The sequence below is a fragment of the Thermobia domestica genome, chromosome 12, assembly GCF_964235325.1.
Source record: "Thermobia domestica chromosome 12, izTheDome1.hap1.1, whole genome shotgun sequence".
NCBI lineage: Eukaryota > Metazoa > Arthropoda > Insecta > Zygentoma > Lepismatidae > Thermobia > Thermobia domestica.
The window spans coordinates 135,079,659-135,151,747 of record NC_137465.1 but is presented as its reverse complement, the minus strand read 5'-3'; positions in this window follow the sequence as shown (position 1 = coordinate 135,151,747).

Genomic DNA, 72,089 nt, shown 5'->3' with positions numbered 1-72,089 from the left:
TTTTCCCTGAGTTTCCCTGAACTGAGCCATTTCCCCTGAGTTTCCCCTAATTTCCTTGACTTCTCTGACCAATAGAAACCCTAGTGTGTGTGATTATGAGTGTAACTCTTGTTGTCATTTCAATGTATCATTTCATTTATCATTTTATACACACTTGGTATCAGTGTTTCTTTCAGAAACTATGTTCCGCGAGACCACACTTCGTATTTCGGGGAGCACTGCTGGTATTACTATTCTATTTATTATTATATTATAGACGTATTATTTTGGTCTACTCCGAGGGGCCACTCTCAGAGCTCCGTGGGGCAATGTACCCCTAAAAACATGTCTGGAAGAAACACTGCTTCGTATTATCATATTCATCTTCATCATTGCATGATCAAATGGGAGACAAGGCATGATTAGCTTCAACTTCGCCATATAAAAGAAGACTAAATAAATAAAATAAAATGAAATAAATAAATAACCATGTCGTATATACCATCTTGCCATTGTCATACTAAAGATCTTGATAATGCTCGTAGTACATTTCAGTATCAATTGCATCTGAATAGGTGCTGTCAATACGTATGATTCAAAACAAAAAAAAAAATCTCAAAAACTACGCATGAGGTTTCACAGTCACCCTATAATTTTGTTCAACTCGATTAGATTTATCAATTGGTATATGTCTCATCTTTGGACATGTTTTTCCATCGAACGCTAAGAATATTTCTAACTTAACTTTCCAAGATTATGCACTGAACCTAAGGAAGATAGTGATAATCAGATGGACGTTAGGCATTGGTGAAATAACGAAAGTGGAAGGAAATGGGAAAACTCTGAGAAAATCCTCGCACACGGTGGTTGTCTATAATGAAGTCCACCTGGATCGCCAAGCCACCACGGCTCCAGATATATATATATATATATATATATATATATATATATATATATATATAGGGTCTATATATATATATATATATATATGGAATACCCTGGGCCAAGGAGAATAGAAAAGAGAGCAAATTAAAGAACAAAAGAGTAGACCTATTTACAGGACCCACGACAGTATACTTCCTCTCTCCTACCCCTCCCTCCTTGTGCTGCTGAAGCCACTGTCATGGTCTCTCCATGTATTTCACGCTCCAGATTATTTCATTCCATCTTTTCCTCCATTGACGTGGCAACGTTGCATTTTTCTTTATTATTGGGTGCTATACCAGTGTCGAGCTTAAACAGTAGGACCGATTACGAAAATTCCACCATTTTAGTTTGACAACCCACACTTGGCAATCAAAATGCTCTCTTATCATTTTTTCATATCTTCAATAGTTACCGAGTTGGCCTATGGTAAGGGACTTTTGACTCACTTGGTATATATATATATATAGGCCTATATATATGAATTGCATCAGGAAAACAGGTTTATGTAACACATTTGACAGATATTTTTGAAACCCCTTTACGATACATATTTACACATAAATAAAGTAACGAACACCGCTATCGACTCAAATGCAATGTTCAAAAATTCATTTTAAGCAAGTTAACTCCCCACTCTCTCCATTTTATGAGAACAAAGTATTATTATTATTATTATTATTATTATTATTATTATTATTATTATTATTATTATTATTATTATTATTATTAAGTATTCAGCCTTTTGGCAGGTCCTGGGACTATTGAGGTTTTTTCAATTTTATGTTTGGGTCTGGAAATATTTCTTCCACATTTCTTGATCTTTAGTTTCCTCTTTTAACTCAAAATATTTCCTTCTGTTTTTCAAATCATCGATCAGTTGTGTTCTTCTTCCTATTCCTCTCTTACCTTCCACCTTTTCTTCTATGGTGGTGTAACTAAGACAATTTTTTCGCAAGATGTATCTAATCCAATCAGTGGCGTAGGGAAGGGGGGGGGGGGCCGGGCCCCCCCAAAGAGGTCCGACAATGTACTTTGGTACTTTGATGTTTGTAATTTTTTATATATTTTTATGTTTATATATTTTCTTGTTTGTAATTTTTCTATATGTACCTATAACAGCACTTGGCCCCCCCCCCCAAACACACATCCTGGCTACGCTACTGAATCCAATTGACTTTCTTACGAAGGATGCTAGCTAGTAGCGTCCCCTTCTCTCCTATCCATTTTAAAACATCTTCGTTTGTTATTCTCTCTGTCCATTTTATCTTCTTCATTTTTCTTCCACATCACAGTTAAGAAGCTTTCTAATATAGAGAACAAATAGGAAATTAAAATTTTATAACTACCCCTTTCTTCTTTGGAAGTTGAATTTTCAAAAACGCTGGAACATGTTTCCAGTTATTTTTAATAAAGAGTTTGTATTACAAGTTTCTTCTTCCTAACTCGAGGAACTCGTCGGACATTCTTGTTTCTGGAATAAAATTTGAACGGCACTATCTCTCTTAAGACACACATTTTAATGAAAGTCACATGATAAAAAGAATGAAGAAAGTGTGAGATATGTATTAGCATTTTACAAAAATTCATTTCAAACGTTTTAGCCGTTTTTTCGTATGCCATCATAAACATGATTCGTTTGATTTTTCTTTATATAGTTACAGTAGTGATACTGCTAAAGGACGCTTGGTATCAGAAATGTATCAAATCGCAAACACGACTCTCGGCCTCAATCGACCTTGACCTCAATTATTGAACTTGAGTACGCCAAATCGTGCTAGTACGAGTCTTGAGGGTAATTATATTTGGAAAAAGAGGCATTTCAGAAACTAGATTTCCGATAACTTTTGCAGAGATTAGGTGAATCTAGTGATTTTCCCGCCCTTACAGGGCATTTTCTCCTATTTTTAGTCAAAAAGTAACCAGACTTTGTGATTTTTCCCACAATGCACCTCGCAAAAACTGTGTTTATAGCCAAATTATGATAATATTACTTTTAATTCAACTTCAATCAAGTTAATTACCCTTTTAATTAAGCAAAACAAACATAATTATGTCGTCCGATTAAATTTATGTAGTATCATAAATAATAGATTTTGATGACCTCTGTATTATATTTAAGAAAATTCATAGATATTTTATTATTTAGCCAATAATCATATTTGCAATGATGCTAATATCATTATCATATCCCTATGATAATCCCCTACTTAATATCATATTTGGAAAATGCTGTGGTACTGAAACCATATAAACTATGATCAAATTATAGAATGGCATTTATATATGGCATAATATGTCTGTGATTTTTTAATATGTCGTAGCGAAAACATTGTTCTTACTGTATGCGAAGAGAAAACCTGCACATATTTGCACTTTTGGGAAATACAGCGCATGAAAATGTTTCAGGAAAACCTCATTCTGGATGCAATGCTGCTTTTGAATTGAGCTTTGATGAATGTGAGAGCAAGTGTTAGGTTATTAGACGTGTGTTCCCCATGCACGCAGTAACAAAGTTGAATATAGGTCGATTCTGGGAATTTTGCCCTCAGACCTCGTTGGGGGCTTCGCCCCCAGGACCCATCTTGTTTCCAACATCTAGTAATACTTCTCTGGCTTTCACCAACAGAACTAAACTCTAGTTAAACATATTTGATTAATGGTGGCGACATTTTGAAACGCCAATGCTCAACAATCTCTGGACCATGAGGTAGAACCATATTAAAAATGGTGTTGCTCAATTCAGTATGTGTGTGTGTGTGTGTGTGTGTGTGTGTGTGTGTGTGTGTACGTGCACAGAAAGTGACATTGGAATCAACTGTAATGAGCCTCCGCTCGCTCCAGCTCAGAGTGTTCCAATCAAGCCCTGAAATGAGCTCACGTAATGCACGATGCAATATATGAAAGAACCTGAACACGTTACTAATGCTTGTAAATCGTATGTTTAATATATCTGATAATATATTCATATCGAGAACTTATGATGAGATAATTTTTATGTATTGAAGCGTCCTTGCATCTTCATTGTCATAACGAATTCAACATAACTTTGAAATGATTTTGAGAAGCAAGAACTTTTCTTCAATTTTATTACTCTTCAGTTGTATAATGAATAAGTACGCTTTTTCCTTTCATGCGTAAGAATGTAAGCCAATCGTAAATTGCCAAATCAAAGCATATTGCCCACGCGTTTGTTTATGTCAATCATATAATCTGTTATATAATTTAGGCGCGAATATAAGGAATATTTCCTTTTATCATGTAAAACTCTATGCTTTTGATGAAATAATGTCAAAATAACATTATTGTAACCACTGCACACTACACACACGCCATTTTCTTTCAATTTTCTGCTTCATATTGCGAATTCTTATTTTTGCCAAGAATTCAGTGCTTTGGGCTCACTGTGAGTCGTGATTAATCCTAATGGATAGATAAGAAAAACTTTTTGAACTAAGCAAGCTCATCACTGTCAAAACGCTGAACACGACTTTGCTCGTTTCTGATTTTGAAAATGCTCCTGCGTACACTATAAGTAATTACTCGGCACCTTGCATACCATATGTCATTAAGAAATAATCTATAATAACTCTTTAAGTAATAAGTAAAAACTTGTTGTGACTTATTTAAACTCTTGGATGGCGAGCGAAGCGAGCAAGAAAATGTTTAAGAAATTACGTATTTCATTGATAACCGACAGCAATATTGATCTAATAGGGCGCCAATACTTTGTTAAGGCGACTCGTCTTTTACTCATGTCCAACACCACTTTTTCTTTCTCCTTGCTCGTTCGGCGCCCCCTTGCTATCAGCCCCCCCCCCTTAGCTTCGGCTCTGATCGTGTCATACGCTTATAGTTTTAATAAATATTTAACGATATTAGTGTAGAGCTGCCAGGTTTTTTTTTTTTTTTTTTTTTTTTGTGAAAAAGAGTATATTAATTCAATTATGAGGAAAATGATTTACTTATTAGACTTGAGATATGACTTAATTCTCGTAAGTTTTATTGCTTTCAGCTCGTAATTATTTTTGATGTGTCGCTCTTTGATGATACATTGAGCAGAACACTCGAACAGAATAAGTAGTATTTAAAAAGAAAATAATAAATAAATGTGGACAGAAATGAGAAAATTAAAAAAAAAAAAAAAAAAACTCATTACCATTTATCGCATTTTAATTTTCTAGCAGAAGAAACTAGACACGATGAAAATTTTATTGGCATTACATAGTTCATATACTAGGAGCTCAAAGTAAGACCCTAAAGAAATTTTTAATCATGATTATACTTCTCTCTATACAAAAGAACTCCTAATTGACTGACTGATTGGTCAACAGGCAGACCACACTCCTTAAGCTACAAACTTTAAATTTTGGACAAAGCATAGGATTCGTCATTTAAGATCCTACAAACGAAGGATTTTTAGAAATTCAGTTTAGAAAGGAGGGGCAATTATTATAGTAAAATACCCATATCTTCAAATCTCTGACTGTTATGAGACTTGGAATTTGGTATGTGGACTTCTCATTTAAAATAATTAGGCATGTCTTTCAGCGTTTTCTTGATATTTGTCCCTAAAAGGGAAGAATAGGGTGAGAAGGAAAAAGAGCTGAGAATTACAATTATTGAAATGAGATGACCATGTTTCGGAATCTTTTACAGATTAGAGGCATGAAATTAGCTGTTTGGACTTCTCATTTAAAATAATTAGACGAGTGTGTCACCGTTTTTTTTTTTTTTTTTTTTTTTTAATATTTGTCCTAGAAGGGAAGAAAGTGCATGGAGTTACACTTGTTACAATTAGGTGACTATATTTCGAAATTCGTAAAGGTTAGATACATGAAATTTGGAATTTAGACTTTTCAATTTAAAAAAATAAAATAATAATGTGTTTCAGCAATTTTTTTTTTTTTAAATTCCTTACAAGGGAAGAAAACAGGCAGGAAGAAAAGAAGAGTCGGAGTTGCAATTGTTAAAATGAGAAGGCCATATCTCGAAATTCCTTAAAGTTAAACATAAGAAATTGGTGTTTAGGCTTTTAATTTAAAATAAGTAACAACTTATTACAGCGTTCTTTGACGTTTTCTGAAAAGAGAAGAAAATAGGGTACGGTTTGTAATTGTCACAATAACATGGCCATATCTCTAAATTCCTTAAGATTAGGGACATGTTAAAAATGTGAGAAGCATAGTATTTGTGACGTAAGTTACTAGTGAAGCAGGATTTTTTAAACTTCAACGCGAGGGTATATTTAGGGGGCAATCATTATAGTAAAATGTCCATATCTCAAAATCTGTGGAAAGTAGAGACATGAAATTTGGTATATGTACGTCCTATTTAACCTTTTAAAGATGAGAGTCAAATATAAACACAATGCCGATTATTCCTTTGTAATAGGTGTGGTGTATAAACACATGTCGACATAGAGGACGTGTGATTTCTAAGCTTCAGTTACGTGTAAGTTGTGAAATAAGTCATTCAATGTCTATTCATAAGCTTGGATGGCTTTTAGACAGTCAATTTTTGCGTCCCCAAAGGGTTAAAATAATTAGACACATGTTTTGCCGTTTATTGATATTTCCCCTACAAGGAAACAAAGAAAGGCGAGAAAAAGGATTGTGGTTATAATAGTTTCTTATTGAGATGACTATATCTCGAAATTCCTTAAGGTTAGAAACATGAAAGTTGGTATAAGGCCTTTAATCTCTATATATAAAAGACGAAGACCTGATTGAGTGACTGACTGACCAACGCCCAGGCCTAACAGCTTAAGCTATAAATTTGAAAATTGGATAGGGCATAGGATTTGTGATGCCAGTTCCCACTAAGGTGTGATTTTTGAAAATTCGACGGAGGAAACGAAGGGTTGGCAATAACTATATTAAAATGCCCATATCTCGAAATTTCTGAGTGTTAGTCAGATACGAAATTTGACATATGGCCCTCTCTTTTAAAATAATTAAGACAAATCTTTCAGCGTATTTTTTTTTTAAAATCTGACCTAGAAGGAAAGAAAAGGGGTGAGAAGGAGAAAGGGATGGGAAATACAATTATTATAATAAAATGTCCATATCTCGAAATGTCTTAGGATGTGCACGAAGGGGAAACCGGATTGCGAAAGTAAGTACCTGTCATTAATGTGGAGTGGTTGAAATCAGACCTCATTGTAGAGACAGAAAATGACGTTGAAATTCGAAAACTATTCACAGATATGACTATTAAAGCTATCGAAACTCAAATACGAGTGTTTTCTCTAGTGGGGCAAAAGGTTAGCAGTCAGCTTGTGTCTCTTTGCATGGACGAATTTTCACTTAAGGGACATGATAGCTCAGTGGGTAATGTGCTCACCTCTGGTGCTACGAGTCCCTTGTTAGAACGCAGGACATATGAGTTTGTTTGCTTTGAACATCTTGCCCGTCTGTTTTCTCGAGTTTTTTTATTTTTCTTTTCATTGTTATTTCACCAATTATTTTATTTTCATCCACTTCTAATAATCAGCAGTTTCGTTTAGACTATAGAACATATAAATGTAAGTCGTAAGATAAAACTATTTCATTGCAATTTTTTCTTTCTCAGTCAATATCTCAAAACAGTTTCTCTTCCTCATTCTAATATAAACGTACCAGTCTTACAATATATTCGTATGTTATTAGCCAATATCATAAAATTTACATTATTTAATTTTCATGGTGGAGATATAAAGTGGTTCTCTTTTCCATTTTCATGCTAAATGGAACTACATTACACGACTATTAAATGTTATTAGCACTAAGAAGGGAAGAAGATAATAAAAATAATAGTAAAAAAAAAAAAAAAATTTTTGCGTGTTTTGCTCCTCTTCAGTCAGGAACCAAAAATTTTCGTTCCATTTTCGAAAGAGAAATTTTCTGTGGTCATGCAAAAAGTCTTTCACGATCAGAGAAACCCCCCAACTGTTTTCTTCTCCTTTCTTTTTTCTTTCACACATTCTCTTCCCTCCTCCTTTTTGTCTCTAGCTTTAAAGTGAGCTGTGATCCGAAACACTGGTGCTGGACGAAGAAACGCTATGAATTTTTAGTACTGCATTAAAACTCTGCAATACTTCTAAATTCTCCCATTTTCTTTTTACTCTCTCTTATTCCTCCTTACAAACACCGTCCTTGAAAAAAGGAACCTAATCTGGTGATGATTCCCATGCGAACAAAATGGCGATGGAAGTGGGGGATGGGGGAGGAGAGACTTCTAGAAACCATCGCCTTGTGGCAAATAATAAGACATAACATGAAGAAAATGAACAGCAATTTTTGCCTTTACTTTTATTTTTTTTTTATTTTTTATTTTAACGCATTGCTTTATTTTTTGAAGTTTTACTTTTTCTTTATTACTTCTCTTTTTAAGTTCTTTTTACACTTTTCTTTCTTGCTTGCTTACTTTGCCTAGAATTTTCAGCGTAAAATGCTCTCTAAGGCTTTACATAATGGCCGTTGACTTTTTGATTTTTCTTTAAAGTACTCGTTCTACTTTTTTTTCCCCTTAAATTTTGTGTTTATTTATACATTTTTCTATATTTCACTTCACAACTCAAAAATCTTTCCTAGTTTTTCCTTTACTTTGTTACTGTCCCTCTGGATATGATTATCAACATTTGCATCTTGGTTAGTTCTAATCCTGTTGTTTTTTTCTCTATATTAAAGGAGAGTAAGGTTGGTTTCTTCTCCTCAGTTTGGTTTGGCTCTTCTTCCTCTTCTCCTCCTTCTTCAAAACATAAAAATTCTCTCTTTTTTTGGCTGAATAGTGGAGAAAATGGGAAAATAAACTAGGTTACTTTCTGTTATCCGAAGTTTTATGTGCTAGTTCCCTAGTGACGGTTTTTTCGAACTTTCACAACTATTTAAGTCAATAATGACTTTTCTTCTTTGAATTTCCGAACATAAACAATATTAATAACTTCAAAGTGATAGCAACACTGCATGAATTTTAATATTTTCTTCTTCTCTTTGTCGCCTCTAATACTAGTCTATATTTCTTTTCTGTGCTAACATTTGTTCTTATTCTTTATATTGGTACCATAGTATCATAGTTGCTTTTTTAAAAAATAATTTAATACTTTAGTGCAGTGATGACCAACTTCTTTAAACTAAGGGGCCGCATCTTAGAAATTTCTATGTGGCTAGGGCCGCAACTTCATACGGTACTTTACGTTTAAAGTATACACTTATGATACCCTAGCCCAGAAATTGTTGAATTTACAGGTGTCTATTAAAACATTAACAATCAAAACACCAATATTTGAAATACAGAAACGGAACACCAACACCGACTCTTAAAAGCCCACTTTTGCTCGAAACATGTCCTCACACTTTCAAAGTCGGGTGAAAGTATCTTGGATAATTTCTCATACATGAAAACATATGTAAGAGATAAAAAAAAAATAAAATAAATAAAAATAAAATAAAATAAAATAAATAAATTGCAAGTGAAAACATATATATCTGCCCTCAATGGTATGGAAATTTAAAAATGTTCACAACCACTCATTTTTCACGCTAACAGAAATGGTACACTTAAATTTTTAGGTTCCTAACGCACTCAAATAAACGAAAGAAAACCTAACCAAACTAATATTAACCGCAAATTTATTTTTGGTTTCTGCTCCGCTCCTAAAACATACATCCACTTTCAGAATACCCTATTAGTTCAAGTCATTACATTTTAACGATTTTTCAAAATTTTATGTACCCTATAAAATATATAAAATATGTTAACACATCTTTTCAAGGGCCGCATGCGGCCCGCGGCCCCGTAGTTAGCCATTTCTGCTTTAGTGTACCATTTTAGTTTTGCTTTGATAAATTATCAATAAGCTACACCAAAATAATGTAATAGTTGAACTACATGGTCAATAAGGGTCAAAAATATTTTATTCTCTACTTTGTAACCTGGATAATTTGGTTAACTTTTCTCTTTTTTTCAATAAACGTTATAATCACCTTTATAAGCAAATTTTAGAGTTCAGTTTTCGAATTACTTTGAACTATTCTTTCTACATTATTGAAACGCTTCCCACATGGCACACAGACGTCCACGGAACGTCCGACACTGATCCCGCAATAGACAATGGGACATCCCAGGATCATCGAATTTGTTCCCGGGATATTCATAGGACCTCCGTAGGATATCCAGATGTCCCCTAATATCGCGGAAAAGGAGATATTCAATGGACCCTAAAAGGTATGTCCACCGGTAAATCGTGAGATAATGTGGTCCTAGGTATGTCCGGCGGGGAATTTCCCTGGGATATCCTGTCCCATCCGGGACGCCTCGTGGACATCCTACGTGAAAATCCTGTAGGACGTCCAATGCAGGACATCCATGGGATGTCTACTCATTGTCTCGATGATCCCGGGAACTTTATAGAATAATCAGGATCAAAATTGGACGTCGTGTGCTATGTGAGTTGACACTGAGCAACGTTCACAACTGAACTACAGGTTTTTGTGTACACCTATTATATATATATATATATATATATATATATATATATATATATATATCAGGATTAACTGTCACAGTCCTGCGACATAAAGCAGTTCTTAAAAACTAGAAAAACACCTATAACCTGTGAGGAAAAAGTGGTGACAAAAACATAGCTCCTAATTCCCCCCTTCTACCCTATACTATATTACCAGTTTACTAAAGAAATATTTAATAATGAATTATGAAGAAAATCACATGAGTCGTTTTTGATTATCGTCCGAAGAAATGCTTAACCTCAAGAATAAACTATCCCTTGAACATTTTTTTTAAGGACAAATGAGTTATGCATATTTTCATATCATTAACGACATATTTATTAATGAAGTAAGAACAAAATAGCTTTAGTCGTTTTTGAGAAAATCTTTATAAAAAATTTACCCCCAAGAATAAACTACTCCTTTTACATTTTTTTCTAGAACAAATGAGTTATGCCACATTGTTTATGAAATATTAACAAAAGCACCTGTAATTTTTGAGAAAATTATCTGAAAGAAAACTCACTTCCGAGAATGAACTACCCTGTCTCGATATGTAAGAACAAAATAGCTTTAGTCGTTTTTGAGAAAATCTTTATAAAAAATTTACCCCCAAGAATAAACTACTCCTTTTACATTTTTTTCTAGAACAAATGAGTTATGCCACATTGTTTATGAAATATTAACAAAAGCACCTGTAATTTTTGAGAAAATTATCTGAAAGAAAACTCACTTCCGAGAATGAACTACCCTGTCTCGATTTGTAAGAACAAAATAGCTTTAGTCGTTTTTGAGAAAATCTTTATAAAAAATTTACCCCCAAGAATAAACTACTCCTTTTACATTTTTTTCTAGAACAAATGAGTTATGCCACATTGTTTATGAAATATTAACAAAAGCACCTGTAATTTTTGAGAAAATTATCTGAAAGAAAACTCACTTCCGAGAATGAACTACCCTGTCTCGATTTGTAAGAACAAAATAGCTTTAGTCGTTTTTGAGAAAATCTTTATAAAAAATTTACCCCCAAGAATAAACTACTCCTTTTACATTTTTTTCTAGAACAAATGAGTTATGCCACATTGTTTATGAAATATTAACAAAAGCACCTGTAATTTTTGAGAAAATTATCTGAAAGAAAACTCACTTCCGAGAATGAACTACCCTGTCTCGATTTGTAAGAACAAAATAGCTTTAGTCGTTTTTGAGAAAATCTTTATAAAAAATTTACCCCCAAGAATAAACTACTCCTTTTACATTTTTTTCTAGAACAAATGAGTTATGCCACATTGTTTATGAAATATTAACAAAAGCACCTGTAATTTTTGAGAAAATTATCTGAAAGAAAACTCACTTCCGAGAATGAACTACCCTGTCTCGATTTGTAAGAACAAAATAGCTTTAGTCGTTTTTGAGAAAATCTTTATAAAAAATTTACCCCCAAGAATAAACTACTCCTTTTACATTTTTTTCTAGAACAAATGAGTTATGCCACATTGTTTATGAAATATTAACAAAAGCACCTGTAATTTTTGAGAAAATTATCTGAAAGAAAACTCACTTCCGAGAATGAACTTACCCTGTCTCAATTTTTCGTAGAGAAATGACTTATATACTAAATAATAGGGTTGATTTTTGGAAAATTGATTTGTGAAATATAAACAAAATCGTTAGAACCATTTCTAAGAAAATCGTAATTTTTGATTTTTGCCCTTAAATAAACTTCACTCACTTTTAGGGGTAGGAAGACAATTCAAAGGGGAAAAAAAGACTCTGCAGGGTTACATAGAAACCTTAAATTTAATTTTTTTTTAGATACGTTGAAGTATAGCCTCTAGGCGTGCGTATATAAGGAAGAACGGACGAACAGACGGACACATGTCGAAGAAGCACTTTTTCGGTATCTATGGGTTATGAAAACTTGTTAAACCGTTGAAATCTCGAATTAGATTTTTTTTCACGATCGAAAAATTCTTTTTTTTTCTCCTTACGTCCTTCGAAAGTAAAAACAGAACATTTTTAAAGTCCCGACAGAGCCACGGTTTCTTCAAAATCAGCAATGTCCCGTCGAAATCGAGGAGGGTGATAATCCTACGTTATATGGACATCTTCGCCTCCAACAGTACGCCCATTTGAGCGGTGAAAAATAAAACAAAAAAGAAAGAAATGAAATCTCAGTTTAATGTCGCACTATTATGTCCTTTAGGCTAAGGGGGACGAATGATTAAGGCAAGTGAATGATGATGGAAGAATTGGTGGAATAAGGATGTGGGAGGAAACGGGAATATCGCAAGAAAACCCAGGGACATGATGTTGTCTATCTCAAATTTACCTGGCTGGGGATAGAGCCAGGGACACTATGCACTAGAGGAAACCACACTTCCACTGAGCCATAGTGCCTTCCCCCAACTGTTTGTAAGACATGCTAACAGTAAGATGTGTACATTGTGTACTGTACACTGCATTAAATGCAAATATGGAACGTTTCACCTTACAGTTTAATGAGGCTAGGGGCCGCGGTGGCTCAGTGGTAGAGCATTCATCTCTGGTGCATGGGATCCCAGGTTCAATTTCAGCTAGTGTCAAGTGAACTTTGTGGTGGACAAACACCTTGTGCGTGGGTTTCCACGAGGTTCTCCCGTTTCCTCCCAGTTTCTTCATTTCTCCATTTCATTCATTTCTCATCATCACCGAGCCTAGTCGGGATAAGCGTGGGACGTAAAACTCAAATATTTTATTTTTTCTAATGAGGCTAATAAAAAGTTTCCTTTGAAATTGACCGACATAATACGAGCTTAATGTAGACTTTTGAATGTATTAGTAGTGTATATTATTAAAGTTCTTTTTCATTCATTAAGTGTATTTTTTAAAAAAATATATTATATAATTTTGCTAAGTCTAATTTTAAATTGCACACAATACGCATATGCCACATTTGCCATGGTCATTGACCACTTTATCGACTGTTTCTTATGTACGGTCGTAGTTACATGATACCCTTTGAAAGCATAGTCCATTTAATTTGAGTTGATATTCACTGTTTAAAAATGAGTAATTTAATCTGGGATCAATGCGTTTTGCTGGTAAATAAATCCCTTTTTGGTATTAGCTGAAAATGCTACTTAATAACCTTGTGTTGAATGATCACTCTGCCTTTAATCCATGCTCTCGACGGCACCGCTTTAATTATGCTTCTAGAAATTGCACAGCTGTGTGTGAGTGAAACAGATTCAAATCTTTTTCTTTCCTTCATGAGGTGCCTACAACAGACAATAAAAGAAAGAATTATCATTACTTTTCTTTTAGATTTAGTCACGATCATAAAGAAGATAACTAAGAGAACTATTCTTTTACTTACCGATAACATTTAAATAAATTAGAAGAATGCATTTTCATGTATCATCGTTATACAATTACCTTATGCGTATGTAATTTACTACATAATATGTTAAGCAGTCACATTCAAATTGCTTGTTCGTTAAAGCTAATTGCTTTATTTGTTTTTTTTTAAGCAGTGCGACTATATACAACGTTTATCCTGAAGTTTAATGTGAAATATAAGGGACACGGTAGATCGGTGGTAGAGTGTTTACTTCTGTTGAGTGGGGTCTCTGGTTCGATCCCAGCTCGCGCCAAGTGAACTTTGTGGTGGACAAACACCGTCTGCGTGGGTTTTCTCGGTATTCTCCCGTTTCCTCCCACTTTCTTCGTTCCATCATTTCCTTCAATTCTCATCATCGCCGTCTCCTTTAGCCTAGCCGGTCTAAGCGTGGGGCGTAAAGATTTAATTTAATTTTTTTCTTCATTAAAAGTGAAAGGAACTTATTTAAGCGTTTATGGGTTTGAAAATTTATGGAATGTACCTGTAGTCGAAAACGTTGATGACGAACAAGAACCAAACTGTCGAATAAAAGCGATTGAATTTATAAATTAGTATGCAAAATCGGATCTCCCAATCACCTTCACGGATTCTCCTTTCGAGGCCGCGGAGGCTCAGTGGTAGAGTGTTCACCTATGGTGCATGGGGTCCCTGGTTCGATGCCAGCTCACGCCAAGTGAATTTTCTCGTGGACAACCACCGCTTGCGTGGGTGACTTCGGGGTTCTCCCGTTTCCTCCACTTTCTTCATTCGACCAGTTCATTCATTTCTTATCAAGGTCTCGTTTAGCCTAGCCGGCATAAGCGTGGGACATAAAACTCAAATATTTCACATTTTTCATTTTTTCGAATACCCCCTTTTCAATTTATATATAGGGTCTATTCAGTATTTTTCCGTGCTTAACCGTTAATAATTGTTCAACGATTACGGTAATTTATTTTGAGGAAAGTACATCAGATACAAGATTGTGATGTTGGTTATTAAGTTTCTCGACCACATCCTTCAATTCTAATTCTAAAAGAATGAGGGAATATTCACACAAACTGGCTGAAATGGATAATGGGAGCTGATAAACATAGTACATATTTAAAAATGTCTGTATAATGTGTCTTACAGAGATTACTGTAATAAGTCATTAAATATAAAATTTTGCAACAGATAGGGAAAAAAATATGACTTCCTGAAATTAACGTTCCAGATAATTAATATTTTAATCATATTAATATTTTTTTACTACTTAATATCAAACTACAAATATACAGGATGTCCATAATGTCCGTTGCCACCCCGTCTATCTTCGAATCGACTGCGAATATGAGAAAACACAAAAACACATCCATCATTATTTTAAGGGGCTTGAATTTTGAGCTATAAAAGTATACCCCAGACACTCCCATATAGGGGTCCGTGGGTCAACTTGAACATTTTAAATAGCAAAGGGCTCAATTAATATATCGCTGGAAAGGTCTCTAGAAGAGAAATATTTTGCCGAAAGTTTGAAATCCCTTGGTTAGCCCTTCCAAAATGGTGGGGGTTCACATCTCGTGTCCATAAAGACCGTTATCACTCGGTTTATCTTCGAAACAACTGAGAATATGATAAAATGCAAAAACGACCCATCGTACACCTATCTGAGTGTGTCTGGAATTGACATTTTATAACTCAAAATTCAAGCCCCTTAAAATAATGATGGACTTTTTTTTTTTTTTTTTTTTTGCGTTTTATCATATTCTTAGTCCTTTCGAAGATACACGGGCTGGCAACAGACTTTATGGACACGAAATGTGAACCCGGACCATTTTGGATGGGGTCAACATAGGGACTTGAAACTATCAGGAAAATATTTCTCTTGTCAAGACCTTTCCAACGATATATTAGTCGACCCCTTTTGCCATTTAAAAATTTCAAGGACCCCACGTACCCCTACATAGGGATGTTTGGGGTGGACCTTTTATAATTCAATATTCAAGCCCCTTAAAATAATGATGGACATGTTTTTGCGCTTTTTCATATTTGCAGTGGTTTCGGACACGAAATGTGAACACCCGCCATTTTGGATGGGGTCAACATAGGGACTTGAAACTTTCGACGAAATATTTCTCTTGTCGAGACCTTTCCAACGATATATTACTCGACCCTCTTTGCTATTTAAAAGTTTCAAGCTGACTCTACGTACCCCTACATAGAGATGTTTGAGGTGGATCTTTTATAACTCAAAATTCAAGGCCCTTAAAATAATGATGGATGTGCTTTTGCGTTTTCTCATATTCGCAGTCGTTTCGACGATATACGGAGTGGCAACGGACTTTATTGACACCCTCTCTCTCTATATATATATATATATATATATATATATATATATATATATATATATAGAGAGAGAGAGAGAGAGAGAGAGAGAGATTATATGTACGTGATTCATAAGATATGGATTTTTAGACTATAAGAAAGAGAGTTCTGAGGTTCGGGAAAGTGGTGGATCAGTGGTAAAATCCACATCTTTGGTACGTGCAGTCACTGTTTCCTTCTCAGCTCAAACCAAGTGAGCTTTAAGGTGAACGAAGAGCGAGAAACGTGAATTTCTTGGAGTTCTCCCGTTTATTTCCACTTTCTTCATTCCATCATTTCGTTCAATATGAATATGCCGTCTCCCTTAGCCTTGGAGCATAATTTTGGAACGTAAAAGTAAAAAACGAAAGAAATAAAAAGGTTTCAGGTTCATGAAATAGTGTTATACTCATACACTATATTATTATATTACAGCGTATAGGGCCTAAGTAAGTTTCACACATTGCAGCCTAAATTAGACTACAATGTGGTTACACTAGAACACTCGTAATGATTTTGATGTTAAGGAATGTAATTTATCTAAGAGCCTGGAGGGAAAGCGATTCTGAGTGCACGTATAATTATCTGAAAGAACCACCGCTCATATATATAGTCTATATTTTAAACTTCTTTCTTCTAATGTATAATATCCAGTGAAATGCATTTGGAAGCGCATGAAAGCAGTTTAACTATCATTTTTGAAAATTTTTCTTCATTCTTCAATTTGTGTAAAAAAAAAAAAAAAAAAAAAAAAGTTTGAAAAGTAAACAACCAGTTATTTTTCTGGTATTTAAATATAGTCGCTTTTATGTTGGTTTTCCATCTCTGTATAACGTTACTAAAGGAAGTAAAGAGGAAGATACATTAAACTTTCATGTTGACAGTTGGTTGTTGTTTTAGGTTCTCTTTTTTCAGTCCAAATTAGCAAATATATCCTTTTTCTACTTTCATCTTAGAGCTAGCTACTCACATACACATTTTTTGAAGAACATTCATTATAAAAGTGTTTATCTTCATGATTACAAGTTTTTGCTTGCATTCATAAAATGAAAATGAACTCTCAGTTTACGTCCCACGGTTATGTTGTATAGGCTAAAGGAGATGATGATGAGAATGAATGAAATAGTAAAATGAAGAAAGTGGGAAGAAACGGAAGAATCTCTCATTGAATTAAACTTAGCAAATTCCGATCGCAATAGCTTTAATTGGTCGTATACCGTGGAGCGTCCTTGATTCGCAGTTGAGCTCGAACCTCATGCCCGACCGTATTATTTGAGAATCTCTACTTCAAATTACAATTTTTAGTTGCTTAATAATAATAATAATAATAATAATAATAATAATAATAATAATAATAATAATAATAATAATAATAATAATAATAATAATAATAATAATAAGAACTGGATATAGTTACCTGTTACTCTAAAAATGTTTCCCATTTAGGAATGCGTGCGAGACAAGATTTGAGACTGTCTCTTCTCGAAAATGTAATACCTCGACTCGAAAAAGGTATATTTCTCTATTGGAAGAGATGTGTCTCGACTCGAATATTGTCAGGAAAATCCTGTCTCGTCTCTTGAGCATCTCTACGTCCACAAATTAACTTTTGTGTGGTTATGAAGCGGACATTTTAAAATCTGATAATTCAATTTTATCCAACAGATTGTATTTTACCAAAAGGCGCATTTGGGAAGGGCAGAGGGAATACAATTTTCCTAGGTTTCAGCAGACCATACTTTTTAATAGATTGTAAACTGATATACTATTACAAAACCGAAACTTTTATGTCGGTTTAGTATCTTGCTCCCTCCTGTTAAAATCTGAAATGACGCTCCTGATTTGACCTTATCGTAATGTTAATCATAACAAACATGTCACCTTGTTTATAGTGTAAATTTTATTTCCGATTATCACGCTGTCTTGAAATCAGTAGCGTGATTAAAGATTTTGCCAGGAGGCCAAGAATGTCCACTGACAAAGAGTTTCACATTTTTATTAGTATCACGAATACCTTAGTCCAGGCTCCAGAACAGAGTTAAACGTTTTTGTCAAAATTCGAACCAGGGGGGTCTGAGGGGGGCGTTTACCGGAACATGTAAAAGTAGTAGAAAATAACCGATAGTAATGTCAAATCAATAGTTTTCGCGGTCGCTGAAATCAATGGTGACATTTCCATCAGCGATGACCTGCAAATTTAGTTACAATTGTATGCAGGCCGGGAGTCAGCGGGAGGGGGGATACCGAGACATGTAAAAAATAGCCCAAAATGACCGATATTAGTATCAAATCCATAGTTTTCGCGGTCGCTGAGATCAATGGTGATACTCCCACAGGCGTTGACTTCGAAATACAGCCCCCGTGCGAAGCATGGGTATATTCAATTAGTATTTAATAAAGATACTCTGATCGGAGCAGTCTAGGAGCGGACGATGCCATTAGGGGCAATCGCCCCCTTGCTCCCCTTTCCTCGAGTGTCGTCGCTACTTTGAACTTGGTTTTAATCAAGCAGTGAAATCGATCTGTATTCCGCTATAACGTTAATCTAAGGGGATGTTTTTTTCTATTTGGCACTATTTATTTGGAGAAATATGCAATATAGGCCTAGCGAGTATAAGAAAATTTCTGCAATCCTTTACACATTAGTGTTCCTCTCACTCGACACCGTAGAAGATAATTTAATTAATCAGAATGCAGTTTTTCCAGATGAATTGATGGATCTTCTTTCCTTCTTCGAGTCTGCTTACGTCAATGGAGCATTGTGTCGCGTTCGAACGGATTGGCAAAATTCGCACTGCTATTAGGTATAATTTTAACGGAATTATGGAACACTAAATGAGGATGACACAAGTAATAATCGCCCAGAAACTTGGAATCGTGGCTTCATAAGTTTTAAATGGTGTTAGTAAGTAATCATTTTGAGGGTCGGTTTTTGAGTATAAGAAAGGATTGCATTGCCCTACATGTATTGTTCAGTCAGAATTGGGTATCCTACTGTAAAGAGAAGAAAGAGTAAACTATGCTGCATAATTTATGCTGTGAAATAAGGGATTGTTGAAAAAATTCAGTTTCTCACACAATTAGGTTTTAACACTCACCCAACGGAGATCGGATCATTTTTGACCCATAAATGTTTTATTTTAACTTTTTCCCTATTTCTTCTTTCTTTTTCCGGTCAATGGCCTAGGTATGCTTCTTTTAACCTACATACCATGTAGTAACACTTCTATTATCCTAACATTCTTTATTTGTCAACCACAAATAAACAATTCTTTGTCTGGGTCTTGAATGACCCGGTCTTCGCTGTTTACTTGAAGGATATTTTATTCGTCTTGTCTACCTCACACAATCCGATTGGTTGTCATTTTACTCACTCTGCATGATCACTTCTACTCACGATCACTTCCTCATTCCCTTAGCATGCTTCAACATGTCAGCAGTGTTGCCAGGTGGCAAAAATTTCCCACAAAACGGGAAATTCATATCAGTGGCGGGAATGCGGAATATTTTCTTACAAATATGTAGGATATGAGATAATTTACTTTAAAATATGTACCAAGGGAAACGCATGGTAATATATATGCATATCTGGGTTTGTTTGTGTGCGTTATATATTTTCGGGAAACATTGAATCATATTGGAAAATGTCATGTCTATACGTACGGGAATTTCTTTCATGAACTGGTAACACTGCCTGTCAGAGTAAATATCAAACATTTTAGTCCAATTTGACTCATGCAGACGAAGAATTTAAATAAACTGTGCGCGTCTGTTCTCTGTGCGGTAATAATGTCCGAGCAAAAGTTTTTGGAAACTTCAGATGAGATATTTCGTGAACTGATTAGACAGCAACAAGAAAGTGCTGAAGTTACCATAGTCTGGGTTCTGGCTCCACCCCACCCCCAATTTTTACCTTCTAGATCCGCTACTGAAGACTAATATGCTCACCACTAATATCAAACTTTAAATTAATTTGAAATCTCGTAATAATACTATATTCTCCTTAAAAAACAATTAAAATATTGATGGGTCAAAAATGACTCTATGTTCGTCGGATACGTTATTTCTATTATCTTCCTTGGGCGACTGTTAATCAATAGACAGTGTTTTGCGAACAGGGTTTCCTGTAGGCCTACTATGCCGTACTAGTATGTATTGATGTATTAGTACAGAATGTATTAGTACAGAATGTATTATGTATAATAAGTATATATTGGTTTACGCATACCGTACTTATTGTATTAGCACATTAGTTACTTATTGTATTAGATACATTTTTTCTCTTTGTATTAGGTTAAATTTACTAGTAATGGAACCGTTTTTTTTTTTTCGAACAGTTGAATAATGTAAATTGAGAAATTTCAATATTGCGAATATTAAAAAAGAAAAAAAAACACTTGAAAATAAAACTGTTGAAATTGCTCTTGAAATTTAATAGTCTGCACTCATTTTCTTTATGTGGTTTTGAGTAGTTTATTCATAGATGTGCATTAATTACAGAACTTTCACAGTTACATGCAAGTCTATCATCATGAAGCGTTTCTATTGCAACAAATAGGTCTCTTGAATGAAACTGAAGTCTTAATATGCTCTTTTATATATATATATTACTTTTAACTAAATTACTTCTTAAAAGCAAGAGCAATAGGGCTAAGCAATTTTTTTTTCTATTTGGTTCAAAATTTCCGGAAATTTTACACAATACAAGGAAGATATCTCTATAAAGTATGTAATATTTGATTTTAACATGTAAAGTATGTAATATCTACATGTAATATGTAAAGTATGTAATATGTACTCTATAAAGTATGTAATATTTGATTTTAACTAAAATGAGTCTAGCCCCGTTATTTTAACATTTCCCTACCATCAAACGGGAACTTGGTATAAATGCTTAAGATAATTTGAATGCGTTTATATTAATTAATCTAACAAGGATTATGTTTCAGTTTCTTTTGTAGACATAGCTCCATCTATATATCATGGTGCTAACTTTGAAGTTTTTGGATGATTGGTGCACATATATTTGTTGGCACAAATTTTCCCTATTCTATTACAAGAAACATAAGTACTCAATGATCTTAACTGTAAACTAGTAAATGTAAAATAGTTTTCATTTTAATAGCATAATATAGTAAAATATTTGAAAATTTAAATTTTTCTGAAACTTCCCTTTTCATCCCAGGCCTTCACAATAACACTAATTCTACCTTTGGAGATTTAGAGTGGGTTTTTGTCCTACTCTGATTCTGAATTTATCACTGATTGCACCAGTCAACGCCTGCAACGGAAAGAAGTATTGCTCAATTCTAATCTAACTTAACGTAACCTAAATCTGTCATAACATCATAAGCAAAGTAGATCGTAAGACGAAAACGTTTGGGAAGCACAGCTTTAATTTATAGATATAGTTGTGTTATGAACGCATATGCATTTTAGGATATCCAACTCGGGACCACATGCACTAAACCTAGCATTTCGCAAAAATCCTTCAACTCGAGTGAGTATTTTTTCCAACAAATTGTCTCAATATTTACATATTTTGTTTTAATAACAGTAATTTTCTCTCGGAACTAGGTACTCTATTTGTCACCTTGAAAGCTTTCTTGTGAACCAATACATAAACAAATACAAACTGTGTACTAGGGTTGTCTACGAGACGAAACATGGCTTTTCCAATAGAAACATATGAGATTTTCTGAAACGATGTATCACTTTCACGACACTTTTTCAAGAGAGCCAAACTCAACTGTATCGTTGTCAACCTTACACTGTGCTCAATTGCGAATAGTCAACTTTCTACTTAAACGTAAGCGTTCAATTTCCTTGAACGTAACTTAGGGTATGTCACTCGATAGTTGATAACCTTAATAATAATTAATATTTATGTAGATTTTTTTTTAAAAAAAAAGATATTCCTTGTTACATGAATGTCTGATATTGATTTCTAGGTAACTGAGTTCTAGTGACTCAAGCAGTGTAATCTAATAACACAGAAAAAGTGAATGAAGTGTGTTGCCTGAATATCACAAACACTGTGAGAGGAACCTAGGATAATTTCAAACACGTAGAAACGTATTTCTCATATTTGACTTTTAGATTTGGTTGTGAAAATGGCTAAAGCAGCAAACGGGAGAGAATACTCGTAGCTGCTAACCACAAAGGATAAAATAAAAAAAGGAGAAAATTAATGGTCTCTGTTCACCGACCTACCCGATCAAATCAATAATGTTCCACGGTCAGTCATGGATTAGGAAAGAGGATAGGAGGGGGAGGAAATGGACTCAACCCCTCTGGACACATAAAGAAACAAGCTTCCAATTCTTTGCTGGGAGGACTTTAACGTTACCATGGGGACTAAGCGGGAAGGAGGACCCTTGAATCCGCTTACTTTTCTTGGATTGTTTTAGAAATTGCTAGTTTTCCTTCGCCTTGCGATCATCCGTCTTGGGTTTCTGCCATATTGAAACGCTTCATACCTTTCGATCGGCTGTAACTCGCAGGGGAGTCATGTGTCAAAATAAATGTCCCCAATTTGACAGACTCATTCTTTGTATTACGTACAGCAATAACGAGCATATAGGCACTATTCTTTAAAGTGGATAATATGGCTTTTCTCGTTTTCATATTGCAGCGAGGGTGATATGCGGAAATATTTTCATTCGTGAAGTGGGAGAGAAGAGCACCTTGGCTCAGTGGTAGAGCGCTGAATTCTACTGTGAAGGGTCTCTACTTCGATATCAGATTCTGTAAGTTGGTGGTGGACAACATCGTGTTTTAATTTTCTCGGAGTCCTCCCGCTTGCTCCCACATTCTAATTACACAAACTATTTGATAATCATTTACTGTCATTAATCACACGCCTTTTCTAGCTGTGGGAAAATAAACTAAACATTTTATATCATTTCAGTTTAATTTCTAAAGTAGAAAATAAAATGATCAAACTGATCTACGATAGACGCTATATTGATTAAATAACTAGGTAGAACTTAGCAATGCTTATTGATGGAAAACAAAATGTGGAGCATAAAATGTATATCTATTAAAAGAAGTGAGATTTAGATCAACTACACTATTCGAGGTACAGTATAAATATAGAACTAAATATTCACATACGCACACATATACTATAGGATTATTGCCACATTAAAGCTGCTTCTTAAGGCAACTATTGACTGTGTAACTTGATCGGTTGTTTTGGAGCTTATTGTCTCTTTTACCTCTGATGCTATATGAATCACGGATTAATAGCCAGTGATGCCAGTTTTGTAACAGCAAAATTCCCGTCCTAAGCCACGAAATTTCCCGATTTGATGCAAAATTTCCAGCTAACCTAAATAGATATAATTTACAACATCTAGTAGTAAACAATTTTTTAAAAAACACCGCTTTAGACGGACTATGACGTACAATGGAATTCGTTCTCGTAGTATAAAAAGGTATTATTTATAGTTATAGTTATGCGTGATAAGATAAAAATCATTTTAAAAAATACCGTGTACGCTTTTTTGTAATGAACACTATGTCGTTCTTTATGGTTTGGAAGGGAATGTCATGTTCAGCAATGCTAGAATTAATTCAGTTGTATTGGTCTAACGATTTTTATGTTGCAGCACATTGCTTGTTCCGTCACAAAAAAAAAAAAAAAAAAAAAAGCAGCGAAAAGCAGGGTATTTTGGAACTGATTTACATTAATTTGATTTTTCAAGTCTTTTTGTGTTTTTGAGGTTCATTTCTATCACAAAAGAGCTCAGTATTAAGTGTCTTGCACCTAAAAAAAAAGTTGAGAATGTCTCAATTTCCCGTTTTCAGCCTATTTTAAAGAAAAATCCCCGCATTCCCGCCAGTGCTCAGAATTTCGCACTTTACCGGAAATTTTCCAGCCAACTGGCATCACTGCTAATAGCTTAACGTTGGATCAAAATCACACAAGTATTCTAGAATTTTTTTATCTGAAATGTTAGTGGAAGATTAATTTCAATAGGCCAAAGTTGAGGGACAGCGTGAAAATAATAACTGGGACTATGTGGGTTGTGATATCCTATAAGTTGTATTTTAACTAACAAGGGACCCTTTTCTGGTGTCACACGAATGTGGAACGATACTATGGTCAGTGATTTGTGTTAGTGAACAAGAAAATCCATAGGCGGGAAAAACCCCCGATCGCAACCGTTCCGTAATGGGGGGAAGAGTAGGGGCACTGCCAACACAACACGTTGTGGATAATGAGACGAAATATGGAGTGAGTTCGATGAAAATTTGCATAGAAGCGCAGTTAAACATATACTACAACGTGACATACATTCGACAATACTCTGATAAGTGAGGACAGAGGCGTAGCACATCACGACAGTGGAGGAGGGCGGGTAAGCGTAGGGTAAAGGTTCCATAGAAGGTATGATTTCATACGAGCCGGACTTGAGGGGAATAGCATTGTAATATATCATGGACATGATCAAGTACATGGGTGAAGAGTAGAAGGGCTAGGGGGCAACGGCCCCCACCTTCCTGAACTAATCTTTCAATGAATAGTGGTGTATTGAATTTGCAGTGCACTCACACAGTGGCGTATATTGTTGTCTTACTTTTATGTCATAATTACAATCATATATGTCATCATCATAATCAAAGATACGAAAATGAATGCCTACATGTATACAACAGTTTATACACATCGGACGTTATGAAGGGAGGGAGTCCGGATCCTACGGACAATCCCTCCGTAGCTCTCTTTCTTCCATTTCTGCTTCACGGTGTCGTCTACAGGTTGTTTTATAGTTTGTGATTGATTACTTGACTATGTATTATTATTGTATCATTCCCTTGACGTCTTGCTTCTCCGTTTTTGTTAATCATATGTCCATTTTTACTTGCGCTTACCCACCCCGTCCTCTGTCGTTATGTGCTACGCCTCTGCCCTCACTTGTCAGAGTATTGTCGAATGTAATGCAATATTGTAGTATATGTTTAACGGCGCTTTTATGCATATTTTCATCGAATTCGCGCCATATTTCGTCTCACTATCCACAACGTGTTGTGTTGGTAGTGTCCCTACTCTTCCCCTCATAAGTATGGAACGGTTGCGATCAAGAGTTTTCCCCGCCTATGGATTTTCCTGTTCACTAACACAAATCGATTGACCATAGTCTCGTTCCACATTTTGTATATCATCTGAACAAGTTCCCTTATAAGTGGTAATGTTCAAAATATTAGAACTCACTTCACTTTCCCTTTCAGAAACACTGTATTTTTAATAACAGGAAAGGACTACAGCAAACCAGTCGTATATTTCTTCTTCTTGAGACATTTTAGATTTTCATACCATGAATAATAAAATAACTATGTCTGTCTGTCTGTCAACATCAATCAGAGCAAAAACGGTAACGAATAGGGATGCGCACGAGACGAGTCGAGACAGGATTTTTCTGGCAAAATTCGAGTCGACACACGGCTCTTCCAATAGAGAAATATACATTTTTCGAGTCGAGACATCACTTTTACAGCACATTTTCGAGTCGAGACAGCCACAAATCTTGTCTCGTGCGCATCCCTAGTAACGGACAGCAGGAAGTATTTTTTTAACTGATTCAGCGTTCTAATAGTAGGTTCCATCTATTTCCTTAACTTTCTTTTCAAACTAGAAGTAGTAGAAATCAACCGTTTCCGGTTTTAACGTTGATCACCGTAAAGTAAAAATGGAAATAAACAACAAGAAGATGCTTTCTACAATCGCTTCAACGTCTTAAGAATGGATGCCATATTCACTCTTCATCGATATTAAAAATGGAAGTGGAAGAAATTTACTACAACTTACGGGCTTAGTGTTGATCTACGTAGAGCGAAAACAGTTTGAGAAAATAAATTTATATTTGATATGGTTTAAGTGTCCCAAGAATACATTTCATTTCGACCTCTATCCTGCTATCCAAAACAAAAGTGTTGGACATTTACTACCACTTCTAGTTTAATATTGACGTTCATAGATGAAAGAAAGAAATATGACACAGAGAGAAATGGGTATGGATCTATTACTTCCGACTTGAATATTCAATTCGCATAGTTTGGAGGTCTAGGCTAGTTTCAGAATGCGAAACGAAAGTCACTTATTTTCTTCTCATGTCCAGTGGCGAAGGGTCGTAAGAGGCTCTAAGGCCTGGCCTACTCATTTACTTTCAGAAATTATAATTTATAACTAATTCATTTTCCTTGCACAGAATGTATGATAGTTTTCTAACATGTAAGTTGAAAAGAAAAGAAATCGTGGTTAGCACCACTGCTGGGAGGCTCACCGAGCAGTGTCTCAGGCGGCAGTAGAACTACCGCCAAACCATTCAGAAAATCCCGTGAGAGAACGTGTTGGTAGTAACCTGCGAAAGAGACCGGCCTCAGCGCTTATCGATTTTCATTTATACATAAAGCGTTTCTCTCGAGACCTTCGATTTCGATTCGATATGTCAAACAAATAAAGAGCAATAGAAAGTAGGGCCCCATTCCATACGAACTTTGCTTAATTTTGCGGATTCTAACGCAACACTAAAGCTGGGACAACCAATTCTAGAGGTGCTACGCCTATTATCGTAAATTAATGCCCCTTATATTCCGTTACGTTGGCGCAAACCTGTAGGAAATCAGACAAGTTGGGCTTTATGCAGAGTCGTTCTGACGCATGATTAGTGACTTACTAAAGAGTTCGACTAACATGTTTCCTGCAGTAGTCAGTCCTTTAGTATGATGCTAATCATACGTCAAAACGACTTTGCATAAGGCCCGTTGGGTTTATTAGAATTTAGTACAGAGTGTGTTTTTGAGATATTGTGAGTGACATTATTCTTACATTTGCAAAAGTGAATTAAATGGAAAACATAATATAATTCCTATTAAAGAATCTTCTATGTCAGTGGTCTTCTGAAAATTAATGTGTTATTAAGGAGCGAAGACCAACTCCTGTGTTAAAAATAGAACAAACAGAGGGCAAGAGAGTTCTGTATGCATTGGCACAAAAAATATTTGTAGTTGTTGAAATAAAGAGCAGCGTATGAAAAAATATTTAAGTCTGATTCTGTTTTTCAAGGGGGAATTAAATGACACACAAAATGACTTGATTGAATGCTTGTCATGTGTTTTGAACAATATAATTACAGACGGACTTTTACAAGCAGAGTTTGTTTCAGCACAAGTAGACTGAACAACATATATTTCTTGTGAGGCGAGATAATGTGATAATCCATCTTCCCCACCCGATCACTTCCAATTAAAACAATTAAATTGCATTATGGCGAATTAAGATCAGCTATGAGTCACATACGTGAATTTCATTATGAAAATTGAGACCCGGATCCAATAAGTGCTGTCGATGGACTACAATTACGTTAAATTTATGTAAATTAGTCTTCTTGTGTTTCCGTAGTAAAATATTTCTGTCTAATCTGTTTCATTTTATTATTATTATTATTATTATTATTATAATTATTATTATTATTATTATTATTATTATTATTAGTAGTAGTAGTAGTAGTAGTAGTAGTAGTAGTAGTAGTAGTAGTAGTAGTAATAGAAGAAGAACATTGGGCCTACCCTCTTGAAACTATCACCCTTCGCTACTGCTCATGCCTAATCACTGCAGTACCATAATTGGTAGGAGCTTCGATCCTCGGTGGGCAGAATTTATTTTCTAGTTCTATTCTTTTCAAATACAACTCAGGAGTTCAGTCAATCTTGATCAAACACTCAATTGTGATCTAGTGGACTGCGCGAGATACAACTTTGTCCTTGGTGCAGGACCGTCAGTGGGAGAAAATCTAGCGCAGTACAGTAGTTCAGAGTACACGTTAAAATATGAGTCTCTCCTATATAGATTTCCTGCTGACAAAACACGTAAATAAATATAAATCAATCAGTCTTTGCCAGATAGGTGCATGGGGAAAAGCACCTGGGACGTGATACTGCCACATTATCTCATATATGTGCCAAATTCAAATATTGGGTATGACTCACATTGGCGTCTTCTAAATTAGATATATTAATAAGTAGCAGTTTCAGGTGTACCCACTTAAAGGAATTTGTTCTGTATGGCGTAATACTGTCTGGATTAAGTTAAAACCAGAAGTGGTAATAGATGTCTACAACTTCCGGTTCTCTCTATTAGAAACTCTATTAGAAACATTGAGTGAACATGGAATTTACTCTTGGAACGTTTAGGAAACCACCTACCACTATCAATTATCTCTTTTTACTCTAGCGATCAACGTTAAATCCAGAAGTGGTTGATTTTCTCCACTTCCGGTTTGAATAGAGTTTTAGGAGAGAAGATTCTTAGAAATTATTTCAAAAAAGACCCCTTCTTGCTATCTTATATTGTCTTTACTCTATATAGATCCATATTCAAAACGGAAATTGCAGTAGATTTTCATCACTTCCGGTTTGACTATAGAGTTAGGGATAGAGATTAAATGTATTCTTGGAACGTTTCATATATTACAGGCAACCGGTTCTCGTTATCTAAAAAATAAAATTGGAAATGGTTGAGTTCTACATTTTCGGTTTGAATATTGCGAACGAACTCCATTTCTAGCTTTTGCCTCTGTTCATCCAGTCCAAAATTCATGGTAATTCATCAAGTAGTTCTTGAGATCTTTTCTCCCGGACGGACGAACATACAGACAGACAGGTTAAGTATACAGGGTGTTTCAAAACAACACCGACAATGTTTGAGAAATGATTCCTGACACCAAGATAAGATGAAAAGTATAGACCAACCTGGGTATACAAATGCTTTCTTTCGGAGTTGCAAGCTGCCGAAAACATGAAAAAAAAAAAATGAACTTTAAAAGTCCATAGCTCCAAAACTATGGCACCTACCGTAGTCGGGTCAAGACTTTACTTAGGAACTACTCTATCCAAAAATACATGTTTCAGAATCCTAAGTTACTCAGGCAACAATTTTTATAGAGTCAGTTTGGCTACGGGCATATAATTTGAAGTTCTCACCAACTACCTCTATAAAAGTTGTTGCGGAAGTACCGCAGGATTCTGGAACATGGGTATTTGGATAGGGCACATACTATTTCCGAAGTGAAGTCTTGATCCGACAACGGTAGGTCCCATAATTTTGAAGCAATGGCCCTTTAAAATTCATTTTGTCATCTTTTCGGCAGTGTATAACTCCGAAAGGAAGCGTTGTGCACGCAGGTTGGTCTATACTTATCGTCCTATCTTGGTGTCAGGAATCACCTCCCAAACGTTGTCAGTGTAGTTTTGAAACGCCCTGTATAAAGGAGTTTCGGTTCGTAAACCAAATTCATTAAAACCTAGCTGTAATGCCCGTTGTTCATTCGGAAAGAATAAGTTTATTAGAACATATTTTGAAAGACATGTTTCCATCTGCTCCTAGTCCATTAGGAAGCATATTTGAATGGGTATGAAAAGATAAAAAATACTGCTCGACCCATAAGTGCTAGACATGTTCACAAATACATTGCAAGCGATGCAGCCGTTATACTTTGCGATAAATTTACCCTCCCCCTTTCTCCGTTAGAATGGATATTTCAGTCAAAGTAATGATAGATACACAGTTGAACCGAAGTGTTAACTATGCTCAGAAATGCATTTAAAACAATTCAGCAGTTTGTCCGCGATTGAAGGAGAGACAGACAACACCGACTTGAACATGGAGGAAAATAAAAACTATGAAAATCTCTTTCTTCCATCTTTAAAAGAGTTATTTTCAAGAATGGTGGTACACGTGCCCGCTTATTTTTAAGAGTTTGTACAATATATTTCATCTTCCTTACTTGAAGGGTTCGTGACATACTGTTAGATTATGGGTAATTGCGGATACAGTGAAAAACTCTTCCCTCTTAGGGGGTAATTGCCACTTGGTACAGTCCGCAGCAAAAAAACCTGCAACTTGAGCATGTAAAGTTATTGTGAAATGACGAAGTCTTTTGCTCCAAAATAAGCCGAGGGGAGGGTGCCGAGGTTTTTCCTGGCGTGTTTCATGCCACTTAGGCGTTATGTTGATCCTTGCGCTGTTAGGCGTAGTTTCACAATAAACTTACATGCTCATGTTGCAGGTTCCTTTGCTGCGGACTGTACACTGATAGAGGATATTTAAAACAGGAAGAAAGTGCCTATTGGCAAAAAAGGAAAATGAGTAATTTATCAGAAAAGGCCCAATGACATAACCAGAATTCTATTTATCGTAAAAACGGAAGCAAACTTGAAACTTGCTATGAGTCACCGAATAGAAGCTTTTATTCTTCTTCTTCTTCTTCTTCTTCTTCTTCTTCTTCTTCTTATTATTATTATTATTATTATTATTATTATTATTATTATTATTATTATTATTATTATTATTTTAATTTAAGATTTCCAGGTCAAGAAACTCGTGGTCACTATTGGAATAGTCATTGGAAGTAGTATCTACATGTCCTATGACGTATACAGTGGAAAGCTTGTAGTAAAAATTGAAATTTGCCGTTAAACTTGTTACTAAATTTCACTGAATTGCGTAAACTTCTTTCAAATGCAAGTTTTTAACATCAAGAATCACCATTAGTATGCTCTACCGCTCACCTAAAGCTGTATAATTATAAAAGGGATATATGAAGTCATTGCAAACGTTTCCTGAACAATCTATCATGAAATTTGGCACAAAATCCACCGAGTCGTGTATTTTTTTCAATCTTCGATTTTCAGGATCAAAACGTGCAAAGGTCATGATTAGTATGATGTAGCATGTAGCTGGTGGTGGATATGTTTGGGCCCCTCATGATGTCATTAGATGCTTTATGTCTGTATATATATATATATATATATATATATATATATATATATATCTTGTTTTAAAACAAGTTTCTGTTATCAGTTACCAATATTAACTGTGGACTTTTCGTCTTTGAAAACAAAGGTATTAATAGGGATTAGTAGGTAATTTCATTAGTGGAACAATACAAAGACATTATTGAATGTAAACAGACTGACGTTCAAAGTCCCAAATTCGGCCGTTGAAGCTAAAATCAAGTTTATCAACCATTTGACCGAGACTTAATCTTGAACGTTATTGACGTCCATTTAGACAGCCCCCCCCATGTCAAAATTGGACGAAAATGGTGTCAATCGTTTGTGCAGAAATGTGCAACACAAATTTTCGTTTGTGCAACAATGAACAATGAGCTAGAGCGAAAAAAAAGTGGGGGGGCTGTCAAACCGGTAGCCCCCCACCTTATCAAAATTGATCAAAAATGGTGTCAATCGTTTGTGCATCGTTTGTGCAGAAATGTGCAACACAAATTTTCGTTTGTGCAACAATGAACAATGAGCTAGAGCGAAAACAAAGTGGGGGGCTGTCTAAACGGTAGCCCCCCACCTTGTCAAAATTAGTCGAAAATACTGTTAATCGTTTGTGCAGAAATGTGCAACACAAAATTTCGTTTGTGCAACAATGAACAATGAGCTAGAGTGAAAACAAAGTAAGGGGATGTCTAAACGGTACCCCCCACCTTGTCAAAATTAGTCGAAAATGGTGTCAATCGTTTGTGCATCGTTTGTACAGAAATGTGCAACACAAATTTTCGTTTGTGCAACAATGAACAATGAGCTAGAGCGAAAACAAATTGGGGGGCTGTCTAAACGGTAGCCACCCCACCCTGTCAAAATTAGTCGAAAATTGTGTCAAACTTTTGTACATCGTTTGTGCAGAAATGTGCAACACAAATTTTCGTTTGTGCAACAATGAACAATGAGCTAGAGCGAAAACAAAGTAGGGGCTGTCTAAACGGTAGCCACCCCACCCTGTCAAAATTGGCCGAAAATTGTGTCAAACTTTTGTACATCGTTTGTGCAGAAATGTGCAACACAAATTTTCGTTTGTGCAACAATGAACAATGAGCTAGAGCGAAAAAAAGTGGGGACTGTCTAAACGGTAGCCACCCCACCCTGTCAAAATTGATCGAAAATTGTGTCAAACGTTTGTGCATCGTTTGTGCAGAAATGTGCAACACAAATTTTCGTTTGTGCAACAATGAACAATGAGCTAGAGCGAAAACAAAGTGGGGGCTGTCTAAACGGTAGCCCCCACCTTCTCAAAATTGCTCGAAAATGGTGTCAATCGTTTGTGCATCGTTTGTGCAGAAATGTGCAACACAAATTTTAGTTTGTGCAACAATGAACAATGAGCTAGAGCGAAAACAAAGTGAAGGCTGTCTAAACGGTAGCCATCCCACCTTGTCAAAATTGGACGAAAATGGTGTCAATCCTTTGTGCATCGTTTGTGCAGAAATGTGCAACACAAAATTTCGTTTGTGCAACAATGAACAATGAGCTAGAGTGAAAAAAAAGTAAGGGGATGTCTAAACGGTAGCGCCCCACCTTGTCAAAAATGGTCGAAAATGATGTCAATCGTTTGTGCATCGTTTGTGCAGAAATGTGCAACACAAATTTTCGTTTGTGCAACAATGAACAATGAGCTAGAGCGAAAACAAAGTGGGGGCTGTCTAAACGGTAGCCTCCCACCTTGTCAAAATTGGTCGAAAATGATGTCAATCGTTTGTGCATCGTTTGTGCAGAAATCTGCAAAACAAATTTTAGTTTGTGCAACAATGAACAATGAGCTAGAGCGAAAACAAAGTGGGGGCTGTCTAAACGGTAGCCACACCACCTTGTCAAAATTGGACGAAAATGGTGCCAATCGTTTGTGAAGAAATGTGCAACACAAATTTTCGTTTGTGCAACAATGAACAATGAGCTAGAGCGAAAACAAAGTGGGGGCTGTCTAAACGGTATCCCCCCACCTTGTCAAAATATGTCGCAAGTGGTGTCAATCGCTTGTGCATTATTCGTGCGGAAATGTGCAACACAAATTTTCGTTTGTGCAACAATGAACAATGAGGTAGAGTGAAAACAAAATGGGGGTTGTGTAAACGGTAGACCCAACCTTGTCAAAATTGGTCTAAAATGGTGTCAATCTTTTGTGCATCGTTTGTTCAGAAATGTGCAACACAAATTTTCGTTTGTGCAACAATGCACAATGAGCCAGAGCAAAAACGAAGTGGGGGCTGTCTAAACGGTAGCCCCCAGCTTGTCAAAATTAGTCGAAAATAGTGTTAATCGTTTGTCCATCGTTTGTGCAGAAATGTGCAAATCAAATTATCGTTTGTGCAACAATGAACAATGAGGCAGAGCGAAAACAAAGTGGGGGCTGTCTAAACGGTAGCCTTCCACCTTGTCGAAGTTTGTCTAAAATGGTGTCAATTGCTTGTGCATCGTTTGTGCACTTATGTGCAACACAAAATTTCGTTTGTGCAACAATGAACAATGAGCTAGAGTGAAAACAAAGCGAGGGGCTGTCTAAACGGTATCCTCCACCTTGTCAAAATTGGTCGAAAATGGTGTCAATCGTTTCGGCATGGTTTTGCAGAAATGTGCAACACAAACTTTCGTTTCTGCAACAATGAACAATGAGCTAGAGCGAAAACAAAGTGGGGGCTGTCTAAACGGTAGCCACCCCACCCTGTCAAAACTGATCGACAATTGTATCAAACGTTTGTGCATCGTTTGTGCAGAAATGTGCAACACAAATTTTCGTTTGTGCAACAATGAACAATGAGCTAGAGCGAAAACAAAGTGGGGGCTGTCTAAACGGTAGCCACCCACCTTCTCAAAATTGTTCGAAAATGGTGTCAATCGTTTGTGCATCGTTTGTGCAGAAATGTGCAACACAAATTTTAGTTTGTGCAACAATGAACAATGAGCTAGAGCGAAAACAAAGTGAAGGCTGTCTAAACGGTAGTCATCCCACCTTGTCAAAATTGGACGAAAATGGTGTCAATCGTTTGTGCATCGTTTGTGCAGAAATGTGCAACACAAAATTTCGTTTGTGCAACAATGAACAATGAGCTAGAGTGAAAAAAAAGTAAGGGGATGTCTAAACGGTAGCGCCCCACCTTGTCAAAAATGGTCGAAAATGATGTCAATCGTTTGTGCATCGTTTGTGCAGAAAACTGCAACACAAATTTTCGTTTGTGCAACAATGAACAATGAGCTAGAGCGAAAACAAAGTGGGGGCTGTCTAAACGGTAGCCTCCCACCTTGTCAAAATTGGACGAAAATGGTTTCAATCGTTTGTGCATCGTTTGTGCAGAAATGTGCAAAACAAATTTTAGTTTGTGCAACAGTGAACAATGAGCTAGAGCGAAAACAAAGTGGGGGCTGTCTAAACGGTAGCCACCCCACCTTGTCAAAATTGGACGAAAATGGTGTCAATCGTTTGTGAAGAAATGTGCAACACAAATTTTCGTTTGTACAACACTAAACAATGAGCTAGAGCGAAAAGTAAGTAGGGGCGGTCTAAACGGTATCCCCCCACCTTGTCAAAATATGTCGCAAGTGGTGTCAATCGCTTGTGCATTATTCGTGCGGAAATGTGCAACACAAATTTTCGTTTGTGCAACAATGAACAATGAGGTAGAGTGAAAACAAAGTGGGGGTTGTGTAAACGGTAGACCCAACCTTGTCAAAATTGGTCTAAAATGGTGTCAATCTTTTGTGCATCGTTTGTTCAGAAATGTGCAACACAAATTTTCGTTTGTGCAATAATGCACAATGAGCCAGGGCAAAAACGAAGTGGGGGCTGTCTAAACGGTAGCCCCACCTTGTCAAAATTAGTCGAAAATGGTGTCAATCGTTTGTGCATCGTTTGTGCAGAAATGTGCAACACAAATTTTCGTTTGTGCAACAATGAACAATGAGCTAAAGCGAAAACAAAGTGGGGGTTGTGTAAACGGTAGACCCAACCTTGTCAAAATTGGTCTAAAATGATGTCAATCTTTTGTGCATCGTTTGTTCAGAAATGTGCAACACAAATTTTCGTTTGTGCAACAATACACTATGAGCCAGAGCAAAAACGAAGTGGGGGCTGTCTAAACGGTAGCCCCCAGCTTGTCAAAATTAGTCGAAAATAGTGTTAATCGTTTGTCCATCGTTTGTGCAGAAATGTGCAAATCAAATTATCGTTTGTGCAACAATGAACAATGAGGCAGAGCGAAAACAAAGTGGGGGCTGTCTTAACGGTAGCCTTCCACCTTGTCGAAGTTGGTCTAAAATGGTGTCAATCGCTTGTGCATCGTTGGTGCACTTATGTGCAACACAAAATTTCGTTTGTGCAACAATGAACAATGAGCTAGAGTGAAAACAAAGCGAGGGGCTGTCTAAACGGTATCCTCCACCTTGTCAAAATTGGTCGAAAATGGTGTCAATATTTTCGGCATGGTTTTGCAGAAATGTGCAACACAAACTTTCGTTTCTGCAACAATGAACAATGAGCTAGAGCAAAAACAAAGTGGAGGGCTGTCTAAACGGTAGCCACCACCTTGTCAAAAATGGTCGAAAATGGTGTCAATCGTTTGTGCATCGTTTGTGCATCGTTTGTGCAGAAATGTGCAGCACAAATTTTCGTTTGTGCAACAATGAACATTTAGCTAGAGAGAAAACAAAGTGGGGGCTGTGTAAACGCTAGCCCTCACCTTGTCAAAATATGTCGAAAGTGGTGTCAATCGTTTGTGCATCATTCGTGCAGAAATATGCAACCCTAATTTTCGTTTGTGCAACAATGAACAATGAGCTAGAGCGAAAACAAAGTGGGGGGCTGTCTAAACGGTAGCCCCCCACCTTGTCAAAATTTGTCGAAAATGGTGACAATCGTTTGTAAATCATTTGTGCAGAAATGTGCAGCACAAATTTTCGTTTGAAAAACAATGAACAAGAAGCTAGAGCGAAATAAAAGTGGGGGTTGTGTAAACGGTAGACCCCCAGCTTGTCAAAATTGGACGAAATTGGTGTCAATCGTTTGTGAAGAAATGTGAACACAAATTTTCGTTTGTACAACATTAAACAATGAGCTAGAGCGAAAAGTAAGTAGGGGCGGTCTAAACGGTATCCCCCCACTTTGTAAAAATATGTCGAAAGTGGTGTCAATCGCTTGTGCATTATTCGTGCACAAATGTGCAAAACACATTTTCGTTTGTGCAACAATGAACAATGAGCTAGAGCGAAAACAAATTGGGGGGCTGTCTAAACGGTAGCCCCCCCACCTTGTCAAAATTAGTCGAAAATGGTGTCAATCGTTTGAGCATCGTTTGTACAGAAATGTGCAACACAAATTTTCGTTTGTGCAACAATGAACAATGAGCTAGAGCGAAAACAAATCGGGGGCTGTCTAAACGGTAGCCCTCCACTTTGTCAGAATTAGTCGAAAATACTGTTAATCGTTTGTTCAGAAATGTGCAACACAAAATTTCGTTTGTGCAACAATGAACAATGAGCTAGAGTGAAAACAAAGTAAGGGGATGTCTAAACGATAGCGCCCCACCTTGTCAAAAATGGTCGAAAATGGTGTCAATCGTTTGTGCATCGTTTGTGCAGAAATGTGCAGCACACATTTTCGTTTGTACAACAATGAACAATGAGCTAGAGTGAAATCATCCTCCACCTTGTCAAAATTAGTCGAAAATAGTGTTAATCGTTTGTGCATCGTTTGTGCAGAAAAGTGCAACACAAATTTTCGTTCGTGCAACAACGAACAGTGAGCTAGAGCGATAACAAAGTGGGGTCTGTCTAAACGGTAGCCTTCCACCTTGTCAAAATAGGTCGAAAATGGTGTCAATCGTTTCTGCATCCTTTGTGGACAAATGTGCAACACAAATTTTCGTTTGTGCAACAATGAACAATGAGCTAGAGCGAAAACAAAGTGAAGGCTGTCTAAACGGTAGCCACCCCACCTTGTCAAAATTGGACGAAAATTGTGTCAATCGTTTGTGAAGAAATGTGCAACACAAATTTTCGTTTGTACAACACTAAACAATAAGCTAGAGCGAAAAGTTAGTAGGGGCGGTCTAAACGGTATCACCCACCCTTGTCAAAATATGTCGCAAGTGGTGTCAATCGCTTGTGCATTATTCGTGCAGAAATGTGCAACACAAATTTTCGTTTGTGCAACAATGAACAATGAGGTAGAGTGAAAACAAGGTAAGGGTCTGTCTAAACAGTAGCCCCCCCGCCTTGTCAAGAATGATCGAAAATGGTGTCAATCGTTTGTGCATCGTTTGTGCAGAAATCTGCAACACAAATTTTCGTTTGTGCAACAATGAACAATGAGCTAGAGTGAAAACAAAGCGAGGGGCTGTTTAAACGGTATCCCCCACCTTGTCAAAATTGGTCGAAAATGGTGTCAATCGTTTCGGCATGGTTTTGCAGAAATGTGCAACACAAATTTTCGTTTCTGCAACAATGAACAATGAGCTAGAGCAAAGACAAAGTGGGGGGCTGTCTAAACGGTAGCCCCCCACCTTGTCAAAATTGGTCGAAAATGGTGACAATCGTTTGTAAATCATTTGTGCAGAAATGTGCAGCACAAATTTTCGTTTGAAAAACAATGAACAATGAGCTAGAGCGAAAACAAAGTGGGGTTGTGTAAACGGTAGCCTCCCACCTTGTCAAAATTGGACGAAAATGGTTTCAATCGTTTGTGCATCGTTTGTGCAGAAATGTGCAACACAAATTTTCGTTTGTACAACACTAAACAATGAGCTAGAGCGAAAAGTAAGTAGGGGCGGTCTAAACGGTATCCTCCCCACCTTGTAAAAATATGTCGAAAGTGGTGTCAATCGGTTGTGCATTATTCGTGCAGAAATGTGCAACACAAATTTTCGTTTGTGCAACAATGAACAATGAGGTAGAGTGAAATCAAAGTAAGGGCTGTCTAAACGGTAGCCCCCCCTTGTCAAAAATGGTCGAAAATGGTGTCAATCGTTTGTGCACAAATGTGCAACACAAATTTTCGTTTGTACAACAATGAACAATGAGCTAGAGTGAAATCATAGTGAGGGGCTGTCTAAACGGTAGTCCCCACCTTGTCAAAATTGGTCGAAAATGGTGTCAATCCTTTGTTCATCGTTTGTGCACAAATGTGCAACACAAATTTTCGTTTGTGCAACAATGAACAATGAGCTAGAGGGAAAACAAAGTGGGGCCGTCTAAACGGTAGCCCTCCACCTTGTAAAAATATGTCGAAAGTGGTGTCAATCGGTTGTGCATTATTCGTGCAGAAATGTGCAACACAAATTTTCGTTTGTGCAGCAATGAACAGTGAGCTAGAGTGAAATCAAAGTAAGGGCTGTCTAAACGGTAGCCCCCCTTGTCAAAAATGGTCGAAAATGGTGTCAATCGTTTGTGCACAAATGTGCAACACAAATTTTCGTTTGTACAACAATGAACAATGAGCTAGAGTGAAATCATAGTGAGGGGCTGTCTAAACGGTAGTCCCCACCTTGTCAAAATTGGTCGAAAATGGTGTCAATCCTTTGTTCATCGTTTGTGCACAAATGTGCAACACAAATTTTCGTTTGTGCAACAATGAACAATGAGCTAGAGGGAAAACAAAGTGGGGCCGTCTAAACGGTAGCCCTCCACCTTGTCAAAATTGGTCGAAAATGGTGTCAGTCGTTTTTGCATCGTTTATGCAGAAATGTGCAACACAAATTTTAGTTTGTGCAACAATGAACATTGATCTACAGCGAAAATAAAGCGGGGATTTTTTAACGGTAGCACCTCCACCTTCTCGAAATTGGTCAAAACAGGTTGTGAATCGTTTGTACAAAATTGTGCAAGATAAATTTGCGTTTGCGTAACAGCGAACAATGAGCTAGAACGAAAGCGAAGTGGGGGCTGTCTAAACGGTAGCTCACCACCTTGGAAAATTGGTCGTAAATAGTGTCAAACGTTTGTGCAAAGTTTGTCCAAATATGTACAGCACAAATTTTCGTTTGTGCAACAAAGAACAATGAGATAGAGTGAAATGAAAGTAAGGGGCTGTCTAAACGGTAGCCCCCCACGTTGTCAAAATTGGTCGAAAAGGGTGTCAATCGTTTCGGTATGGTTTTGCAGAAATGTGCAACACAAATTTTTGTTTCAGCAACAATGAACAATGAGCTAGAGCAAAAACAAAGTGGGGGGCTGTCTAACCGGTAGCCCTCCACCTTGTCAAAATTGGTCGAAAATGGTGTCAGTCGTTTTTGCATCGTTTGTGCAGAAATGTGCAACACAAATTTTAGTTTGTGCAACAATCAACATTGATCTACAGCGAAAATAAAGCGGGGATGTCTAAACGGTAGCACCTCCACCTTCTCGAAATTGGTCGAAAAAGGTTGTGAATCGTTTGTACAAAATAGTGCAAGACAAATTTGCGTTTGCGTAACAGCGAACAATAAGTTAGAGTGAAATCAAAGTAAGGGGCTGTCTACACGGTAGCCCTCCACCTTGTCAAAATTGGTCGAAAATGGTTTCAGTCGTTTTTGCATCGTTTGTGCAGAAATGTGCAACACAAATTTTCGTTTGTGCAACAATGAACAATGAGGTAGAGTGAAATCAAAGTAAGGGGCTGTCTAAACGGTAGCCCCCCACTTTGTCAAAATTGGTCGAAAAGGGTGTCAATCGTTTCGGTATGGTTTTGCAGAAATATGCAACACAAATTTTCGTTTCTGCAACAATGAACAATGGGCTAGAGAGAAGACAAAGTGGGGGGCAGTCTAAACGGTAGCCCCCACCTTGTCAAAATTGGTCTAAAATGGTGTCAATCCTTTGTTCATCGTTTGTGCACAAATGTGCAATACAAATTTTCGTTTGTGCAACAATGAACAATGAGCTAGAGCGAAAACAAAGTGGGAGCTGTCTAAACGGTAGCCCCCACCTTGTCAAAATTGGACGAAAATGGTGCCAATCGTCTGTGAAGAAATGTGCAACACAAATTTTCGTTTGTACAACACTAAACAATGAGCTAGAGCGAAAACAAAGTGGGAGCTGTCTAAACGGTATCCCCCCACCTTGTCAAAATTGGTCGAAAATGGTGTCAATCGTTTGTGCATCGTTTGTGCAGAAATGTGCAGCACAAATTTTTGTTTGTGCAACAACGAACATTGATCTACAGCGAAAATAAAGCGGGGATGTCTAAACGGTAGCACCTCTACCTTCTCGAAATTGGTCGAAAAAGGTTGTGAATTGTTTGTACAAAATTGTGCAAGAGAAATTTGCGTTTGCGTAACAGCGAACAATGAGCTAGAACGAAAGCGAAGTGGGGGCTGTCTAAACGGTAGCTCACCACCTTGGAAAATTGGTCGTAAATGGTGTCAAACGTTTGTGCAAAGTTTGTCCAAATATGTACAGCACAAAGTATTGTTTGTGCTACAAACGAACAATGAGCTAGAACTAAAACAAATCGGATGGCGGTCTAAAGGTTAGCGTCCCCACTTTCACTACATTGTTCGAAAATGTTGTCAAAAGTTTGTGCATCGTTTGTGCAGAAATGTGCAATACAAATTTTCGCTTGTTCAACAATGAACAAATAGCTAGGGCGAAAACAAAGTGATGCCTATCTGAACCGTAGCCCCCACCATCTGAAAATTGGTCGAAAATGGTGCCAGTCGCTTGTGCAACGTTTGTGCAGAAAGGTGCAACACAAATTTTCGTTTCTGCAACAATGAACAATCAGCTATAGCAAAAACCCAGTGAGGGGCCTGTCTAAACGGTAGACCCCCACTTTCTCAAGATTCGTCGAAAATCGTGTCAATCGTTTGTAAAGAAGATATTGTGATAGTGTAAAGAGAGAAATTTCCTCTGTGCAAATAATTTTCTTTGAATATGTTAACTTTCTTGGAACAATATTTTTTTAGATTACTAAAACACTTTCTGATACGATAACATATTCTTGATAGTTGACGAACGACAGGGTTAGATTTTAACCCTCAATCACACACTACGATAAATACTATTTATTCTTAATTCTAATTTCTATGTTTACTAAGTTCAATTCTAGACTTCAGTTGTATCACATTTTACCAATGTTGATTGGAAGTCAAGAAATTATTTCAGAATATTAGAAGATCGTAAAATAAAATTAATTTCCAAACAAAGCTCAATTAAAATAAATAATCAACTAAACAATGAAAGAAAAAATTATAATCAAGAATTATTTTTATTATTGTACAATTTGACAATAATTATTAACGCAACAATGCTCAAAAAACTGAAACCATCATAACTGGTTAGGGCAAATTGGAAAGCCAGATAAGACAGCAACAAGTTTATTTTTGTAATCGTTGAATGTTGCAAAAAAAATTGTGTTGCACATTTCTGCATAAAAGATGAACAAACGATTAAAATAATTTCCGACCAATTTTGAAAAGGCGCAACCTACCGTTTAGACAGCCCCATTTTCTCTTTGTTCATTGTTCCACAAACGAAAATTTCTAATGCATATTGCTGCAGAAACTATCGACATCATTTTGGATTGATTTTGACAAGGTGGGGGTACCGTATAGACAGCTCCCACTTTATTTCTCCTCAAGCTCATTATACATAGTCGCAAAAACGAAAATTTGTCTTCCACATTTAGGAACAAAAAATTCACAAACAACTCAAACGATTTGCGACCAATTTTGACAAGGTGGAAGCTAACATTTAGACAGCTCCCCACTTTATTTTGGTTCTAGCTCATTGTTCATTGTTGCACAAACGAAAATTTGTTGCACATTTGTGCACAAACGAAGCACAAACGATTGACACCATTTTCGACCAATTTTGACAAGGTAGGGGGCTACTGTTCAGACAGCCCCCACTTCGTTTCCGCTCTAGCTCATTGTTCATTGTTGCACAAACGAAAATTTGTGTTGCACATTTCTGCACAAACGATGCACAAACGATTAACACTATTTTCGACTAATTTTGACAAGGTGGAGGGCTACCGTTTAGACAGCCCCCACTTTGTTTTCGCTGTAGCTCATAGTTCATTGTTGCACAAACGAAAATTTGTGTTGCACATTTCTGCACAAACGATGCACAAACGATTGACACCGTTTTCGTCCAATTATAACATGGTGGGGGGCTACCGCTTAGACAGCCCCCACTTTGTTTTCCCTCTAGCTCATTGTTCATTGTTGCACAAACGAAAATTTGTATTCCAGATTTCTGAACAAACTATGCACAAATGATTGAAACCATTTTCGACCAATTTTGACAAGGTGGGGGCTACCGTTTGGACAGCTCCCACTTTGTTTTCGCTCTAGCTCGTTGTTCATTGTTGCACAAACGAAAATTTGTGTTGCACATTTCTGCACAAACAATTGACACCATTTTCGCCCAATTTTGACAAGGTGGGGCTATCGTTTAGACACCCCCCCATCAGGCCCGTGCTGGCCCACCGGGACACCGGGACGTGTCCCGGTGCGCCCTCTGAAATATTACAGTATAAATAAAGGTACAAGTTTTCAGTAATAAATTCTTACAGTTTTATTGGTAAAGAACCCGTGAAAGGTGCAGTGCGCCCTTTACATTAGGCGCCCTTCCGAGACCACATCAAAGATGAACATATTTATTTACTCTTCTGTATAGCACAGTTCTGTACAATAAATACACATAGTTACTATTGGCGAAGTACCCGTGAATCGCACAGTGCGCCCTCTACACAAGGCGCCCTACGAAACATCACATTATAGATAAGTGGTTTTGGTTATCCTGTATACCAGCTTTGTATAATAAATTCAAATACTGACTGGTAGTACAGAACCTGTGAAGAATACAAGGCGCCCTTTACATAAGATGCCCTGCGAAATCACATTATTTTAAAAAAAATTTATTCCTCTGTATTTCAGTTTTGTATTATGAATTCATACAGTTGCTATTGGCAGAGCAGGTAAAGAATATAATCACTTACAAAAATATTATAAAGTTATATATCTATAAAACGAAACAATGTGATACATCAAGAATGGTTCGGATAGTCAAACGTACGATGCATTTATGTAATACTACACTAACACTAGTCTGTAATTTACTATTTACGGCATCGAAGCTTTCACAGTCTTAATATGCATCCATATATCCGAGCATATTAATTGTTACTGTGTGTTTTAAGGCAGTGTTCGGATAATCAGTACCTGTTGTATTTCTGAAATATAGCTGTATTAATTTCCGTAAAATGTGGTCTTCCTGTCACCATGGCACGGCGCGTCCTCAGGTTGTAGATCGAGGAGGAGGCGTCTGGGATATAGAGGCTAGCTGCGAATATACTGAGTAAGCAATCGCGGACAGACAGAGGGTGATAATCCAGCTTGAGAATTTGGTGTGAAGCTAATAACCTCATCCTGTATAAAAAGGATTGTTCAGATAAGTTCGCAGAATCCTCGGATCAGAACTGATAACTTGGCACGAACACAGGAAAGTAAAATCGACATGAGATTTTGAACATGGAATATAAGAAGTCTCTATAGGACAGGCTCGTTAAAATTTGTAAAAAATGAGTTTAGAAATAGAGGTTAGACCTAGTGGGATATCAGGAAGTTAGATGAGAAGAAATGGAGGAGTCAAGTCGGGAAATTTTACGTTCTTTTACGGGAAACAAATTAAAAATTACCAACTAGAAACAGGGCTTTCCGTTCACAAACAAATATGTAATATCAGCAGTTACATAGGTTGAATTTGTTATTGATAGATTCTCTTTTACTTCTCTTAAGGTCGGTGGTGTAATATTATTGTTTTAAATGCACATGTCTCAACAGAAAATAAGGATGGCGCTAAAAAGATACAGTTTTTACGAAAGAATAGAACGGGTATTTAATCATCTCCAATATCATATGAAAATTCTGTTAGGCGGTTTCAATACGAAGGTAGGACAAGAAGGTATTTTCAAACCGATTATAGGGAATAAATGTTTGCATAAGGAAGGTTGTGACAACGGCGTTACACTCGTGAACTGTGCAATATTCAGAAACCTTATCGTGAAGATTACAAAATTTCAACATTGCGAAATTCATAAATATACTTGGACTTCATCAGATGGAACAACATATATTCAAACTGATCATTTTTAGTAGACAGAAAAGAACAGTCTCGCACAACTGATGTTCGGTCGTTCAGAGGAGTTGATTGTGATAGTAAGAGAATATCGTTGAATAGAGGAAATATTCAATATCTGAAAACGGAGCGGCTTATTATTATTATTATTATTATTATTATTATTATTATTATTATTATTATTATTATTATTATTATTATTATTATTTTTAAATAGAGGAGAGTCAGGTGAGAAAGGAGCCAGATTGAAGTGTCGAATAGATTTCGGTTTTAGAAAGTTCGGAGTGCACTAGTGTTCAAGATACTTGGTTGAAATTAGAGATAACACTAAAATTTCAGCAAAAGAAATATTCGGGCACGCAGAAATACGTAGGAACAAACCATGGTTCAACCAGGAATCTACTAAAGTAGCAGAGAAGAGAAAACAGAAGAAACAGCGTTTGCTACAAAATCCGAACGAAATAACTACGTAAAATTTCATTGTCATCTGGCGGAAAACTTCTAAAACTTTTAGAACAAAGAAACGCGAGTTTTGAAAGTTAAAATTAATTAACTTGACAATAATAGTAAAAACAAAAAACATTCGGATGCACCAATAAAAACATTCAGATGTATAAATGCATCAACGAACTTAAGAAAGGCTATCAACTTCGTGCTTATATATTAAAGAAACCTAAAGGAACAGTTCTCACTGATACAGATAGCATCTTAAATAGATGGACAGATTTCTTTGACGATTTGCTTAACAAATAGCCAAAAACTAATGCGCGCGGAGAAAGTGAAATGCATGCAGCATATTCATATATTCCAGAACCTATCCAGACAGAAACAGAAATCGCTATTTTTTAAAAAAATAAACACATATCTCCGTGTGTAGACGAAATTCTGGTTGACTAAATTTTAGCTAGAGAGGAAAAATTGTATAGCAAGATACACAAACTCATTCTCCTTATCTGGAACAAGGAAGAATTACCACAAGAACGAAGAGAATCAATCATTGTTCCAGTTCAGAAGAAAAGCAACAAAACAGATTTAATAATTAACGAGGCATTTCTCTTCTGTCGACATCCACTAAATCCTCTTAAACATTGTATTAGCAAGATTGACTCCATACGCAGATGAAATTATTGGAGATTATCAAAACGGATTTAGGTAAAATCGATCAATTATCGACCAGATATTTACCATTCGACTAATACTTGAAAAAAAAATGAGAGAATACAACATCCTGGCACATCAATTATTGACTTTAGACTCTGGTAGAAGGGAAACATTGTACAATATGCTTACATAATTTGCAATACCGAAAAAGGTAGATTAGTTAAGATATGTTTAAATAAATCCCAAAGTAAGGTTTGAGTAGAGAAATTCTTGTTCACGAGCTTTCACGTTGAGAATGACCTGAAACAATGAGATGCGTTGTGGTCATTACTATTTAACTTTGTTCTGGAGAACACTATAAGGAAAATCAGACAGCAATAAGGTCCTAGAGCTAAATTGTATTTGACAGGTTAGGTATACTGATGAAGTAAATTTAATAGGGAATGATAGAATAATAAAAAGGAATGCAGAAATCTTAATTAACGCTAGCAGGGATATAGGCTTAAAAGTAAATACAGAGAAAACTAAATAAATGGAAGTTTGTCAAGATCGTAATAGTACATTTTATGGATGCGTTAAAATACCAAATAATATTTTCTTTCGACAAAGTGGATACTTTCAAATATCTAGGATCATTATTAACAGACCAAAACCATAATCACTAAAAAAAATTGATGTCAACTGAAAGCAGGGATTTCGTGCTATTATTCAGTTAAAAATCTGTTGTTGTCGCTAATTCTGTTGAGGAATTTGTAGCCCAAAATATAAAACGATAATCATGCCTGTTCTGTATGGTTGCGAAACATGCCCACTGACTGAGGAAAAATCGCAGACTGAAAGTATTTGAAAACAAGATTCTTAAAGCAATATTCGAATTCCAAAATGAACGGGAATGCGGAAAGGCGGAAACTTCATAAGGAGGAACTGCATAATTTTATACCGTTTACCAAACACTGTTAGGGTCATCAAGTCTAGGAGGCTCAAATGGTCATTTTATGTAGCCAGAATGGAAGAAATTAGAAACGCTTTCGAAGTTGTAACTGGAAATCCAAATAGGAAAATGACCGTTATGAAGACCTCGGCGCAAATGGGAGGACAATATTAAAATGGTTCTCGTAGAGATTGAAATATAAAATCGAAACTGGGTTTAGTTTTCTAAGGACAGAAAACAAAGGACAGCTTTTATAAACGCGGCAATGAGCCTCCTGCGTCTATAGGCGTGCTATATTAAGTTGTTGATACATTTAGCTTCTTTTTATTTGACAGAAATGTTATAACAGGAACTAAAAAGTTTTTCTGTAATAAAGAGGATTTCGATTCGAGGTTAGCTATTTACGTTAATACTAAAACAAATTTGGTGGTGATTTTGATATAAAATGGCCCCTACTCTTTCTTTCAAACTCTCTCTCTCCCTCTCTCTCTCTCTCTCTCTCTCTCTCTCTCTCTCTCTCTCTCTCTATATATATATATATATATATATATATATATATATATATATATATATATATATATATATATATTCCCGTTTGTATGGGCGCCCTTTTAGTAGACTTGTCCACCGCCCTCAATAGTATCCCAGCACGGCCCTCCCCCAGTTTGCCTTCGCTCTAGCTCATTGTTCATTGTTGCACAAACGAAATTTTGTGTTGCACATTTCTGCACAAACGATTGACACCATTTTCGTCCAATTATGACATGGTGGGGGGCTACCGTTTAGACAACCCCCACATTTTTTCCCTCTAGCTCATTGTTCATTGTTGCACAAAGGAAATTTTGTGTTGCACATTTCTGCACAAACGATGCACAAACGATTCACACCATTTTCGACTAATTTTGACAAGGTGGGGGCTACCGTTTAGACAGCCCCCACTTTTTTCGCTCTAGCTCATTGTTCATTGTTGCACAAACGAAAATTTGTGTTGCACATTTCTGCACAAACGACTGGTACCATTTTCGACCAATTTTGACAAGAGGGGCTACCTTTTAGAGAGCCCCTTACTTTTTTCGCTCTAGCTCATTGTTTATTGTTGCACAAACGAAAATTTGTGTTGCACATTTCTGCACAAACGATGCAAAACGTTTGACACAATTTTCGACCAATTTTGACAAGGTGGGGGGCTACTGTTTACACAGCCCCCACTTTGTTTTCGCTCTAGCTCATTGTTCATTGTTGCACAAACGAAAATTTGTTGTTGCACATTTCTGCACAACGATGCACAAACGATTGACACCATTTTCGACTAATTCTATCAAGGTGGGGGCTCTACCGCTTAGACAGCCCCCACTTTGTTTTCGCTCTAGCTATTTGTTCATTGTCGCACAAATGAAAATTTGTGTTGCACATTTGTGCACAAACGATTGACACTATTTTCGTCCAATTTTGACAAGGTGGTGGGCTACCGTTTAGAAAGCCTCTCCACTTTGTTTTCGCTCTAGCTCGTTGTTCATTGTTGCACAAACGAAAATTTGTGTTGCACATTTGTGCACAAACGATTGACACCATTTTCGTCCAATTTTGACAAGGTGGGGCTATCGTTTAGACACCCCCCCAGTTTGTCTTCGCTCTAGCTCATTGTTCATTGTTGCACGAATGAAAATTTGTGTTGCACATTTCTGAACAAACGATTGACACCATTTTCGTCCAATTATGACATGGTGGGGGGCTACCATTTAGACAGCCCCCACATTTTTTCTTTCTAGCTCATTGTTCATTGTTGCACAAAGGAAAATTTCTGTTGCACATTTCTGCACAAAAGATGCACAAACGATTGACACCATTTTCGACTAATTTTGACAAGGTGGGGGCTACCGTTTAGAAACCCTCCCCACTTTGTTTTCGCTCTAGCTCGTTGTTCATTGCTGCACAAACGAAAATTTGTGTTGCACATTTGTGCACAAACGATTGACACCATTTTCGTCCAATTTTGACAAGGTGAGGCTATCGTTTAGACACCCCCCCAGTTTGTCTTCGCTCTAGCTCATTGTTCATTGTTGCACAAATGAAAATTTGTGTTGCACATTTCTGCACAAACGATTGAGACCATTTTCGACTAATTTTGACAAGGTGGGGGCTACCGTTTAGACAGCCCACACTTTGTTTTCGCTCTAGCTCATTGTTCATTGTTGCACAAACGAAAATTTGTGTTGCACATTTCTGCACAAACGACTGGTACTATTTTCGACCAATTTTGACAAGGGGGGCTACCGTTTAGAGAGCCCCTTACTTTTTTCGCTCTAGCTCATTGTTCATTGTTGCACAAACGAAAATTTGTGTTGCACATTTCTGCACAAACGATTCACAAACGATTGACACCATTTTCGAACAATTTTGACAAGGTGGGGGCTACCGTTCAGACAGCCTCCACTTTGTTTTCGCTCTAGCTCATTGTTCATTGTTGCACAAACAAAAATTTGTGTTGCACACTTCTGCACAAACGATTGACACCATTTTCGACTAATTCTGACAAGGTGGGAGGGCTACCGTTTAGACAGCTTCCCCTCTTTACTTTCGCTCTAACTCATTGTTCATTGTTGCACAAACGAAAATTTGTGTTGCACATTTCTCCACAAACGATGCAAAAACGACTGACACCATTTTCGACCAATTTTGACAAGGTGGGGGGCTACTGTTTACAGAGCCCCCACATTGTTTTCGCTCTAGCTCATTGTTCATTGTTGCACAAACGAAATTTTGTGTTGCACATTTCTGCACAAACGATTTACAAACGATTGACACCATTTTCGATTAATTTTGACTAGGTGGGTTGGTGCAACCGTTTAGACAGCCCCCACTTTGTTTTCGCTCTAGCTCATTGTTCATTGTTGCACAAACGAAAATTTGTGTTGCACATGTCTGCACAAACGATGCACAAACCATTGACACCTTTTTCGACCAATTTCGACAAGGTGGGGGGGCTACTGTTTAGACAGCCCCCACTTTGTTTTCGCTCTAGCTCATTGTTCATTGTTGCACAAACGAAAATTTGTGTTGCACATTTCTGCACAAATGATGCGCAAACGATTGACACCATTTTCGACTAATTCTGACAAGGTGGAGGGGCTACCGTTTAGACAGGCCCCCCACTTTGTTTTCGCTCTACCTCATTGTTCATTGTTGCACAAACGAAAATTTGTGTTGCACATTTCTGCACAAACGATGCAAAACGTTTGACACCATTCTCGACCAATTTTGACAAGGTGGGGGGCTACTGTTTAGACAGCCCCCACTTTATTTTCGCTCTAACTCATTGTTCATTGTTGCACCAACGAAAATTTGTGTTGCAGATTTCTGCAGAAACGATGCACAAACAATTAACACTATTTCCGACTAATTTTGACAAGGTGGGGGCTACCGTTTAGACAGCCCCCACTTTGTTTTCGCACTAGCTCATTGTTGATTGTTGTACAAACGAAAATTTGCGTTGCACATTTCTGCAAAAACGATGCACAAACGATTGACACCATTTTCGACCAATTTTGAAACGGGGGGCTACCGTTCAGAGAGCCCCTCACTTTTTTCGCTCTAGCTCAATGTTCATTGTTGCACAAACGAAAATTTGTGTTTCATATTTCTGCACAAACGATGCACAAACGTTTGACACCATTTTCGACCAATTTTGCCAAGGTGGGGGCTACTGTTTAGTCAGCCCCCACTTTGTTTTCGCTCTAGCTCATTGTTCATTGTTGCACAAACGAAATTTTGTGTTGCACATTTCTGCACAAACGATGCACAAACGCTTGAGACCATTTTCGATTAACTTTGACAAGGTGGGGGGGCAACCGTTTAGACAGCCCCCGCTTTGTTTTCGCTCTAGTTCATTGTTCATTGTTGCACAAACGAAAATTTGTGTGCACATTTCTGCACAAACGATGCACAAACGATTGACACCATTTTCAACCAATTTTGGAAGGTGGGGGTTACCGTTAGACAGCCCCCACTTTGTTTTCTCTCTAGCTCATTGTTCATTGTTGCACAAACGAAATTTTGTGTTGCACATTTCTGCAAAAACGATGCAGAAACGATTGACACCATTTTCGACCAATTTTGAAACGGGGGGCTACCGTTCAGAGAGCCCCTCACTTTTTTCGCTCTAGCTCATTGTTCATAGTTGCAGAGACGAAAATTTGTGTTGCACATTTCTGCACAAACGATGCACAAACGATTGACACCATTTTCGACAAACTTTGACAAGGGGGGCGCTACCGTTTAGAGAGCCCCTCACTTTTTTGCTCTAGGTCATTGTTCATTGTTGCACAAACGAAAATTTGTGTTGCACATTTGTGCACAAACGATGCACAAACGATTAACACTATTTTCGACTAATTTTGACACGGTGGGGGCTACAGTTTTTGACAGCCCCCATTTTTTTTTTCGCTCTAGCTCATTGTTCATTGTTGCACAAACGAAAATTTGTGTTGCACATTTCTGCACAAACGATTCACAAACGATTGACACCATTTTCGAACAATTTTGACAAGGTGGGGGCTACCGTTCAGACAGCCTCCACTTTGTTTTCGCTCTAGCTCATTGTTCATTGTTGCACAAACGAAAATTTGTGTTGCACACTTCTGCACAAACGATTGACACCATTTTCGACTAATTCTGACAAGGTGGGAGGGCTACCGTTTAGACAGCTTCCCCTCTTTTCTTTCGCTCTAACTCATTGTTCATTGTTGCACAAACGAAAATTTGTGTTGCACATTTCTCCACAAACGATGCAAAAACGACTGACACCATTTTCGACCAATTTTGACAAGGTGGGGGGCTACTGTTTACATAGCCCCCACATTGTTTTCGCTCTAGCTCATTGTTCATTGTTGCACAAACGAAATTTTGTGTTGCACATTTCTGCACAAACGATTTACAAACGATTGACACCATTTTCGATTAATTTTGACTAGGTGGGTTGGGGCAACCGTTTAGACAGCCCCCACTTTGTTTTCGCTCTAGCTCATTGTTCATTGTTGCACAAACGAAAATTTGTGTTGCACATGTCTGCACAAACGATGCACAAACCATTGACACCTTTTTCGACCAATTTTGACAAGGTGGGGGGGCTACTGTTTAGACAGCCCCCACTTTGTTTTCGCTCTAGCTCATTGTTCATTGTTGCACAAACGAAAATTTGTGTTGCACATTTCTGCACAAATGATGCGCAAACGATTGACACCATTTTCGACTAATTCTGACAAGGTGGAGGGGCTACCGTTTAGACAGGCCCCCCACTTTGTTTTCGCTCTACCTCATTGTTCATTGTTGCACAAACGAAAATTTGTGTTGCACATTTCTGCACAAACGATGCACAAACGATTGACACCATTTTCGACTAATTCTGACAAGGTGGAGGGGCTACCGTTTAGACAGCCCCCCCTCTTTGTTTTCCCTCTAGCTCATTGTTCATTGTTGCACAAACGAAAATTTGTGTTGCACATTTCTGCACAAACGATGCACAAACGATTGACACCATTTTCGACCAATTTTGACAACGTGGGGGTGCTACCGTTTAGACAGCCCCCCCACTTTGTATTTGCTCTAGCTCATTGTTCATTGTTGCACAAACGAAGATTTGTGTTGCACATTTCTGCACAAACGATGCACAAACGATTGACACCATTTTCGTCCAATTTTGACAAGTTGGGGGGGCTGTCTAAATGGACGTACGTTATTGGTACAACCGACATTTTCACCGAGCTTGGTTATTGTCCTCGTTCAACAATTGACTTCGTTGGTACACACGGCCATTAGTTATGTATTGTTTGACTGATGAAGTTACCTCGTTTGGGGATACGGTTAGTAGGTTTGAAGATATAGAGGGTTTAACCGTCAGTTTCTTTTGTAGAAAATGTGATTTTTTTGATAGAGGAGGATGCAAAAGGATGCTAGAAAAAGAGAAAAAGTGGTTTCATATATGCATAATAACTAAAAGAGGCAAAGTATGAAGAATAAAATAACGAAATGTGAAAGAAAGAAGTTCAAAAGTATGAAATTGTAATTATTCTTAAAGAAAATACATACTACTTGTACGATAAATGTCGCTATTTATTAACCTTTCTGAAACATAGCAGGCGTAAGTATACATAATTCTTTCAACTAGTTCCCGCAGCATTTCGGCTTGCTATACACAGTAGGTTAGAAACATCCTTAATCAAAAGTACTGGTCCTCCCTTTAGTTTAGAAGCTACCGTGTGCAACTGTGGCGATCCTTGGTGGGAGACCGCAAAAAGATCATAATCTTTCACTTTCATTAGAACGTTTCATTTAGCTGAAACACGAAAAACAATGGTATAGAAATGACACATGACAAAAATCCACCTAAATCCCCCTTCAAAATATCAAGATATGACGTCATCAATATGGCTGACAGTGAATTTCCCCTCAGTATATTGAAAGTGCATAAAACCTCTACCGTTCATTAGAAAAGTTAAATTTTCGGTTCATTTCTTAGAGAATACATCAGAAAAGAATTTCTGTGAAAAATACCATGCCGCCAGTTTTAAAATATGGCGTTTAACAATAAAAGAAATTGACTTTCATCGTCTGCTTTACAGTGTTTAATGGTAAGTAACTTCAAAATTGTTATATATATGCACAAATATGTTTATATCAGGATTTGAGTACTATATCATGAACATTCAAATGAGCCCAGCACCAGTACTTTGTGAGTGAAGAAGGCAGAGATACAACCTGATTTATAGAAGAAGGTATATATATTCTCGTTTAAAGTATTAAGGGAATATGAGAATGCAATTGAAATCGTAAATACCATAAAAATGAGCATCGTGTGGTCTGGGCGGTTTCTACATATTAATGAGCTTCCTTGGCAGTGTTGGTCATGTCAGGATGGCTTCTGGAATCGAGCAAGCTCTTTAGATCGTTTATGGCAAGTACATAATACCTCATATTCTAAGTGAAAATCTCGACTATAGGCACTACAAGTATTTCAGCTGAAACTTCTCCACGAAGAGAAAGATTTGAACCATCAAAGACATCTGACTCTCAACTACAATAGACTGCATTTGGACCAAGCATGAATGAATTAAAGGTAGTGTATTCATAGGCAATAGACAGAAATGCATATGGAGACTTCAGTAAAATATTTGTAGTAGAACAGCGTCTAAAGAAATACAAAGAATTTCTCGCAGAAAATTTCAGGATTGTGGTTACAGTATGTCGACTATGTGGAAACTTGAAACTATTTGTTCATGCTGAGCGTGTTGGTGATTGGCACTTTCATTTGTTTGCTGTCAGTCGTATACTCAATCTCTTTGCAGCAACTGGGCATATACAATACGCAAGAAATGCTCGTCTGTACTTGCAAACTATTTACAAACTTCCGACACCTCATCCATGGGTATATGAGCAGTGCATATCAAATGCCTGCACAATCCGTCGATCGAGCCGCGAATGGGTTGGTTTGTGGTCAGATCTTTCCATTGAAAAAACGCTAATGCCAAGCATCAAAATAAGAGGTGATATGACTCAAAGGGGGGAATTCTGTGGCTATGCATATGTGTTCTATGTTCACGAAGCTATGACTTTGCTAACTGGAAATTGTCACATTTCCGGTGAATAACCTGTTGAAATGAGGACGACTAGAAGAAACCGTGATGTAGCTGATATAAATAAAGTATATGAGTCGTTTGAAGTTCACAACCCATTTTACATCAGTGAAGACTTACTTCGAAATTTGTCATCTGGTACTCATGCTGTTTCGGAAAATGGGATTAACTGTAATGACGCTGAAGATGTAGGGGCAAGAATACAAAAGATATTGGACAAGAAAGTATGCAAAGCATCAATTCGAAAAGCAGACCAAGTTCAAACGCTAATAACTTTGCAGAAAGGAATCAATGTTGGCCACATAGTGCTCCAAACTGATCCGTCCGTATTGTTTTGGGGACTTACTACCATTGCTAAACAAAATGGAAATGTGATTGAGCAATTCAAATATGGTCTTACTGCTGAGCCTGTAGTATTGTTGAAAGACAGCTACATGAGAAAGCTCGACAAGGCTAACCTACTAACAATAATAATGAAGGACATGTCTGATGCTCCACAATCTAAAGTGTGTGACAGATGTGTCTTACAGTTAGATGGTGGAGCTCTTCTTCATCACATTCGATGGCCTACAACTGGGACCTACTTAGACATCTGCAAACAGTACAGGCAGTACATTTTCAACAAATATGGAAGGTCCAATCACATTATAGTAGTTTTTCATGGCTACGGTGACAAGCCTTCCATTAAAGACCATGAACATCAACGGTGCTCTGCTAAAGTCATATTAGCCAATGTAAAAGTTACTGAAGACACGGAAATCCAAACAAACTAAACGGCTTTCCTCGCAAATCCATACAACAAAAGACAATTTATTTCCATACCCAGTAAGCATCTTTCAGACAACGGCAACAAGGTGCTCCAAGCTTCTGTTGACGCGGATACCGAAATCGTTGAGCCTCACTTGAGATAGCTTTACAAGGTCATGTAGTGGCCGTAGTTGCTGATGATACAGATATTCCCATTATGCTACTTTATCATCTGAAAAGACTAATGTCTACTTCATGTCTGGAACTAGGAGGAATAATACAACTAAACATATTAGTGTGCACCATATGTTAAATAATGTAGAACAAAATCTTCAGCAATATCGATTGTTCATCCATGCAATGACTGGATGTGATACCGAATGCGCTTTCTTTGGGTGTGGAAAACGTAATTGTGTAAAAATGTTTCCAGCATCAAAGGATCATCAAATTCTTAGTAAAAAAGATTGGCAACGTTAACTCCACCCAAGAAACTGTTGCATCCAGTGGCCTGCAATTTCTTGTTAAATTATATGATGGAAGCGACTCAGACTCGCTGAGTCCTGGTTATAAACTATATATGAAGATGGTTGCAACCAGTAGTACTCTATCTCAACCCGAGTAACTGCCAACGCGTATTTTCACTGCCAACGAGTGCGTCTTCAAGTTGTTTCATGAAAGCAAGTTTCACCGCAGACGCTGTATCTTCTTGAATGATAGAAGCTCAAGCATGGAAAGCTGGCGCTCATTATGACTGACCAAGTACCTGCTCCTGATGACCTGCAAAAGTCATACATTTTAAATGCAAGATGTCCTATAAACGATCATTTAGAACAAGTGTTTGCTCATGTTGTTAAGTACGTTGTGGTCTGTGGTCATTGTAACGGTGAGGGATTACAAAATGCTGAATCTCCGCAAGTTGAAGAAAATGTTCAAGTGCTGGAGGACTCAAATGAAATTTGGTAGAACTTTGTCTCCCTTTTGCTTTTTGTACTTCCTGTTATATTAAACAATCAGAGTTTTTCTTTTTGTTAATCGATTGTTCTTCAGTATTCATAGATAAATAAATCCTAAAGAAAAAGGAAAAAGAAAAGAACAAACAACGAGTGTCAACGATTGAACAAAATACAAGTGTTTGTACATCCCTTCTTGTGAGAAAATAGGTTCGTCATTTAGGGGGACAGAAGGGGGCAATTGTCCCCCCCTAAAGTTTGAGGAATACATATACTTTAATCGATTGTCTAGTAATATACTAGTACAAAATATGAAAGTCTTATGTCGGTGGTGCTCTTGTCCCCTCAAGCGAAGTTTGAAATGACACCCCTGAGAAAATTATCTGTATGAAAATTGTCACCGACGATTAACATACAAATGTAATTATTGATTTGGAAATAAAGTTTTCTGGAATGTGTTTCTTGAATAAAAAGAAATTTATGAGCAGTAAAAATGCCGTTTTCCTTGAATGGCATTTGGATATTTTGTTGTTAATAGTAAGTACTTCGATTTATGCTGTTAAAAGATTCTGAACCATTTTGTTGGGTAGAGATGAAGAGCTACTGTAGATATTACCGTTAATTTCCATTAAACCTTTTGACACAAAACCGAAGGAAGAGGTATATTTCTTTAAAACAGCTGTCTTATTGAAAGATTTTGCAGAATAATGCTAATTTTAACTCACAACTGAGACATTGTACATACCCATATGTATGCTAAGTTTGGTATAGTTAATAATTTCGGAACAGGTTAATAAGTGCAAAAATTACGAATTTTTGAAAAGTTCCAATTGCGCTATTTTGAAATTTATCATACGATTTTGCTGACTAGGGGGTGATGAACAGAAAAGTTTCCATATAATTTTGCACTACATTTCCGATATGAGGGTTTCTGCAGTAATTAGCATTGTAAAAAAATGTTTCATGTATAAAGCGCACTTGGAAAAGCCGATTTTTTATTGTTAGACGCCATATTTAAAAAAATTGCTGCCATATATCATGGTATTTTTAACTGAAGTTCTTTTCTGATGTAATCTCTATGGAATGAACAGAAAATTTAACTTTCCTAATGAACGGTATAGGTTTTATGCATTTTTCAATCTACTGAGGCGAAATTCACTGTCGGCCATTTTGATATCATATCTTGATATTTCCTGCTTGGATTTTCGTTAAGTTGAAGTACAAACATAAACCTTTCAGAAAGGCCATAAATCGTTTCTGTACCATTTTTTCCGGATTCACATTTTTTCCTACTGTACTATATGGTGAATCTCAAATAATTTTTAATTAATTTTAATTTTAGAAGCTCCTTTCGCCTGAAACCACTCTGACAGGAACAGTGAGGACAATTCTGAGTGCAATTGATGCATTAGGGAAATTTTCAGTCAGCTGGTTACTCGTCAAGTATTTTAATTCTTCAACAGCGATGTAACATAGAATTTTTTTCTGGAGGGATATTAATACGCGTATTTGGGGCCCCTAGAAGTTGTCTTTCTAACCCTTGGGCCCCTCTTTTCATCTTTCTCTTACTCTTTATGGGCCTTCTGGAGCCTGTGGGCCCTCCCGCATGGCAAGGTCTGTGGGGCCGTTAGTTACGCCCCTAGTCCCGTTACATACATGATCAATTACTTGAGGGGAAAATATTGACAAATCTCAAAGCCATACGAATAAGTATTATTTCTAGGGATTCTAATAGTAGACATTTTTTGCTGAAATGAGTCCTCGACTCATTTTTATTTTATTTGCCTTTTGTGTGCTGTTTTGTTTATGTAATGTAGTAAACCTGCATGATGCTTCATTTATAATTTCATGTTCATATTGCATATGGTGTAAGAAAATTTTGTCTTAAAATGGACCCTCCTTGAAAGGCGGGGTGCTTCGCTGGGAGGGCAGTTGCTCCCTATGCCCCCCACAAGTTACGGCCCTGTACTTCAAGGAGACTTTTAGCATTTTCATCTGGTAGTAGGAAGATAAAAAAAAACAATAGTTCCTGTTGAAGTTGGAAACCCTCAATATCACAATACTCTTCATCTGCTAAATCACTTGAAGGCCAGCACATTTCTTCATCAGGGAATCCTTGTCTTCATTTTAGATCCTGTATAAATATCCAAATAGATCATGATGGTGGTTTAGTTGAGAAGACCGTTCTTAGTGAGCTTATGGCTTGATTTAAAAAAAAAAAAAATGAAAATGAAAATGAAAATAAAAGCAATTTTTGTGCATCAGGATTACGTAATTGTATTGTAACTCACTTGGAAATAGGAGGCGAATTCCAGTCTGCAATTTCTCTTGCATCTAGTAGCTCTTCAAACCCTGTATCGGTTCGCATAGCTTCAAAGTGGCTTTTCATTTTTGCGATCATTTCAACTGCTTCTGAAATGTCCATTTCTTCTTTTTGAAGCATTTTGCTAACAAGAATGATTTTGAATAGAACTGTATACCGAAGTACGAGACAGCAAATGAACTTGAAACTCTTAATCTTGTGGTCTAGACTATTAGCTTTGCTTTTTCCAAACGCATCACTTCTCGGATCAATAGATAGTGCATGTAATGCATCGTATATTTCCCACACTTGATACGGAATAGCAGTCACTGTATCAATGTGACTTAACATAACGAAACAATAATATTCCTTAGACACAACTTTCAACAAAGGCCGACAGTTTGGCGCGGCGGTGTCGTTTCTAAGAAATCGAAAGTAGGACTAAGTGTTACATATACTGTTCCCCGTCCACTACCAATTTAAAAGAGTAACATATAAAATCCAATAACATTAATAGCCTGGGAAAAATTCACAAAGAACATGGCCCGCTATAAACAATAACAACTTTCCGTCCACTTTTTTTTACATGCATGTCTCTATTTGTCTACAAAGAACTATGAAACTCTTTTTCCATGCTGGAATGGAAAAAGATGATGTAGAAAATAATTGACACTATTTTACAAGGAAATAAATAACAAAGTAAGTACAACTCAAGTTATAAAAGTTGCTTTTGGTAGTTCGTTTCGGTGTCCCCTGCCTGTGGCGCCCTGAGCAGTTGCCCGGGTTGTCCGGGCCTTGGTCCGGTCCTACCTCATACATATTTTGCATCAAAATTAAATAATGTTTACATTATCGGGAGAGGAAATGGGGAATTTATATTTACATTATCGATTGATATTAACTTCATCCATTGCGAATGATTGGGAAACGTCAAAGAGAATATAAGCCGTATTACATCATAATTAGGGCAACTCAAAAGCATAAAAAACATTAAAAGTATAACACCAATTTACACATATGGTTGGTACCTTGAAAATGTTTGTGGTTGTCTAAGGGCCCAGAAGAAACTAATTTTAAAAGCATAATTTTAGAAAATAAACCATAAATCATAATTTAAAATATATAGCACAATTCTGGGAAACTTATGTTTAAATGCAAGCTTAACGTACTGTATTAATATTTTGTACAACCAATATTTACGATACAAAATCTTTGAGAACATAACAATGCAACAAAGAAAAGCTTTTTTTATTTCTGTAAACTTTTTGGTGTAATTCTTTGAAGTGGAGAAAAGAAAAATGGAAAAGAAGAAGAAAACTTTCCGCCAACAATGTATAGTACACAAGAACTCCACACTATATTGTTATGTGTAGCTCTTGAACTTGAACACTTTCTGTTCTTTTTGATGGCATCATTTACTTTCCGTATGCACCTCCAAGGCGCACGCAAGTGATAAAAAACCTGACTCGAGTAAAGCATGTCTCTTTAAAGTGCATTAAGTCGAAAGTGCGTTAAATATAAAAGAAAGTGGTTGCATAAAATATTAATGAATAGATCAAGATTTTAGAATATTTAATAGCTATATAGTAAATATTATACATTATACACGATTAATGTGAAACAATGACTAAAATTAACAATAAAGCATAATAAAGTATAATATGGAAAAATTAAAGCACAATTAAACAAAAAAATAAAACATAATGTAGGTTGTTCTAATCATAATCAAACAAATTAAGAACAAGTTTGGAGAAGAAATATTTTGTCATATAATTAAATAAGAAAACCTCAAAATTTGCGAGGACTTACCACTTCTTTCACAGATTTAGACCACAACCGGTGAGGAGGATGAATTTGTCCTAATAAAAACATTCATTACATTATCGTCAATATTGAATATCTTTAACGTAGTTCATACTTGAACATTGTTTTCTCTACACGAGGGTCACTACGAAAGTTTTGAGATACGCATTGTTGTGGCACAGTATTTTAATTCCAACAATTGCGTTCGGTAGTGGTATCCAGAGCGAAGAAGCGAAGCAAGTTTCAACTCGCCTCGCTTATCGGCGTGGCCGTATCGCCTTCACTTGTTTGTTGATGTGAACAGTATTCGGCTGTCTAGAACAAGATGACCAGAATTTTCACTTGCGAAAACGGGACGCATACGAATCGGCTAGGGGGGGGGGGATATCTGACTTCCAGATTGCATTTTGAGACTCAACAGTGTTCTCAATTTACAAAATACACAAGTAAGAGTGATAACACACCGTTTCTAACTTTACGTGTACCACACAACAAATAATGGTTCCCAATTGCAAGTTCTACCCAACAATTATTTTAACTAGTTGAACATTCAGAATTCCCACCCAATTCCCACTTGAACCACGAACACTCATTTCCCATTTGAAAATTCAGAAGTTCTAGGCACGGCTGAACCTTGGCAACGAGTGTTGGTACAGAAGAGAGTAGATTTGCATTGACGATTTATATTTTGAATAATAATTACGGGACACCTAGGTAATTTTTACTTAAAAACAGGACATTTAGGCGTCCCGTTCGAGAATCAGAAAAAAAGGGAAAACGGTTGGAAAAAAGGGACTGTCCCGGCTAAAACGGGACGTCTGGTCACCTTGGTCTAGAATGGAACTCGAAAGGGAACATTTTCGGGCAATGATCCTTTACGATTTCAAAAGTGGTTTGAACGAGACACAAAGCCTTGATCGTTTGCAGGGGGCATTTGGGGACCTTGCTCCTTCCTGTGCTACAATTTTTCGGTGGTTTGGTGAATTCAGAAGAGGCCGGACATCACTTAAAGATGAAGAGAGAGCTGGACGTCCGCCGACAACAGCTGTGTCAGATGAAAACATTGCTGCTGTGGAACAAATGATTCGAGAACATCCTCGAACAACTTTCAAGGACATTGAATCTACAGTGAACATTCGATCGCCAGCAGTAACAAAAAATCTTCATGATCATCTTCGGCTCAGGAAGGTTTTATCTCGTCGGGTGCCTCACACTTTGACTGAACAGCAGAAGCGCATGCGTGTGGAATGGTGGTGTGAAGAAATGCTTGCAATATTTGATGGAGGCAATTTTCGACGCGTCTCTGACATTGTTACTGGTGATGAGACTTGGCTCTATCAATTTGACCCTGAAAATAAACGCCAGTCTACAGTTTGGATCTTTCCAGACGAAAATCCACCCACGAAAGTGAAGCGACCGCGAAGTGTGGGGAAAAGATGGTCGCAACTTTCTTCTCCAAATCTGGCCATGTTGCAATTGTTCCACTTAAAGAACAAAGGACTGATACTGCTCAGTGGTACACCATTGTTTGCCTAACAAAAGTGTTTCACAAGCTTCGGGAATGGCGTCCAAGAACTGGATTGCGAGGGATCCTGCTTTATCATGACAACGCGTCCGCACACACGGCCAACATCACAATTCAGTTTTTAGAATGTGCGGCGGTCAAACTTATGACTCATCCGCCGTATAGCCCTGAGCTGGCCCCGTGTGATTTTTTTCTGTTCCCCAGGATCAAAGATAGCATGCGTGGGAAGAGATTTTGCAGCCCTGAAGAAGCTGTAGTGGCTTACGAGAATGAATTTTCAACACTTGAAGAAAAAGACTGGCAACACTGCTTGCAAAAGTGGTTTTCGAGGATGCAAAACAGTGTACAGTGTAATTGTGAATACTTTGAGAGCATGTAAGTGTTAAATTGATTTTAAGGATGTAACTTATTTCACATCTCAAAACTTTCGTAGTGACCCTCGTATATACGTGTAAAACTTGCAAACAGGATGAATTTCACCCATTATTCATGATGAATTTCAATCCGAAAGAACAGTATTATATCTAAGAAATGGGAAAATACCACATACAAGTTTTATTAAAACCAAACAAATTTTACAATAGTATTTGTGGAACAGACGAACCGACTGACACACATGGTTGAGTCGAACAGAAATGAACAAAAAAATGTATTAGTTTAACGTGTTAAAAATGTTTAAAAATGTATTTGTCTCACAATTATGCCCTTGAGACAAAAGAAGAAAGATAATTATGAAATGAATGATTGTCAAATTGTTCTTTTGGTGCTCCCTCACCGATATTCGAACCCAGGACCACGTGTACCAAACGTAGACGGGCTAGTCACTAGTCAACGGGAAAGGGCTTGAATCGAGTAAAAGAAAGTCGCTATGATAGCAATTAAACAAGATAAAAGTAGAGTTTCTAAAATCTACCTCAGAAGGCAATGTTTAACAAGTCTACCGTAATTAAAGGAACCTTTAATTCACGAGGTTTCAGATACAGTTTTGCAAGTTTGGTTGTTTCTACAGCGATGGCAGCACAAAGAAAGAATAATATGTAGCAAGAACAAAGTATGTTTTCAAACTGCATATGCTAAATTCTTCACAATTACAATCAATTTTAATAAGATAACTAACATTATATACTGCTGAACAATAAGAGCAAATATAAATGAAAGTTTATAAAATATATTATTCTTCTCAAATATCACTATTTACAAAACAAACATAATATCTAACTTTTACATCATTTCAGCATTAACTTTACTTACGGAATTAGCTGTGTAATGATATTTTATTCTACAATGACTTGGGGAAAAAAGGCATTGAACCATTAATTCAAATTAATCATTTTTATTATATTTTCATATTAGTTCGACATAACTTCCACAACAAAGGCATCAATAGGTTATTTTCATTCACACAGTTTAAAAGTAGTTATCACGAGTATATATATATTTTATTAACAGCAGACAATTTCTTAAGTAAGTTACAAAACTGGCAATACACTATTAGTGCTAAATCGTAGTGCAACTGTGCTTCCAAAACTTAAGAGTTTACAGTTTCTTCCATTTTTCCATATATTTACTCCTTCATTTAGTTTTTGCTACATTTTAATACATAACAAGTGAAGTTTAACATTTGAATTGTAGTGGATCATTATTACAATGACAGTCTTAACACAATTGGAAAAGGCGCTCACCAAAAACTTTACTTCCAAAAGGTAATTACCTTTAGATGAGTCTACAACACTGGTGTTGATTGATCCTATCGGATACGATGATGCATTCATTACATGTATCTTACTAGAATTAGTTCCACTGGGTGCATTAATACATTAGCTACATTTTTAGGTGTGTTCCTGCATTATACGTATCCTCTGTACAATAGTGGAAATGCACTCATAGGGTGCGTTGATGCATCCATGAGGTGTGTTCATTAATTACACGTATCTTCTGTACAATATTGGAGGTGCATCTGTTAGGTAAGTGGTTCCGTTACACATATCCTTTGTACAATAGAGGAAATGCATCGAAGAGGTGCGCTGATGAATTGCAAGTATCTTCTGTACAATAGTAGAAATGCACCTATACGGTGCGTTGATGCATTACACGTATGCTCTCTAAAATACTGGAAATGCACATATGCGGTGCGTTGATGTAGTACATGTATGCTCTCTACAATACTGGAAGTGCACCCATGAGGTGCGGTGATGAATTACCCGTATCTTTTGTATAATATTGGAGATACATCTGTTAGATACGTCGCTCCGTTACACGTATCCTCTGTACAATAGTGGAAATGCACCTATAGGGTGCATTGATGTATTATACGTATCCTCTGTACAATACTGGAAGTGCATCCATGAGGTGCGTTGACGAATTACACGTATCTTCTGTACAATATTGGATAAGCATCTGTTAGGTAAGTCGTTCCGTTACACGTATCCTCTGTACAATAGTGGAAATGCACCTATACGGTGCGTTGATGTATTACACGTATCCTCTGTACAATAGTGGAAGTGCACCCATACAGTGCGTTGATACTTTACACGTATCCTCTGTACAATAATGGAAGTGCATGCATGAGGTGCGTTGATGAATTACAGGTATCTTCTGTACAATATTGGATGTACATCTGTTAGGTAAGTCGTTCCGTTACACGTATCCTCTGTACAATAGTGGAAATGCACCTATACGGTGCGTTGATGTATTACACATATCCTCTGTACAATAGTGGAAGTGCACCTATACAGTGCGTTGATGCATTACACGTATCCTCTGTACAATAGTGGAAGTGCATCCATGAGGTGCGTTGATGAATTACACGTATCTTCTGTACAATATTCGAGGTGCATCTATTAGGTGTTTATGCAATACATGTATCCTCTGTACAAAAGTGAAAGTGCACCTATACGGTGCATTGATGCATTATACGTATCATCTTGACAATACTGGAAATGCACCTACGGTTTGAGTTAAAATGCGTTACATGTATCCCATCTAGAATATTGTACGTTCGAAGTTCTCACATTTCCCTTTTGAAATCATAAAATAGAAAATAGTTGGAGAAAGATTTAGTATATTCTACTAATTAAAATGTTAGTAAAGTATATTATTATTATTATATATTATACTGTAACTATGATTTTTATTACATAACTGAAACGTGGTTGAAACCGACTAACCAACATTTTGTACAGTTCTGAAAAAAATAGTGTCATATGAAAAGCTAGAGAAATTTACATTAATAAATAAAACAAAGGATGGAGGCTGTATGGTCATAATAAAAAACTAATGCTCATATGAAGTAATAAGTCCTACAGATGAAATACTTGATATTATTATAATCAAAGTTTTAATTCTTGAAAATAAACCTTTATTATTGTGCTTGTACTACTTTCCACCAGTTTTATTCTTGATGAGTTTTACTAATTATTGTGACTTGCTATGAACATTTTTACTCACAAGAAACTGTAATTTTATAAATTTTAGATGATTTTAACTTAGGTGAAATATATTGGGCTACCGGAATTAAAAATGTACGTAATTATTATATTAGGAAAAAAGCTGAAAAAAATAGTTGAACTAAATATTTTCGAGTTAAATCAATTGAATAGATAATATGACCCCTTTAAGAAGGATAAAGTATTAGACTTACTGTTAACCAATGTGCAAAATAATTCAATTATGTTTGAAATTCCACCGTTAACAAAAATGGATCATTTTCATTCACCTTTTCTATTTGAATGGAAAATAAGAAAGAAAAAAAAATGATAATAATGACTTTGGTAAAGCTTCAAACCAAACCAGAATTTATGATTTTAAAAATTTTGATTTTCTAGGTGTATATAATGGAATTAAGGAAATGGATCGGATAGATACAAAGAGTAGTGATATTAATGAATCGACTAATATATTGTACAATAATTTACAGTATATAATGTACTAGATAATTGTGTACCTAACAAACCAATTAGCAATAGGCCTAAATACAAAGACCCCTGGATGAACAAAGAAGTGAAATCATTAATTAATTAGAAAACTAAATATTTTGTGAAAGTAAGACAAAAAAAAAAAAAAAAAAAACAATACATGGTATCAAAGTTACTCCGATTTACGGAAACCTGACAAAAAGAAATACTTAGAAGGGCGAAAATCATATTATTTGAGTCTTGAAAATAGTGTTGTCAAAAACAGTTTTTCTGAAAAATATTTAAAAAGTCTGATGGCAAGTAAATAGCAACTGAAATGAAACATAGTGACAAATCAGTCACAGAATCAAATAATGTTGTGGAATTATTTAAAGATGTTTTTAGTGAAAATTTTAACTTAGAATTAAGGCATTACGCAAATAGCCAGGTTATGAATTCTCCATCGCTTCTTAGTAACCATGACACAATAGATATACCGAATATCGCTGAGTCTGATGTAATTTAAGCAATTAAAGTTATTAAGTCGAGTACAACTCCTAGTCCTGAAAATATCCCCTATTATGTAATTAAAGCCTGTAGTACCGAATTGTCAACTGCTTTAAGAAATATATTTAATGCATCCCTGATAAGTAGTGAGTTTCCTTTAATGTGGAAACAAGTAGATATTGTACCAGTACACAAAACAGATGATCGTAGAGTGTTTGTGTCTGATGAAGAGGACGTTAGGTCCTTGAAACTGTAACACATTGTAAGTATAGTTTTTAATATATTTCATTCTGCTCTGGTCAGAACTGTGTTTTATTTGTGACCTTCTATTTGTTTATGCATTTGCTATTATAATATACTTGATTAAAGAAATACCCAAATATGTATCATATTTTATCCACTGAAAACGATAGCTTTACATTTATCATACATACATTTAATATAGCTGAAATACCTGGCGTTCCACTGGAAGACTAATGTTTATGCACATGATTTGAAACTAAAGAACTGAAGAAAAATAACGAAGAGCAAAGCCTTCGGCGTTGCTCCTGGTAGAAGATAAGATCTGAGTAGAAGAAATAACGGAAACAACGCGTGCGGCGTTGTCCTTGTCAGAAAATAAGAAACCACGTAGAAATAATAATCCTCGGAGTTTCCTCTGTCTGAAGTTAAGACCTAAAATAACGAAAAGCAATGCCTTCGACGTTGTCCCTGTCCCCTGTTAATTCCGATCCAACTGGTATGCGGAGGCGTCGTCCATGTTAGTATAAAAGGAACTGAACATGAATAACTTCAAGCAAGTATTCGTGCCGGCCAAAACATTTATGGCACAACGCGGGTACCATATCTTCCAGGTGCATCCGACTTCAATTTTCCTTGGGACCGCGATAGCTCAGTGGTAGAGCGTTCACCTCTGGTGCTTGAGGTCTCGGGTTCGATCCCAGCCCCCGCCAAGTGAACTTTGTGGTGGACAAACACCGTGTGCGTGGATTCTCCCCCCCTAAATTTTCACTGCCCTCTCTAAAATTTTCATGGTAGGCTTGCAAATGAACTATAATGTGGTGATGAACTATAATATGGTTGGGTCGGGCGCCCCCTAACTTTTACCGGCCCCTCCTACATTTTTGGGCTGGCTACTGGCCTATTCTGAGATATGAAGAATTTTTGTTTTCCTAATTTTCAACAATAACTTTGGTATAAATAGCACAGAATATTTTGCAAGTTAGATATTCTGTTGAATGTAGTATTCTACAGGGTGTTTCAGAAGTACCATCGAACAGCAATGAGGTGTTAGCGATTGATAATCAAGTTACTCATAATTTAAGTTACAAATCATCTGTTAATCAACTAGATATTACAAATAGAAAATTGATTGTGGAAAACATTGACAATGAACTTATTAATGGAGATAGTACTTTTTACCTTTATTTGTACAGGATATTATAAATGATTATACAGATTCTATTATATCAAATATCGGAAGAATGAAAGATTTTTAGTATAAGTGTCGGATTAAGGACGATACTATGTTTCGAAAAAAAAAATATCCTTTATCTAGTAAACAAAAACAAGAAATGCATGCAATTTTAAAAGAACTTTTGGATAACGGGGTTATCGTGGAGAGTACTAGTGAGTATCGTTCCCTTTACTTTATTGTTAAAAATAGTGCAGGTAGAGGACGACTAGTTCTAAGCTTTGGTGAATTATCTAAACTTGTGGATGCCGATAATATAGTTACTCCTGACATGGAAGAATCTATTGCTACTCTGGCCAATGCTCGAATTATGTCAAGGTTAGATTGTAAAAGGGGATTTTTTTTTAGATAGTTTTGGATGAATCTTATCGGCAATATACGGACTTCTCGTTTGGCAATAAAATCATTTTCAGGTACATCCTATGGGACTATGTACTGGGACGGCGGCTTTAGCCCGTACTATTGATGCTGTATTAGGTGATTTGAAGGACCAAAGTGTGGAAGCATATACTGACGATATTGTTCTCTATTCTGATACAATTGAACAACATAAAACATTACTTAAGACAGTACTTGATTGACTCAGATTAAGTGGCCTAACAATTTCACTAGAAAAATGTTCCTTCTTTCAAACGGAGATAGATTTTTTGGGATTTCGCTTAGGTGGAGGAACTATGCAAATGATTCCTGATAGACTTGAATCTATACGTAATTTACCCACTCCTCATAATAGGAAGGACGTGAAATCTCTTGTCAGGTTTCTGTCTTTCTATAGTCGCTTTATTAGTAATTTTGCTGAGATTACGCGTCCCAAAACAGATTTAAAATCACCTAAATTCCCTTTGTTTGGAGTAAAGAACAATCTGAGACATTAGCTCGTATTAAGGATACTTTTGAAGAGCAGGTTATCTTAAAGATTGCGGATAGGAGTTAAAGGTTTTACATAGAGGCAGATTCAAGTTTGCGAGGGTTCGGGAGTGTGATCCTACAGAAGGATTCTAGCGGTTTCTATCAACCTATTGCGTTGTATAGTAGAAAACTGAAACCTTCGGATTATAATCGTTCTATCTTTGCCTTGGAGTTGGCTAGTTTGTATAATACTATTACTCGTTTTCAGATTATCTTGTTTCCAGACTTACAATATTAACTGATAACCATCCTGTTATATTGCGTAACCCTAAAAACAATCACACGATATAGTACTATGATTCATAGATTGTTAGAATTCAAATTTGATATCTTGCATGTACCTAGTAACAAGATGATTAACGCTGATTTTTTTTTAAGTCGGACACATGATTCAAGTTTGTATGACCTCATAGATAGACCTATAGATGAGGAGGTATACCAATATGAATTTTTGGCTTCAAATCTGTTGAATACTTCTTTGGCATTTTATGATGTGAAAGAAGAATAAACAAAGGATCCGGATATCTCAGATATTTATAAGAAAACTGAAGCTGCAGGAAATGTTTGGTGAGAATTTCGTTTGTCACGTGGTTTATTATAAAAAAAGAACAAAAGCGCGGAATAATTCATATAAGGTTCTATTGCTTAGGTTTTTACGACCCTTAGTATTGGAATATTATCATTCTGGAACCTTGGTGGGAACACATACGGATAATGTTAAAACACTTAGTAAAATTAAACGTCATTTTAAGTGGCCTACTTTGATTCGTGATATGCATCAGTATGTGCCCTCATGCTATGAATGTCAGGTTTCGAAACCACGTATTGAAAATCTTGTCTTCTAAATATGTAGCACAATCTCAGGGACAGTTATATTGTGATTTGGCCAGTCTATTAATCCAAAGCAATGGCTAGGTAAATAATGTTGCTTCTGGATAACGTCTCCCGTTTTTTGCGCTTAATACTATTACGTAATGCGACCAGTAGGATTATTATTAAAGCAATGAAGGAGATATTTTGTCGTTTTGGTCATTGTTTTGCTTTATCCAGGGATCGGACTAGTTATTTCTGTAGCGAGGAGTTTCGTCGTTTAGTTCAGCTTACTTTGTGTCTGGAAACGCAGCTGAAAAATATGTTCAGATGGTAAAGAATGGCTTGAGAAGTTATTGCTCTGAAAATCAGACAGTATGCAGCTATTTTCTATATCCGATTCAATTTTCTCTTAACGTTTCTGAATATTGTGAATTAAAGGCATCGCCATTTGAGCTTTATTTTGGACTTGAAGCCTTAAATCCTTTATAAGTTAAATGATATGTGAATGATTCCGATCTTAATTTACATAATTGAATGAAGGTATGGTCCAATGTCTTAAAAAATATGTATAGAGCTTGGGAAGATAGAATACATCTTTTCCTGCAACGTAACAATCCTGTTACGTTTCAGATAGATCAATTAGTTCTTTGGAAATCCCATTTTAAATCGTTCATAGCAGATAAAGTTAGTAAATCTTTGTCGCCGATGTGGCTTGGTTCTTATCACATCGACTCCTTTGCTGGTCCGAATACTGTGATTCTTTCGGATGAAACTAGAAACCGAAAATTTTCCTCTGATGTTAGTCAATTAAAAAAGTATGAAATGCTTGAAATTCCTGAACTTGACTTGTAAATTTGGGTGTAATATTTGTGAGGTTCGTACACTTATTTCTTTTTCAGGTGTAAGGAAGCTGTTTGTTTTGTAACAAACTATATCCATGTTTGTTTCAATTTGTAAATACTGGCCAGTCTACGCTTCTACTTGAAATATATATTCTACGCCTTATGAACATGAATCTCATCGTTTATGGATATTTAAGGTTTATTCAAGCATATGTTATGTTTACATTCTAAACACGATATAACTTTACTCTGTTTTTTTTTATTAAAGGGTCTTTCCTGGTAAAATACTGAAATCGGCCCTTGATCCAAATTGGGTCGCTATTGGCCAAAAAGGTTACCCTTGACCTAAAACTACCTCAAAATAATTTGACCCCCTATCACCTCCCCTTACCGAATTATCGTATCATACATGCTCAAAATTGAATATTTTTTAATTTTGGTGGGGGTGGTCCACAAATATTGAAAGTTAGAAGAAAGAACTTACAAGGAACGGACATGAATGTGTCATCCGGATATCCGAATCAAACCTAGTCCATTCGATAAACATGTTCATGCACAAAAACTTAGGTGTCATGGACAATGGATTAAGTCGCTGGGGCTCATTAACCCTCTTAGTATAAAGAAAATCGTAGACCCGTAGTGAAATAGCTATTACATCAACACTGTTCATTGCAAACTCATGGTTTATAGTTAATTCTCTTCAGTGTGAAACAAGCTTTCCAGAGGTGCTATGTATTAGGGCCCATAACGTACGTGAACAGGGAAAATTCCCTCCAGAAATCCCTACCAACAACTTTGGATCCCCCTGGAGTGATCGAGGGTAAAAGCACACAATTTAAATGTACCTCTGAAAACACTATAGGGTTAGGAAATGAGTGTACCAGTTTTGTATTGATAGACTGAATAGATATGAGGGGAAAATGTGTACTGTTATACAAGCTTTTCCCTCATATCTAGTCCGTCTATCAATACAAAAATTGATATACACATTTCCTAACCCCTATAGTACTTTTAGAGATACATTTGGATTGTGTACTTTTACCCGGGGCCACTCCAGGGGGTCCAAAGTTGATAGTAGGGATTCCTGGAGAGAATTTTCCCGACATTCTCCTAATTTTCCCTGTTCAAGTACATTATGGGCTCTAATAAATAGCACCTCTGGAAAGCTTGTTTCATGTTCAAGAGAATGAACTATAAAACATGACTTTTCAATGAACAATGTTGATGCAATAGCTATTTTACTGCGAGTCTACGATTTTCTATATACTAACAGGGTTAATGGTCCTCAGTGACTTACTCCGTTGTCCATGGCACCTGTTTTTTTTGCGCATGAATATATCCTTGTTATGCTTATCGAATGGACTAGGTTTGATTCGGATGTCCGGATGACATGTTCATGTCCTTTCCTTGTTAGTTTTGACTCCTCTCTTATTATTGAAATGCTAGTATTCTAATATTCAAACATTTTGTAAAACTATTACAAATTATGAATTATTTTAATATGATTGTTTACATTTTCAGTTTAACTGTTTTTAATTATTTAGATTCCTTTAAACTAACACGAGTCTTAATCCTCTGATTGTGGGCCCTCACAATAATCCTTCTGGTTTGAAGCTCCGAAGAGAGTTATTACATCATTGGTCCTGGGGAATGTTGCCGCTCCAAAGTTGCTTATGATTGGGGTTGCCTTTCATCCCGGAAAATCCGAGACCGTCACGAAATCGAGATCTGCGTCCCGGCGTCAAGAAAATATTATAGTTTGCTTTTTTTGACAGGATTAGGTATACATATTCTCTTCAACTTCTGAGTATAATTCAAAAGTTGAAAAAAAAACTTGAATACACAAAACATGGATTTAATTAAGTTCCGATTTAACTACTTTGACATTGTTTGAAAATAACAAACGCCGCCAGAACGTATTGTCAATGAATTAACCACTCTAAAAAAAAAAGGATACAACACGCATAGATAAAACGAACCATCATATCTTGAATAAGCTAAAACATACTCTGAAAGCCACGAAACATAAAAGATCCTTAGAAATTAAAAAAAAAAATGCCCACCAGGGGGAGGGTTAAATCATCTGCCTACGTTTGCTGAACTAAGGAAGAGAAGGTCTACTAAAATGACTAAAAATGTGATCACGTAATTAATACTTGAACAACTCTTTCTAATGAAAGAAACTAAATTTGTATATAACACTTTTCATTTTAAGCATTTCAAAGATTCTCGTAATTTTGTAGCGTTCCGGATTTTCATTTTTGAAGTATGGCAATCCTACTTATGATTACAATACAAACATGTTAAATATATTCTATACTGCATAGCGTGAGAGTGATATTCCTATTTGTTTGTTCGTTTGTTTGTTTTCATTCTAAAAATCCCTTCATGAAATAGTTGAGTAAACATAAAAACAGAATATAAATATATACATTTATCATAAATATATTATTTTTATAATAGAAGGGCCGCATTTTCGTGATTTCTTCGCAGAAAACCCTATAGGGAAAACGTAATTAACCTTAATATTTTACGCACTATATAGTTATAAATCGACTGGATTATAAATTTTACTACTTACTGCATGATTTGTTTTTTCTGTTCACTAACAATTTGCTTGTTGCTACGAATTAGTGAGTTCATGAGCTATTGTTATCAGAAAAGTCTTT